We start from the raw sequence: 60948 nt of genomic DNA on the forward strand, positions 1-60948 counted from the left end.
ATGAGTGGGATTTTGGTGAAAAGCTTCGAGTCACAGCGTTAAGTCACTTTCAAACTGCACTCATGCAACAGAAAGCCCCTGCAGACTTATTGATCTCACTCATGAAATTAAAGGGTTCTTACATACATATCTAATCATCTTCTCTAAAAGACAAATCTCTCCTGAGCTGCAACACACATTGTAGTGTCATCCAAAGGCTTTACTATACTGAGAAGCAAATATCTGACCAATCACACAAGAGTTCATGGACCACACGGTCCCAGGAAGGTGCCATGTAAGGTGAAATTGATCTGACAGACAGACTTGAGCAAAGAAATTGTTCATTAACGGCTTTAAATAGACACTGTCTTCTTCTTTCTTAGAGCTCTCTGCTGTTTTCTTCATGCCAGTTCAGTCTCAACTGCGTCTTCTCAGCAGCTGCAGTCACATGGATCATAAGTAATCCAATTCAACACAGATCTGAATAAAATCGCGTCATTCAAACATTTTTACTCGATTAGATTAGGCTGATCTGATTGAAGTTAGGGTTAGAGGAGGCGCTATAATCCTGTTCATTATCTAATCATCATTCATGTAAATGGCACATTGGATCATTTTGGAGCTTCAGGGACTTGTCTGTTATGTAACATCGCCATGCTGGGTGTTTTAAGAAGAAAAAATGAAAGTGCAAAAGATAGATCAAGTTTAAACACCACTGAAAACCAAGTTTTAAAAATCAATCAATTAAATGGAATGTTCAGTAACGTGAACAACACTGATTGTGTTATGTATGGGGACTGGGGTTTTTTTTTCTATGTAAGGCTGGTGCAAAATTACAGGCCTCTGATGCTTTCTGTCTGTAGGATCAGTGCTTTTAAAAAAAACAGACGACATTGACTTGTTTCAGACCCAAGTTGAACTTGGCTAAGCTTGTGTTATGGGGAAGTCCATTTAAAGAAAGGTGTTTGTAACAGTGTCTAATTAAAGCTGTGCTAGTGGATACACAAACCATAAAAATGGGTACAATGCATTCCCAGTCAGGTTAAAAAGAAAAACAAGATGGGAAAAAAAGGGTTTGAACATATGTAAATATTTCCAGGCCCCCAATAAAAAATATATATATATGAGCAGCTTTACACAAAACACTCATCTGCCATCAGTCCACAGCTTCTGGCTTCTTTTAACATGTGAGCGCCGTAATAATGTGCAAGTCCTCAGGCAGTGCCAGCGCTCCAACACAGCGAGAGAGCAATTTATTTTATTTTATAGGAAATATGAAGCAACTCAATAGATCTGGCACTATCGCTAAGCTCCAGTTAATTTACGAGACTCATACCACGTAAAACGTTCACACCAGTTTGAACCCTCGCTACAACAATCAAGGTTAACATATATGAAAAACAACCCAGCAGCTCGCCCAAATAAATAACCCCATGAAAGAAAGGCTTTCATGGGCCTCTTGTATCTGGACGGAGGAGGAAAATAATTCACATCCACATGTCATTACTCAATAATTTCTCTTTGAAATCTCTCCCCATGTTTCTGCTGTTGGTTTTTTTTTTTCCCCCTTGAAGAAACCACTCTGGGTAAAAGTGCTCTGTAACATGGCCAGTCACGTGATGCACACATTTTTCCATGCCCATTTTGGTTTTGGGAGGCAATTCTGGAATATTCCTCTCAGTTTTCCCATGGTCAACCTCACACCGCCGTTACACCTTCCTCTTACATGACAGCGATGGACAAACTCACCAAACCTCCTCCCACTCAAACTCACTGGGAGGTGCACTTCCAAACCAAAACCCAATAGAGTCGCATTGTGTTTGTGAAAATCTTGTCTTGTCAGCCGTTTGCGTTCTCCAGAGTTTGTGCTTCTGAATGTATTCATCCGCCTTCTTCTACCAGTTTCTTAAAACTTCAGGTTTTGTTTGCGCGAGCTGACCATTAAGCTATTTGGGAAATGTTTAACTCACAATCCCGATAACATGAAACTATAGATTATTTATTTAAGGGGTTTTCATCAGGCGAGCGTTCCCTGGCTCCCACCACTCCCCACATAAGACGCAGGGACTGGATTGTCTTTCCAGCACTTCGCTGTTGCTCTAAGTTGCTTCTGGTGTATCACGTCTCCCTCTCGCTCTGCCAAGTGTGGCCACATGCTCCCCCCCTCCTCTGGTCCTCCTCTGACTCACCAATCCTCCTGAACAATGCCCACCATTGAACCCTCCAATGGATGTCTTTTAATTGACAGCTGGAATCTATTAATGCAGTCGCCAGTAGCCATGGCTACTCCACAATAACTTGCATACGTATATATCATGTATGAATTCAGGGCAGATTGGCAATGGAGACGCGGCGGGGACTGTTGTGTCACAGTCCTTGGTTGTCCTGAAAAGGCCCTTCAGAGTCGTACATGTTTAGGAGCTGACTCACGATACACTGTCACCTTTTCCACCCTCGCTATTTACCTTGAGAAGTTATAATTTCCATGATTTGGATAAGAGAGTAGGCTTGCTCGACATGTGGTAGCAATTTTCACTCAACGGTTTTGTTCTCTCGTACGGCGCTAACAGTGTTTCCCAGTGTAAAGGAGAGAAATCAGATAACAAGGCTCGAGTGCTGACATCCTCCGACCTGATAAGTATGCTAATTTGCTTTAAATGTTACTCGTGTGCAAAAGAGGCTGTTTTACACAGCTGTTTAATGTCTCACTGCCTCCAACTCATTCCTTTGTGACACTGAAGATAGCTCACATTTTTTAACACGCAGTCAGGCTGCAGCAGGGTGTGTGTGCACGGTTTTGGGGGTGAAGCCGTGTGTTTGACAGAAGGGAGTCATGTGAACGCTCTGCTGTGCAGGTCCACTTCAGGAGGCAACGCTTACATAATTGCTCAGGAACGACAAACGCTTCAACAAGGGAGTAACGACGGCACAGCTTAAAGCTCGTGTCCAGAGTTTTGAAAGAGAGTTTTTTTTTAATCCAACGTCTGGAGGTTCCGCCCTCCCTCTGCTTTCATGAGCGACCAAGCCACGCCCCTTTAATTGTGCATGCGCATTATCTGTCAGGTGAAAATGAGAGCCTCTGAGTCCTACAGCATCCTACATGTTTAGCTGTTTACGGTGGATGTTTAGCGGACAATGGATATATCAGAGGTAAGCAGGGCGGCTGCTGCGTAGCTAACTCTCCTCTGCCTGGGCGAGTGGCCGTGCTCTCTGGCTGTGTGCACATGTTGATTGACGGCACGACAAGGCAGAAGCTCAAAATCTATTGGCTGACGCTGACCGGCGCTTTTCCGGATAACATGGGGGTCTATGAGATGAAGGCGGAGCTCATAAATACATTTTTATATTGCTTTATGCTAATATTATATTATAGTATCGAACCAGACTAACACATTTAAGCTCTGTTAAAAAATGATACATACACTGGAAACGAACGGAAACTCCGGACATGAGCTTTAAGAAACACTATCCCTGTGTTTCAGGGCTGCAATTCTTGTATTTGACAGAGAACAGTTTAACAGCAGGTTAAAGCGGCACTCCTCAGCAGGCAGGACCTTGGCCACACTGCATCCCATAAATAGTTTATTCCTATTATCCTAGGCACTTAAATGTGTCACTTCTGTCAGAATATCAGTCTTTCTTCCTAGTTGTGGCTGTCTGTTGTGACACTGATTGAATTGAAATTCACTCCAGCAACTGATCAATGAGTCTGGTCCCAAAGGGAAGTGAGTCATGCAGATGCTTAATGTGTTGCTTTTGGTCGATCTAGCCAGCACACTTGTCACTGAGTGAAATTTGCAACTTGTTAGTAATACATTGATTAGTTGCTGGAAAACACCATTCAGATCCCTCCTGACTGACACACGCTCAAGATCTACAACTGAAAATAAATCTCGGCTTCACCAATGAGAATCAAACCTGCAGTAGAATTAAATGGAAGGAAAGGGCTTAGCTGGACACTGAGATCCAGAAATTTAAATGATTATTTATACTCAAGCTCAATAGCCACATAAATCCCTGTAGTGCTTTTCTGTATCATCACTGAGGGAAAACAAACATGATCATATCAAAGACCAACAAATGAGCCACATGTCAGCATGTCAACATGCTTCAGCGGAGACAAGAGGTTGTCCAACAACTAACTCAAGACAGCAGTTTTCATAAACGTCCTCTTGCCAACAGTGCGTATGAAAGATGAAATGACGGTCACTAATCAGTGTGCGACTGTTGTGCAAGAACATAAACAACACAATTTAATGCAATGCACAGGAACAGCTGCAAGCAGATCGCAGTAACCAAACTCTCGCAGGCGACTTGAGGCTGGTGGCCATCAATAAATCACATCACGTAAACACACTGAAACATTCACGATCCACTCGGGATAAATATAAATGCTCATCGTGTGTAACGTAAACATAAAGAATTGGGGACTTTTACTTTTGTGAAGGCTAACATCAGAAAAATAATCCACTTTTCTGTGCTGTTTATGGATAATGGCAGTGATGAAGCATGAACCAAACATGACAAAAAAAAATGGCATTGTACATATGGAAGATGATCCTGAAACATCAGAAAAACATTTCTTCATGGAGTCTGAGAGCAACACTTCCACAAGTTGGTAAGAATTTATTGGGGGGAAAAGAACTAAAAGTGCAAATATTTATGTATATGAATAAAATAGACTTTAAAGCGATTTTTTTTTCCTAATCCAGTGAATTTTGGTTGATAGCAGTTTACTGTGATATAGCGTAATATTTGTAAATGGGTGCCAATACAGTATTGTTTCATAAAATAGGTGTGGAGTAGTTTACTGCAATGTAGCGTAGGTCAGTATCAAACAGTGGCGTATACAAAAGCGTATAAAACTTTATACTTACAAAACATCATGAAACAATATAATATAGCATAGAACTGAAAAGTGCAATATAGAATACTGTATTATAGTATCATAGTGAAGTATCAAACTCAAAACAGATAGGAAAATGTGTTTGAAAATAACAGATGAATGCAATGATTTTTGTCTGAGTATCTCAGAGTTTCTGTTGATTGTCCTTCATTTACAAACAGAGGGCATTTCTTCGTGTTGTGACTGTTCCATTAGAGCAACTGGGTTATGTCATGATTCAGCCTGATAAATACCTCCTATCTGCAGCCAGCCAAGCACTGTCCAAGAGATGAGGCATTGTTATTCAGATTCTTGCCACGTGTTACTATTTTCTTGCCAGTATCAGGTTTTTAACAGCACCCCTGCCTGATTGCCGAACATCTCCTGGCTGGAATCTTTGAGCAGATCACTTGGAAGAGCCCCGATGCTGCACACAGCTGTTGGCCCCATTAACCCAGTGGGTCGGCGTCGGCGGGAACAGTGAACCGCGAGCAAGTTCCGAGACCCAGAACCTATTGTTTAGTTTTCCACAGATGTATTTGAATCTCTCACTGCATTATTTTAAACGCAAAACTTTGTGATCACTTCAAATCTGTCAATAATCTCCCAACTTTTTTAGTTTTCATACCTACAATGAAAGTCTGCAGCCTCATCTGGGCTGTAATCTCACTGCCATAACAAGCTGCTCTGTCTGTGAAACACTGCAGTCAAATGATTGATTCCTCTAAATCACAAGTAACAAAAGATTGTTAAAAAGATGTTCATTAAAAAGAACAGTAATCAATCTAATCGGTCCATCATCGACTTTCTGAACATGCCAAGTGGTGGAACGGTGGGTCTGCTTTCATGGAAGACTTTCAAACTCTGGTACATTCTGAGATCAAGGGTCCACACAAGATATACAGAAAGCCCAAACTCATGGAAACCTCTGAGAGCAAATCAATGGACTCTGTTCAAGGTGTTTATACAAGATTCATCATTTATCTGTGGCTTTACAGTTAGGAGGTGATGATTTTATAAACTGAAGCACTGCATTCTGGGACATAAAACAAACTGTAAAGATGATTGATGACACTGTCATCTGTTTGGTCTGTACCAACTCCTGAAAAATCTCTGAGTATCTGCAACATGCTTTGTCACCGTAACCTGCTTTTATGCAGACAAAACTAAAGAATTTTTTGAGCATCTCACAAAACGGTTGATGTTATTTAAGAACAGAACTGGAGAGAGTTCATGAATTGTCTTTATTTTTAAAATCTTGGATTCTAAATAGAATCATGGTGTAAAGACCACATTATTTATTCATCTTGGGGGAAAAAAATAACTTAATACAATGTAGTTTTGTTTTTTTTAAGGTATAAAGGAGAATTTAGTGGTGTGTGTTTTTACTCTTTGCTCACTATCGTTTGTTGCACCACCCAGACCAAGAGCAAGACATCATGGAGGCGGTCAACACTCAAGAGAAGCTCCAGCACCTACTCCTCAGCTCCACTGTCTGTTCTCTTCTATCTGTTCTGTTCTATGAGTGTATATGAATGCCTTCACTCAGTGTCCCCTTTGGATTGATTTCTTATATACTTGTCTTTTTTAACTCCTTAGGGATGGATGGATGGATAATGGATGGCTGGATGGGACAGGACTTACCAAGAACCTTCAACCGTCAATCTTTTTAGCATCTTGGGTTTGATATTTACACAGCTCTTTCCAAACTACCTACAGTGAATACGTCCTGTGCACTCTCTTTGGTCTGATGGAGATTATTTTTCAGTCATGTTCAGCAGAAATAAAAATCATTTTCTAGTCTGACAACAGCATGTTAACTCCGTGTTTCCCCGTGTAGTGCAGCGCGATCTCATTTGTCGCGCCAATGCAGTTGCGTTCACCGCGTCCGGTGGAAACACGGGGTAAGGTTCGGTTTGTTTCAGGCAGGAAAACAGCATCGTCACCATCAAGCCACTGTGGTCATGACTGAAGGAATTGAGACGTCACTCTTACAAAACAATGAAACAGAAGGCTCACGTGTTAAAGCTTCATTCTTTCGCTCCAAACATTACCAAAATAGCACAATATAAAAGTTCTGGGGTGGACCAATGATGATTAAGCATTTTGGTCTTTTATTTCCCTTTGATGCTCAGAAATCCTCCACACAGAAGAAGAAAAACTTTGGCCTAAAAAGAGGAAACTCAGTGGCAGCTTGAATTTTTTCACTGTTGAGTGGAATATGTGACAGTGTGTAAGAAAACCCTGTGTGCCACACAGCTAAAGCTCTCTCTATAATAAGCCTTTGTCAGTTGGTTCAAACAGAAAAAAAAAACACTGACAGCCAGCAGAACCCAGCTGGATGTGTGAAAAGGAAACTTTTCAGCTGAAGCCTCCGAAGTTTTAAAACGGGGATTCCCATAAAACTGTTCACGCTGCTGTGAATGCACAAGAGCCTTTGAATATAAAAGTAATATCCTCTATTCCAGTCCACAGGCTTACTTATTCATTTCTATGATCAGTAACCATGCACAATTAAAACCGGGCAGTAACCACAACATTACCGCAGATTAATGAGGCTCCGCCCACCTGGTGAGTCTGATTTAGGGAAAGAGTTTTATGACAAAACCAAAAACTTCTCAGGCACTCGGTGTTAAAAAATTAACGCAACGATTTAGCTTTACAGCGTCTGGAGAGAAGTCTCACATGAGGGTGGAGTCCTTTCTGTAGTGGTTTTTAATTCAGGGGGCATTTCCTGCTGTTGGCTTCATTACAGGATTGAAAACAGGAACTCCCTCCTGCTTTTCCAGTGATTACAGTGGAGACGAGAGACAAAACTAGAAAGATAAACTGTGAAGGGAAAATCTGCAGATCCATAGCAAAGGACACTGTCCATTCTGGAGGGAGATCAGGCAAGAGGAGCTTCCAAAACCACAAAAAAAGGGAGGAGGGGAATAAAAGAAATGTTGTGGGAAATTGTGATGGAGTTTGATTCTTGTGTCAGTGCTGAAAAGTTGAAAACAGCGATCTTCTGACAAATAACAACATAATCTAAAACAAGCTAATTATGGAGTAGAATGTGCACATATGAACAGTACCGACATATTTAAGCATCAAAGTAATTTCAACCCTTAAAAAATCTGAAGCCCTTAATTTGTACGAAAAGCACAAAAAGAATGAGAGAATTCACGTTCACCTCCTCCAGATATTTTGGCAAAACCTAATTTAAATCTGATTTATGACTGACTCAGTTGTTTTGTTGTTTTTCATTGTATTTATGGTCCAGAAGAGAATATGAATTTTTTATGCGTTAAACTTTTCATAATGAGGGGGTGTGGCTACTGATTGACAGGTCTGCTCTGGAATGATTGATGGATAGTTTCAGCGGTTTTCAGGTGGTTTACATTGAGGAGAAACATTAAGATTAAGTTCTCTAATTGTTATTTTCTACAGTTACTCAGTTTGTTGACATGTTTTGATTATTTGTTGGTTTACGGTACTATGAAGAGTTCCTGGATTAACTGTTATAAAAGACCCTCAAAGGATTCAGTTATTCAGCTTTTTTTTTTTTCTGTAAGTAAACATTTACGTTTCATATCTTGTTTTATCAGTAAATAAGATGTGTAATATTCCCCAAAAACTGGTCATTTTTTCTGAGGTGTTGTAAACATGAAGTTGAACCAACTTTAAGCTGGCAATGTGTTTTGTTCTCCTAGCTCTCATCAGGTCTGCCTCATTTTGGAGCCAGGTTGCTTCGTTCCTGTTTTATACAGACTGGCTAGACTTTATATATATGAGCCTTCAGAACTTCTGAGAGCTGTAACCTGAGCAGAGAAAACCTCAATCAAGCTCAACAATGTGTCACAGCAGAACAATGTCAGAGACAAGCAGCAAACAGATACACGTAGTTTTTACATGGATTTATATGTAAAAAAGAAAAAAAAAATCATTTGGACTCCTTCACTGAAACCATGTTTCAGTAAAGGGTGCAAGAAGCCTGAACTGTGTGCATTTTCTGACTTCACTGCCTAGTTCACTAAATCAAATTCATTCTAATTGGAACCTCAGGTAAAGTTGAATGTTTGCAGTGAGGTCATTAAAGAAGACACTGAATCTGTGGTCAGAGTGACTTTCATAGCACTGGAAAGTTTGACATGATTAGGAACACTGAGGGTGAAGATTGCACTCATTTTCTGTGGAACAATGTGACAGGATGTGAATTAAAAAAGGCCTGCTTATTGAACTGACTCATCGGTTTCCTTATGAGTGGTGACAGACATAAAGTTCTCATTTTTAGGTTGGAAACATTTTGTGCTGATTCACTGGGATCTTCCACACAGTGTATACACTCACATAAATAGATTGCACTTTAATTTGCGTGTGACTTACTAAGAATAACACCATGAGGGACTTCAGTCTTCAGCTGAGGGTTTTGCCTCATTAAGCCCAGTGTACATGAGAACGATCTGCTGGAAAAAGTGTATAGCTTCGTTTACTTGTGATCACCAAGGAGCACTGAGATCAAACAACCACACAAATCTGCAGCTGGTTAACAAAGTTCCCAGATTGCATCAAGTTACTAAATATATCAAACATTTAGAGGAAATAAATATAATTTGACATTGGAAAGAAAAAAATTGGAGGAGATAATCAGTCATCGAGGGAAAATCTGAGTTACAACAGAGAAAATATCTTAAAGTCCAAAGCTGTATGTCAGGGTGAGCCAGCTGAGAAAATGCCTCTCACCACAACAAATCTTATAAACAACCTGTTCTCAGATGGCTGGAAATCAAATTATATGAATCATTCACCGCTCACTTTCTCATTTGATCTCATTTTATGCAGAAATCTTTAACAGATCAGATCGTAGTTGATGCAGAACATGATATTTGACATCTTATGTATTCCAACAATGTGCGCCATGATGGAGCTGATTTTACGATTCACACTGCACCAAAGCTGGACTGGAGCCTCACTGAGGACATATTAACCCTGAGCAGATATGATGAGCACAAGCGGTACGATGTTCACATCTACCTGCAGAAATCTCTGAATTTACAACACATTTTAGCCTGGGTTAGTTGTGAAAAGCCAGGGACACATAGTTTAGGGATTCGGCTGGAGAAATGAGTAATTTAATAGACCCCGATGTTGTGACCTGAACATCTGTCATACTGGTCCTGTATTAAACCAAGCATTTTTAAACTGATAAGGATAACTCATACCACCTCCTGCTGCCTGCTGAGAACTACAGAATCATAAGTTTACTCAGACAAAATATAGAATAATGTAATTCACACTAATCAATGGGTATCACATGATTATTCAATCTTTTAAAGATGTCCTTCAACGAAGAGGGATGGCACTTTAGAAGACAGAGATCCTCCTCCAATAGGTGGCCCTGCTGATACATAAATTTCCAGTCTACAGCCACAGTCAATAAGGCGTCTGTGTGCGATTTGTCCTGCTTTCCTTCTTGACAAGCTGACTGAATAATACAAGTAAGCTCCGGCAGTATCTGTCTGGGTGCCGATGATCGAGGACTAGAGCCTGTCCAGAGTCAAGCCTGCCTGTTGCCCATAATCCATCTGGGTTTGTTCCTCCTCTCTCAGGAAAACGTTTTGTAAACGGGGCCTCAGACACTGATCTAGGTGAGGTGGGTGTTAAATATGCATGGACCGATGCAAAATCCATCTGCTCTTCACCCTTCCAAACAGACTAACATGTGAGTAGAGATGTTTTCTCAATGAAAAGTCTGTCTTCTTGGACATCCTTTTGGAGAAAGCTTACAGGGGTTGCACAGGAGTTTTTTTTTTTTGCGTCCCACTGGAAATACTGTGTCTAAACATTCAAAGCCCTGAAACTTTAACAGGCTGCACCCAGTCGCTTTTGATCCCCTGTTTAGTTGTGCTGCAGCAACACGGCTTCCTGCAGAGATCAGGCAGCAGATAACTGATTCTGTGTACTTGGAGCTGCACGAGCCGTCTGGATATCACTGTGTTGATTGGAAAAGTGCCAGCGTTCCTGCTGGTAAACACTGCGCCAGCCAGCACACACACACGGGAAGACCATGGATTTAGTTTACCGCTTTATCTTGTTTTGTTTGCCCTGATGCTGCAGCCCAGTTCAGGTCGTGGGTAATACATTTTATAATCACACCTTCAACGGGGTAACTAAAGGAAGTGCAAACCAAGATTACCTTGAAAATATCTCAGGGAACAATGACATAAAGACATCCCTGAAGAAAAAAACTAAATCCGTACTGAACTGATATCCTTTCTCCTGCTTAAAATGTTTACATGTGTTCAATCAAATAGTAAAAGTGAAACATTTCCAGCATCAAGTTGCTCCAGGGGATTGGACAGATCAGCATTTCAAACAAGTGAACCGTCGATCATGTGCTGTCCAAGATTTCTTTTTTTCTTTTTTACACATTAGTGTGTTTACACTGGGAGGCTGCCAAGGTGAAACAGGCGGAATTCAATGGTTCAACACAGTGCGAGATAACTGCAGGAGCTGACTGTGCAGAGGTCAAGGCTTTGTTGTAGTCTTCAGTCAGAATTAAAGCTTCCTGTTTCTGTTCAGGAAGGGCCAGTATTTTATAATACACATCATGCCTGGTTAAGTTGTAAGCTAATCTCAGTTTCCAATGGGAGAAAGGCAGCAGGCATGGACTGGAGTAACAAAAACCCACACCCACATACAGACCATGCAAAGTGCTCACACAAAAAAAGAGATATTCTCACAGTGAGAGTGTGAAGAACTGCACATTAAATCCATACATCCCAAACACATTATAACTGTCAACCCCAGGCCTAACCCTAACCCAACCTTAGCTCTAAAACACAGTCTTAAGACATACAAACATTTAAAATTATGATGTTTAGCATTCGGACCTACCTAAGGTAAGTTGAAGTCCAAAAACATTTGTCTAGTAGTTCTCAGGCTCCACAAACAGAAAAAAAAGCCTGACATAAAAGCACACATTGTGTATTACTACGAGACATTACAGTGACTGACTTGCTTTTCCAGTGAAGTTAGTCCAACCTAATCTAGCTAGTCCAACCCTGTTTTCTTGTATTTTTCCTCTCTTGTTAAAGTGGTCCTTTGATAAAGTCACTCGGGTTCAATAAAGTTCAAAAAAGTTTAATAAAGTTCCTTGGAGTCTGTCAAATGTCTCAGTCCAGTTTCTGTAATTGTCTCTGTTAGTTGCACAGTGTTAGTCAACACTGTTAGTGTCAAGGTTGCTAAGTCAGGAGTCAAAAGTCATGGCTTCTGAGATCCTACCGCACGGCGGCGATTCACAGGTGGAGACCTCCACGGGGTCATCGAGATCAGGTTCTGGGTCAGCTCGCCATCTCCTTGGTTCAGGAGGAATCCAGTTTGAAGTCCAACTTTCCATGATGCATTAAGGGGAAATCAAAAGAAAAAACAGCCTGCAGACCAATAAAAACCTTAATGTACAGTTAAAGGTGTAATACAACATTTTGATTTCCGGGTGGATCACCTAAATAATTGGTGGGTCTGTTTGTCAATCATTCTGACGAGCTGCTTTCATAAGGCGGTTCTACGTGCTTGCGCCCAATCAGCTTCTCCCTTTTGCGCATGCGCATTCAGAGTGTTTATGTAGCCGGTGAGCTTCTGAGCTAGTACTTACCGACGGCGAGTCTGACATAATGAAACTGTAACTGTTTCGGAAAAAAAGCTTTATCTATGAGCGAGGCGGATCGCAGAAACTGTAAACAGAGCCGTGCACGGCGGAGAAGAGGAGATCGTACACGCTCGTACACTTCCGCGTTTCCTGGGAGAAGCAGGAGAGCCGGGCGGCAGATGGTCTGGCGCATGTGCGCGTTGTTCAAAAAGTGAGTAACAGACGTGGGGCTTCGTCTTTTGAGAAAATCGTGTATCAGACCTTTAAGATATCACAGATCACATCACCATATTTTCAGTTAAATCAAATTCCTGTATGCGGCTGGAGTTAAAACAGCAACAATCACTTCGTAATCTTAGGATTTAATTGTGACTTTTAAATCACTACATCACCACAAATGGGATGTTTTTTAACCCATTGAATGATTTGCCGATCTTTTATTACCATTAATTATGATTATACAGCGCCCCTAAAGGGATGTGCAAAAAATAAAATTAAAAAACATTTCAGGTGTGCACCTAAAACTTTCACGTGCGCACCTGAAATGTTTCACGTGCGCACGTGAAAGTTTCTGGTGCGCACCTGAAAGTTTTCTTCTCCTCAGAATGACAGTACAGGAGTTGGTGCGCGTGTATTTTGAATTGGGCATTATAAAGAAGCTGCTGCTTTGCTTGCAAGTCGTCATGTAGGCCCATTCATCAAATGATCTTTCAAACGGGCGTATATCTGAGTTACGAGCTCATCGTACGACGGTGCTCGCGTGGCATTACTGAAACTTCGTACCTCGCCGATCTCAGCGTTGGAATGATCGGGTGTTGATAAATGCTGCGGCTGAATTTGATCGTCATTAACATGCTACGGCCTGAAATATGCGTAGATCTGAAGCCGCGCCCACTGAGGTCAAACACGGGAAAGGAGCGATTTTGGGGGAAAAAGAACTTTTTCGGAGCTGGAAATCGATCCTCTCAGGTCTGAGGCGGAGGTAAATGAGGATGAGCTCTTGGAAGAATTGAATGGAATTAAAGGGAATAGAAAAACGCTGTCTGGAGATCACCGCGGCGGTGAACAGCATCGCCTGGAGGAACAGGACAACCGGCCTGATGTCTGAACAGATTATAGATCCATTAATTAAACCCTGATATTACAAATAATGAGGCTGACTCACGTGATACAGCTCAGATTTTATTGTTTTGTTTAATTATGTCTCAGAGCCAGACAGCAGCGGCACCGCGGCCCAGTCTCCTCCCCACAGCGCTGACGGTCCAAACGAGACACACACCCAGCACCGGACCCGGTGCCAGGCAGGACCCCAGACCGAACGGGACACAGGACTGAACAGGACCCGGGACAGGTCACAAAGGGCAGCGATTGCCACCCGTGCCAGTGCTGGCTAAATTAAAGCCAATTAATAGTAGTCTTAATAAAATGTTTGACTAAACGTCCTCTGTCTGTATTTAATCTCCCTTTAGCTAATATGTTATTTTCTAGGTTTGCTGCACATCACGATTAAATAAATAATTTGCTAAACTTTGAGAGTTTATTAGAGGTGTCCCCGACTAGAATTTCCATAGTCAAATCTGATTCGTCCGATCCTGCCAATAGCGACTGATAGTCGAACTCTATCATCTTGTTCGGGGAGCGAGGTGGGGGGGGGGGGGGGGGGGGGGGGGGGGGGGGGGGTGTGTTGAGCGGGCGCTGCGGAGCGTGCCTACACGGGGCGAAGGAGCGTTGGGCGCCTATGCCTACAGCCGGGCCTGATTTCACTAATAATAACAAAAAAAAAATAAAAAAAAAATACAACAAAAATAAAAAAAACAGCGCAGGCAGGTAAAACAACACTTTTTTTTTCCTACACACTGAAACACAGACTGGAACAAAGTGTCGGTGACTCTAAACATCAAATAAATGAAGTATGTTCAAATGACCAGAACCAAACCCTCTTCTAACAAACGCTGAAGCATGTGATTTATTTGTATCTATAATCTCTGCAGATAAGCTCACATTTTTTGGCTAAACAATTCTCACATTATCTGCTCAAATTAAATGAAATAGGCTTAATTGCGCTGTGTCGGGTCCGTTTCGCAGCGGAACATCCATGCAAAAACAAACACTAAATTAAATAGAATTAGCCTTCTAGATAAATAAAAAATAATATAATAATAACCTAAAATATTACAATTAAACGAAATAAAAGTCAGCATTAAAAATGAGAATTGAGTAACAGAACCGTCTTTTATTAGCCCAGTTATCTGGCTACTTACCCGTTTAAGGTGGAAAGCCATGTTGTTGTGAGTGATATGAAAGGACCACTTGCATTTGACTTTTTTTGGATCATCTTTGACTTGGTCTGAAGTTCTTTTTTTTCCGACATTGAGACTTTTAAAGTTAAGCCAAATCACCACCGAGATGCTGCTCTGTGACGGAGCTCTGCGCAAAATCGGATTGTGCCACTCACCATGGTGGTTCATTCACAAACACTAATAGATAGAATTGAATAAAGCTACAAGTTAAGTAAATTTTCCACAGTGTATTTGATAGGCTAACATGTATATCAAATAGGATTTATATCATGTTTATTTGGAAAAAAAAAAACAAGCAATTCTATGTAAAATCAGTCATTCAGCACCCCCATACAGCTGTAATGGAATGGTCCTCGTTTCATAACCACATTTTTTCGATGTTTCGACTGCGTGATTGGCAGTCGAATCAGGCCCCTTCGACGAATCATCGACGTATCTGAGGACACCCCTAGAGTATTTACATTTCAGTAGGTTCTTCAGGTCCTGTCTCTCAGCATCTGGTTCCGACTTGGGTCCTCTTGTGCCGGTGCATCAAAAGTAACTCTATCAGCCAATGAAATATTGTGTGAAACTGCACAGGTCAAAGTCACATCTTTTCGGGGGGGGGGGGGGGGGTGCGGTGCTGCAGTACACGGAGCATCGGGGCCCAAGTGTATGGTCACGCCCCCCATACGCAGCGCCCTAGGCCGGCCCTGTCTCGGACACTACATGACCATGACGACTTGCAAGCAAAGCAGCAATTTGTTCATAATGAAGTCCCAAGTCAAAATAAAGGACAATTTCAGGTTCGCACGTGAAACATTTCAGGTGCTCACCTAAAACATTTCAGGTGCGTACATGAAAGTTTTAGGTGCGCACCTGAAAGTTTCTGGTGAGTACCTGAAATGTTTTTTTAATTTTATTTTTTGCATGTCCCTTTTGGGGCTCCGTACAATTATGTATTATAACCATGAAATCCATTTATTTGTTTGAAAAATTCATAAACTGAAATATTATTTAGAACAAACTCTGTTCATGACATTTAATTTTTACAGTTAGAGCAACACTTTTCTTCATATGTAAACATTTGGAATAGTTTCCTAAACAAAACTGTCATACTGTGCAACACACACTAGTTCTCATAGCTGTTGAACAGTAAATATAGCACACAAACAACCAAATGAAGAGCTTCAGTTTGCATTATAGACTCAAAACGCTACCACAAAATAATGAAATGTATCTTTTGAAGTAACCAATGAACTTATCAATGCATCCAAGCAGTAATTGTAGCTCAGCAGATGGACCAAGACAGCCAAAAAAAACACACCCACTCTGCCAGCATGCCGTCAGCAAGACGCACAACTAGCATAGTTAGCCAGCCTAGCTCATTAGCTTAGCTGAAAAGTTTACTCACCAAGATTTTCTGAGAGTTTCTGCACCAGTTGCTGGTCACTTCCTCGCTCCTGAGCGCATTCTTGGACGGCAAAAAAAACCTGTCCAGCTCTTTAATTCTCGTTTGATTAACCATTTTTTGCAGTTTACTACACGCCCGTCTCTGTTCTCCCTGTTCCGGTGCTACCTGAAGGGGTGGGAACTAGCTTCCGTCCACCAATAGGATTTGACATTTCAGATTTTTAACCAATGAAATGAATGAAGTTTTACAGACAAAGAAATCAACTAAATATCAAGGGATGGGTGAATGACAGGGAAAAAATAACACAAATGGAAATCAATTCATATCATATATATATATATACTATATATATATATAATATATATATATATATATATATATATATATTATATATATTATATATATAATATATATATATACACATATATAATATATATGTAATGTATATATGTGTGTGTGTGTGTGTGTGTATATATATATATCTATAATTATATAATGAAGAGGTAGAATGACTCACTGCAGCAAGTTGTGGTGCAAAATGGTACTACAAAAAATAATCAAGTTAGTACATTGGGTATATTTGTCAGCAGATTTTTTTTTATTATTATTTTAAAACCATGGTGATTTTGTGATTGTGAGGCTAGTTTTTGCTCAATCTTAGAAGGCAAAGTTATATTTAAGTTTGTGGTCTGTAAACTACAGTGAAAGCATGAATCAACTCACCGAGTAACCAATTTACAAAGAAGAGAAAACCTCGCCTCCCCAAGGCATTGTTGGTGGTATTCAATACACAGGAAGATGACAGGGCCTGGTGGTTTGAGCAAACAAGAAAATGGATGCTTGCCAGGTCACATGGCTCAAACTCAAGGCTTTTGGAGACACGCACCGATGAGTGAGGGGAATGAGAATGAAATCTTCAGTTTATCAGAGAAGAATTTTCATAAACAAATCACCAAAGAAAATTCTTCCAGCAAAGACAATGGGTCATTTTTCAGATTCAATTGTGTAATTCTCCATGTCCATCAAAGTCAATAAGCAGTCTCCTGTGTGACGACTGTTCTCCACTCCATCAGCCCTGTTATCACTTCCATTAGAGTGACTACATTTATCTAAATAAACAACTCGTAATCCTGGTGTGAATGTTTGGCTTTGTCAGTGGAAACCTGAGCTCAGAGTGAGAAGGCAATCAGACCCACCCACTGTGCTAATAAAAGTCGCACAAACTGTCTTCTCTCTCTAAAGTAACCTCCTAAAACAGCAATTGTGATCAGGACTAAATGGATTAAATGCATCTTTCCCTACTGCGTGCTGTAAAGGCACCACACTGCACAACCTCCCATGTTTCTTTGAGCTGGACCCTGAATGCACCATAACATGTCATTAATAAGGGGGAATCAGCCCTCTCTCTGCACCGGACCAAGGACATGTGACTTCAAGGACTTAAATCAAACCCCCCCACCCCCTGCAACCTCATGATCACTGCACTGCTCACTGTCCAGAGATCAAATCCATCATAGACTTGCTTCCAACTCAAGTGATTGACCATAATCTGGGTACTTCCCCCACTCTGTTGCACAGTGTGATGAGGTCAGAGGGGTACGAAGCACAGAGCGTGACCACTTTCAAGTGAAAGTCAGAAAGGCGGAGAGGCGTCTGCCTGCATCTCTTCATCCTGGTTAGCAAGACATGTGATTTGTCTTGCTGTCTGCAGCTTGGTTTTGCCCTGCAGTGAGTTTTGGTCCGCCTTGAGAGGAAGTACTGACTGGAGGCTAGACGGCAGAACAAGGTAGACAGTGTCTTAAAGTCTCTGTTTTTATGCTTTGAGTCTATGATTTGAGCTGTTTCTGTATTTCAATGTGCTGGTATGTTATATGGGATGGCTCTTGTCAGGCCAAACATATGTCTGAAAGGCTTTCAGCCTGTATCAAAAGAATGATTTTCACATTTAGATCAGGTTTTGAAGGGAGAATGCATTAACTGTGATTCAGTTTTCTAAATCTTGGAAGATTTGTCAAGTTGCTTTCTTGAAACCTCAGACTATGAACACGTTGTGAAGAGTTTTTTTCTGAGAAACTAATTTTCTGGGGTTTGATCTGCACTGTTTGTACCGCTGTAACTCTTCCAGGTTCGTGCATTACCACACCTGCTCTGAAGACAGACCTTCCCTTTGCAAACACAATGAGTTGATACAGTGCACATCTGCTGAGAACAGAGGATAAACATCTAGCCTTGTCTGAAAAAAAATGCATATTTCACTGTTTTAAAATACATTTTAAAATGCAATGAATGCTCAGTGTAGGTGACTTGAATCATATAGATTTTTGCTTTGCTTGCTTTATTATTGCTCTATTGCAACAAAAATAGATACCAGTGGTGCCACGCCTGTTAAGTAAATACACTGTGTCTATTACCGCCTTGTACAGGTGAAATGTTAGCTGTGGGTAAGCTGTAAACAACATTTAATCTCATGAGCTGAGCTCGGTGTCTGCTTGACTTTCCACCCAACCTGATCTTTCACAAACCAGCATGCTTGTTTTTACCATTAGTGCCCACTTGCAGAAGCAGAAATCAGATTAGGGAACGTAGTGATTTGAGTTTTCTTTGCATGGCCTGAGGAAAACAAGACAATTACGTGATGATCCCAAACATTCCTTTACTTCTCCCTGATTTTGTTAAGACTTTTCACATGCAAGTCAGTGGTCTTAGCGTGTGTGCATGAGCGCATCGCTCTGTCAGCTCCAGTGGAGTTACCTCATCCCCTCAAACCGAGGCATTATGAAACCACGTGAACGATCTGGAAGGCTCCATTCAACAGCGACTTGATTAAATCCAGTGTGATGGTTTGAACGGTGCCAAACCTTTCTGGATCACAGGACCAATGCATGCAGCATCTAATCAAAACCAATTGTCCGAGGTTCTGAACCTTATTAAATGCTGTTATTCTGGTCTGATTTGTTTGGACGAAACACCCAAAACTCAACATGAGACTGGAGGAATTACACATCCTCGGCTCGTGGCTGAAAAGCCGACAGTGACTCAAAGAGCTTCTTGAAAGAGTTTAAGAAAACGTCAAGTCCCAACATCAGGTGCATCAGACTTATCAACGGCCCCTTAAATATTTGAACCATCATCAGCAATCAAGCCACAATTTTATCGATTTGATATGGAAGTCAGGGCACTTGAGATTTAAATTTAAACTTTAAAGTTTTTTCCTTGCTGCGGTGTAGAATATGAATAATCGAAGAGTCTGTTTTAAAAAAAAAAAAATCTATTAATTACTCCAGAAAATTAACACTATCTTAACAAAAAGCCCATTTTAATGAAACTCTCTGGTGCAAAATACAGTAAAATGTCAAAACAATACTTTTCCAGTAGCTTTCTCACTGTGTTGTGAAATGAAGTCATACAAGAAAATCTACACAGAATTCAGTTTCAAAAAATCAGAACCAGTGGTTAAATCATTCAACAATGTTGTTTTGGCAGTAAAATAATGTGGCATAAACTGCCGAACTATGTTTTGTCTATCTTTCAGGAGAATTCGGTAACATTACTGCTCGGGATATCGTGCATCTGATACTTTCTGTGACCTCTCATGGGAAAAAAGAAACTACCGTGCAGGACTATTCACATGCAAACTTGACACGGTGCATGAGTTGAACGATGAGCACAACTCGACTGTTTCACACCAACTGAATAGCAGCATCGACTTATTTAGACACAAAGCTGAATTCATTCTGCAAAGCATCCATCATCTTCACTGCAGCTCTCTTTTGCAACACAGGTAATATCGACTTTTGCTCTTTGGTTTTTTTTTTGTTTGGTGGTGTGTAGAAAGACATCGGGGGAGCCTGTCGTCAGCCTGTCACCACTGCTGCCAAGAAGCTTGATCTGTCCAAGCTCACGGACGAGGAGGCCAAGCATGTGTGGGAAGTCGTACAGAGAGGACTTTGACCTGAGGAAGAAGAGAAGAAGACAGACTGGGGTAGGTTTCTCACAATACAATACCGGTATGGTACTCAAGCTCACACTCATGAAAAACTCCCTGAAGAAACCCTGCAAGTATCACCGGACTGCACCCGTCAGCAACATACTCAACACACCCAACAGGTGTAAAAGAGAGCAGGAGCAATGTCGTGATTTGGAGCTTCTTTATCATTCATGAGAACAGCAAAAGGAGATAATGTAAGTAAGTTTTGCACTCTTTAGACAAAATATCTAAGTCCTGCTCTTTGAGCAATAATTTCTCTGAAAATGACTGTAAAGAGGGTTAAAGGTGCTGTAGGCAGGATTTTGCTAGTCAATGCTAATTTTTCTGTTTTCTTTGGATTAAAGGTTAGAGCATCCATTGATAATCCTTTAGGAGTGTAGCATAACTGCAATACCGCGAGGGCACAGCATTTCCATTTGTCTCTGTTTTGAGCTGAAAAGGAAATCTCAACAGCTCCAGGTATCTTTGACCAATCAGAGAGCCCCTGAGGCTCTAACGTGATTGGTCGTGAGGGGCGTCTTGTCACCCGCTCTGTGGGAGGGGCTTAACTTGCATAAGGACGTGATGTCAGAGAAAACAGGACAGGATTGGCTGTGCTGGGTTTCAAATCACCATCTTAGATGGGTCAAATCACCATCTTGCTTAGGTAAACCTCAGCAAGATGGCAGAGATGCCGAATCCTGCCTACAGCACCTTGTGTGGAAAACATTCTGTTTCTGCATTGAGATCATGAGTAACTTAAATGTTACTTTAAATAGACGTTGAGGTCAGAAAATCAGATTTTTCAGCAAAAGATCTTTAGGTGTTCCTTTAAACCAAGGGTGGGGAACCCTGGTCCTGGAGGGCCACAAACCTGCATGTTTTCCATGTCTCCCTGCTTCAACACAGCTGATTGCAATGAGGCTCGTTATCTGGCTTTCTGCTGGACTTGGCCATGAATCTTGATTCGATTCAGGTGTGTTGAAGCAGGGAGACATGGAAAACATGCAGGTTTGCGGCCCTCCAGGACCAGGGTTCCCCACCCCTGCTTTAAACCATAAAAGCAGGTCTTGATGACAGCATGACCACAGTGGGGAGACGAATCAGGGTCGATATGGCTTGTAAATTTTAATTCCCTGTAATTTACTCAAATAACAAAAAACGTCTTTAGTCGTCTGACATGGGGACTTTAAACAAAGGTCAGCATGGTCAGTTTCCCATAACATACAGTTAAATACAGATCGCTTGATCCATGATGTTGAAATGTATCCTACCTTAAAAATTAACCTCCCCGATCAATGGTTTAATAGTCAAGACATTTCAGGAGGTAAAACAATCCCTGAAATGGATTCAATTTTATTTCTGTTGTGTTGAGTACAGCACAGTCAATTGAAGGCACTTTCATAGAGAAAAACCAACAATTTCACATGAGCAGGCAGAGGAGACAGTGGAGAGGGAAAAAAAAAACCCTTTGACAGGAAGAAAGCTGCAGAACCAGACTCAGAGGTGGAGACTTTCTGCTCTCCACTGAAAGAATTTGAACATATTGTTCAGAGTATTGATATATGGAATTGTGGTATTTTTTGGGAACAATCATGAAATAAGATTGTTTCTTAAGAAAGAATTTTATCACTGAATAAGACAGACACACATTCAACGAGCGAGAACATGTACAATTAAAAATGGTCAAAAAATGTGTTACCAACAGGGAATGAAACAGGTTATAAGGAGACATTTTGTAGATACTGTAGCACACCTGGAAAACTGCCCATTGCAGCAATTTAGACACATTCTTCTGTATGCAAAACCAGTCTATGCCTTTGTAAGAGGCGGTTTGGGGTTGGAGGCAACTGGGACGTGTTACTACTTATTTTGTATTGCTCATTGGGAAAATAATGTTTCTACAGAGAAAATAAAACATATTCTGTTTCATCACAATTTAACATCTGGTACTGAATTGCCTCAATCCACTTTTATGAAAAACACAGGGACACAAATGTAGCATTTGATAACCAGAAAAATATATTAAAAGATCTTCAACCAGTCTGTGTTGCAAATCTTTCCAAAGATCAAATTAGATATATTATCCTTAAGTCACTGATAGAACCTGTTATCTGACAAACCAAAGGAGATCTCAAAACTTGGTGCATTGATTTTCTGATGCATGGAAATTGAATTGGCTTTGACTGACTGACAAAAATGTGTGGCACTGCCCAAATAACTTTTCACTGGTCACTGATCTTTTTTCCGTCCATCCTTGTTCTGGCTCGTGGTGTGAGACTGTTCAGTGTGATGTCTTGTATCAGAGATGCCCACAACGGGATCGGAGGAATGAGCTCCACTCCTCCAGCGTGCACTGAGGCTGTTGAACTCTAAAGGAATTCCTTGGAGTTCTTGGAAGATACCGTGCCGTGTCTGGCCCGATCATTACAAATACACAGCCAGTGCAGATGCAGAATGTTTTACTGCATATAAAAGTCAAGTTTCTTGCAGGATGAAGGACACGTTTCAGCTTTATTCAAAGCATCACTTGAAGGGAGAAAGTTTCCAGAGACCAGGACTCCCATGTTCCACCTTTGAACAGATGCAGCATAATTGTTTCCTCTCTTGTTGGGAGAGGAAGGACGATCAACTAACTTGTTGGATGCAAATTGAGCAGAAAAGACATGGAGCAACATAATCCAAGTGCAGACTTTGTTTCATATGGTCAGCAGTTTATCGGCGTCTCTCTCCTGCCACTGTTTTCATCTCCTTGGCAACGATGACGGATGGGTGGTTTTGATATCAGACTACGGAAGGAAGAGGTTTAGAGGGAATTTCCCCCTCTTGTCCACGTGGATAGCCACAGCAGCGCAGAGCGGAGTCCCCCAGGATTGTAAGGCTTGTATATCACTGTGGAACATTGACAAAGTAACAGCTATACCTGATGATTGTGGGACTGATCTGCTCTCAGAGAACTTGTCAAAGGTAATAAACAAACAGAAAATATAATTATGAAATGTTTTTGCACTATTTATTACAATCAAATCTTAACTGAAACCAAAGCTGTTAGGTTTGGCTCAGGAGAGGTTGAGTCATGATGAAAGACATATTTGTTGAAAACCAAGGACTGCATTTTATTCCAAAAAAAAAAAGTTAAACCAAAAATCCAAAATTTCAAGGGAGTAAGCTTGTGTTATCCACAGGACCACAGAATCACTCATGCCCGGAGAAAATCCATGCAGAGACAGAAACAGAGTAGAGATTCCAAGTTTGCTGGTTTGAATCCCACAGCAGAAATGATGCCACTTCGAGTCTTGTCTTCTCTAGTGTCCAGACCTCAATGAAAAACCTCATTATAAATCTTTTTGTGCTCAACCAAGACATATTTTGACATCAGAAGATCCTCTCTGTCAATCATTCCTTTTATTAATATTTGTTAATTTTAAAAAGGCAGAACTGTCACAACATCAGTAGCACTCTCTGATGAGCAGCTGAGAGCAGCACAACAGAGGAGACTTTGAAGTTGTGAACAAGCAATAAGAGGAAGCTTGTCATCATCAATTTTCTGGAAAATCGGTTGCAAAGCCAGATATATATCAGAAAATGAGAACTGTGAGAACTGTGGTCCAAGATTCTTAGCCCAAGACGGAAGTGTTGATTGTTGGAAGCAGCTGAACTTTATTATTTGCTAAAATACTAAAATCAAATATGAAATAAGCTCTCTGGGTTGGATTAAAAAATAAATAAGATATACAGTGGGGCCCCCCAAAGACTCTCTGGCAAGACCTTCAAGCATTTGTTGTCTGCCAGCTTGAACCAGAGACTGCTGTTTTCTAAGTGTAATAAAGTAATGCTTGGCTGGACCGCAGCAGCAGTAGCATCGCCAGCTGAAATGTAATGAAGTGGGTGAGTGAGTGATCAAAATTACATCACTTTTCAACTCCATAAAAGCTGTGAGACTGACTCATGAGATCGCCATTGGTCTGCATATTGCCATAACTTAGCATGTTGGGTCAATGGAAATACTTGATGATAATCAAGTGTGTTGTTGAGGGTTGTTTTTCTCTGGGCACCAACATCCACAGCAGCAGCAGCGTTGTAATGTACCCCTGTGCATGTAAATATACATCAACAGGAACTGGCCGCCTTGAAAAATGAGGTAAACCCTGGCCAGCAGAGGACTTGGAGAGAAGGTGAATTGTTTGGAATGTGCATGAGTTAGAAGTGGCCCGAAGAGCCAAACGTGTCCACTTCCATTCACTCCAAACAACTTTTTTTGCATTAGCTCTAAACATTTTCTGTTCTCTACATACTTGCCTTGCATCAGCCAGAGAAAGCTGATTTTGTCTGTGTCCTGTGAACGGCTCTGCTCATGCTGTCTACAAGCGCTTGAAGAAAGAGTGTCTTTGAATAGACTTACTAATCTACTTACTGCTGAAACCTTCCTGTTTCTGCTCTTCATTCCTCAAAATAGAAAAGTAAGGATGGCCATTAGGCTTTTTGACTGAGACTGCAGGGCAGAACTTTCCTTCGGTTAAAGTCATTTGGGTGGTGCTTCTTGCCACCTCGTCTTTAGCCGTTTGTTTTCCGCTCGAAGCCTTGTTTGCCGTTCAAACTGCTGACCTATAAATAGGTACAGATCTTCATGTGGTTCAAATATAAAAACTGTCCAGGCCTAAATCATGGAAAACCACTTGTGTTGGATCACAGAATCAAATATTTTGGCAGTGGTTTAAAAAATAAATAAAAACTGCCGTTGTCATGGCTTTGGATGGTCGTTTTTAATATGTTTGCATTGTGTCTGATCTGATTATTGATCAGTGAAAATATTAACATGAAGAGAATAAAATCTGAAAGCTGCAGTGATGTTTTTCCTCGCCACAGACTGGGGGAAACGACTGAATTTTTCAGGTTCGTCTGAGCTCAAATGAAGCTTGTTTGTTTGTTTGGTTGACCTGGTTTGTGTTGACTGTTCCTGCTTTAGTATTATGTTTGGCATTTTGCAGTTTAAAGAACTTCAGGATTTTCTTCTTTTTTTTTTTTTTCCTCGAGTGATTTTATTTCCACGGCTCTTTGAAGACTTGTTACTCCTTGAGTTTTATCTCTGAAAGATGCAAATCTGAAAAGCTCTTGCTGGACTGAACTGCATAAAAGACATTGTTGTGTTCATGCTTGAGTGTTTTGCTCTTGGGTTGGATGAGTTTTCTCTTCAGCATTTCAGGGCTTTTTTATTGAACGTGCTCTTTCTGTTGTGCAGCTTTTCGTGGTTGTGTAACCTCAAGGTTTGAAGTGCTTCCCTGATTTGCTGCTGCTCTTTAACCCTTCATTCTGTCCCTGCTGGCGTGCCGTGAGGCTCGAGGCTGCGTCGCCGTCAGCGTGCGCCTCAGTGGGTGGGAAGGATGAAAGAGTCCGCAGCGTTCTCTTTATGGAAATTCATCTCATTTTCAGACATTCACTATGGAATGCAGAAACAGTCAATTCTTTCTGGATCAACCTCTCATGAACACTTTGACTAGACTTTCTTTTAAACCTTGAACCTTTTTGCACGTGTTAGGAAGTTGTGTCACATTACATAAGCTGCGTAGCTTTTTTACTCCTCATGTCTCTTCAGTCTTGCTCACTGAGGTGTATGAAGCAAAAGCTTAAGGTTTCTGAACAATAGTCGTAGTTTTGTGGAAACATCATTTCCGCTCGGCCACATGGTGGTGCAGTGGTTCGTGCTTGTGCCTCACAGCAAGAAGGTCCTGGGTTCCATTACCGGCCGGGGCTCAGGCCTTTCTGTGTGGAGTTTGCATATTCTCCCTGTGTGGGGCTTCCTCCCACGGTCCAAAAACATGCATGTCAGGTTAATTGGTCACCCTAGGTATGAATGTGTGCGTGAATGGTTATACGTCTGTATATATGTCAAGCCCTGTGACAGACTGGCGACCTGTCCAGGGTGTACCCTGCCTTCGCCCACAGCAGCTGGGATTGGCTACAGCCACCCGCGGACCCCGAAAGGGAGAAGCGGTAGATAATATGAATTAATTATTTCCATTATTAACCAGCTGAAGAAAGAAATTACAGCGTGCCTTTCAACTATGCAACTTCAACTCTGCTGCCTCTTTACTGGTTGATTAATTCTTCAAAACATCATAAATAAATTACCCCATTGCAATTAGTATCATAAGCTGACAAAGGTGATCCTAAAATTTTGGGAATCTATTCAGACAAATATTTACATTTCTAGAAGATCAATTAGAAAAACATCATTACAGTCAATACAGATTGATTACAGTCTGTATTTCTGAATCTTATGAAAGTCAGACAGCTTAATAAAGCTTTGTAATTGCCCATTTTGAATTTTCAAGACAAAACACTATCCAGTCCTTTTGCGCAGTGCTCCGAAGAAGGATATACCAGAGCACAGCAATAGAAGCCATAGACCCAGCCGCTGTGCGCCGGTATATCCTTCCGCGGAGCACTATGCTTGTGCAGATCTCTGTGTATCAAAACGCTATTTTAACAGATTGAAAAGAAAAGACATCTTTTAAAATGTTTTATAACCTTTTGGATTTATTTCACGTGCTAATACGCCATCCCCTGGACCACTGGAAGGAGTATTCTGTCCACTTTCGTCAGTCCGGCTCTGTCTCCTCTTCACCTCCCACAGTTGAGCTAAGCTAACTACGATGCTAACAGCTGGGAGCCAGCCACTGGACGAACGGACACAAAAGGTATTTATGAGCTTATCTCACTTTGTAAATGATAGGGATAGGGCGTGGGTCCAAAATCTTCGGAGTATTCTTTTAAAGCATCTTCAGGTTAAACTGCCTGGTGTGATCGACTGCGGCACCCTGCCTCTCTGGGCTGGATGAAGTGCTGTATAAAATTACTGGCTGGAATATAATCTGATATCATCAACATAAAATGAAGAAAACGGTTAGCATTGTTGCATCTATATGCAGGAAAGTTCCATTAGATAATATTTATCAGTTGAGGGCAGAAGTCCCAGAGGCAGGAAATTTTTCAAAACATCTATTTTTGGGAGGTCCACAGATGATGCATTGGATGCAGACAGCAATCTGTTATTCAGGTCAGGGGATCAAGAGTCATTGTCCACTGTACTCCTCTTTGTTTCAGCCAATGCTGCTCGTCTCATCAGTCTGACGCCAAACCCAGAAACAGAGTTAAAGGATCTTCCTCTGGAAAACATTAAGCCTTTGATATACTGTAATTCCGCTGTTCCTCTATGCCAGTGTGTGGTTTTTTTTCTCACCATCGTAACTTGTCTCACACTGAAACTGACGTGAGGTGCTGACGAGGTTACGAGCTCCTGATGTTGAGATAAAAGGCCGAGAGGGAGACAAACCTGCTCGCACTGGAGTAACGTCACGTTAAGTCAAAGCAGAGAGGCTCTGATTTGTGTGCGGGGACACACAGGGAGAGAGGATCACCATGTATGGGAACGCTCAGGAAGACACCCACAGCTATGAAGGCTGCAGGAACCAAGTGGCTGTCTGGCCGCCGCCGGCCGCCGGATTCCTGAGCTTCACCAGCTAAGCAGAAAACTTTGTGGTGCCAGTTTCTAATGAAACACTGAGGGAAGTGAGGCATTCAGGAGCTTACTCAAGTGTGGAGGAACTGTTTGAACATCCAATAACAAACTTAAGAAATGTGACTATTCTTAATGGAAAACTGAGTTTTACTACCTCCAGAGTTTAAACACCATAAAAGGGTCATTCGGGGGCACCGCAGATCACGAAGTGGACCGAGGTTTCCCTGCTCTGAGTTTCTTTAAAGTAGATTTATGTCAAAAAAGTAAAAAAGAGATTGGTGAGAGTGTCTGCTCATGCTTGGCTGCACATTGACAGCTTGCACATTGAACTTGGTTAATGAAAATTAACTCCCGTCAGAATCCAAGTACATTTTCCTTCATCACAGACATTAGTGCAATAAAGAGCTAATCATCAAACCTACAGCTTCATAACTCAAAAGGCCAATGACAGTTTTTCAGGTCTTCCTGACCGAGCATGACAGAGCTACTCACATGGTTAGAATGTTGATTATTTGCACACATATAGCTGAGCTCAAGGAGGAGCATTTTGTATACCAGATTTGAGAGACTTGATGTTTGGAGGGGAAAAGATTTACCAGATATTACTTCTAAATCACATCAGTAACGACCACCAGCTGCATCCGCCGAAGGTTATGGGACAGTGACAAAGTATCCCGTTTATACCAGAGAGCTGGGCTGTAATTCAAAAAGCATGACTGTGGAAAAAGCCTTAATAAACAATACGCATCTTCTTATTCTCGCTGGATCTTTTTTCCAGACTCAAGCCCACGCTCGGCGACATTTGGGACTAGTTATCTGAATTGGACTTCCTGCCACTGTCACCGTCTCGCAGCGCAGAGCAGAGTCGAACCGTCGCTCTTCACACAATCAGAACCAACTTAGTTTAACATTTCTACTGGGAAAAAAACAGTCTTTGACTTTTAGCAATGAAGTCATCCACAACACATTAGTCTACAGCTGCCAACTCACACTGAGGAGAGGAAAGATGTGTTTGAAATTTGCTGAAATACTGTAGCTTTTATTGCCGGGGACAGTTCTAATTATTAGAGGAAGATGGAAGATTTTTTTAAAGTTTAACCAGAATTCAAGCTTTATTGATGCCATGTACTTATTTCAGTCGTTTTGAGTCTAACAGGCAAAGCATGGTAACAACAAAAGTGGAAGCAAAGGACAGAAAAAGACCAACAGATACCAGCAGAACGTTTCCATTTGTAGGAAGGTTCAGTAGCACTCTGACAGGTTGCTAACATCTTTCCTCGAGAAACAGCTTGGTCTGACATTTGTCAATTAGAGCAGAGAAACCTGAAGGAAATTATGTGTCAAACTTCATCATTTCTGACACGAAAGTACTAAAAATATTTTTCAACAGAGGTTCACTAGTGTAGTATCCTCAGTGTATTCTGTCTCTTCATCGTGATTCTTGACATAATATTTATTCAAAGCTGCCAACGTGCAGCCGTGTGTTGCCGTCCATGCACTAAGAACCAGCTCTTCATCCCTGTTTGCCATCCAGCTCCTCGCCTCATAACCCCTCTGCATAACATTGAGCTGTGAGTTGTGTTTTTCTAGCTGTAAAACATCAAATGGATAAGTTACAAACTTGCCTTCAGATGTATTCCATGACTCATCTGTGGCTATTGGTTTAACATGTCGGAGGAAATGTGCCTTGGACTTTACCTTCTCAGCAGTTCATCTGCTTGTCTGCTTGTCAGCAGGATGATTAAAAATGCGCAGCTTGATTTTTTTGGGGGGAGGGTTTTTGGAATGATGGAGCGGTGTCCGGAGAGGAACAGAGTCGTAAAGCGGCCTAGCACCTGCCTTTTTAGGACCAACTACTGGGCAACAGCATGTTTATGAACACATCACTCACATTCTGATGCCAGGGAGGTGTGACTGCATCCACTGAGAGCACCAATCACATCGAATACTCATAAAATACCCACATAGCCCAGTGAAATGCCTGTTCTGTGAGCAAATTATCGATCATGGTGAGGAATGAAAACCTGGATTCAAACTCAAGATTTAATGCCTCATTGATTTTTTTTCTCATGAACACATCGATTGATAACTATAAGAACCTCAAAGCAAACCTCCATGTGATTCTGTCAAGGGGATCCCGAACCACAGGTTGGAAACCCTGTCCCCAAAATACAGAAAGTAAAAACACTCACTCATCAGCACATTACCAGAAGCTTCTCTTCTTTTTTAGTCCTTATTGTGGCGGTTTCAGGGATGTTTTTGGTAATGTTAATGTAGGTTTTATTCCACTATGTTCAGTGGTGTGAATAAAAAAGAATTGTCTTGCAACCAGTTGCAGATGAAAAAAATAAATATACTAGAGAAGGGAGCAGCTGAACTGGAGAAGAGAGAACATTCACTGTAGATCTTCTTTTGTGTAACACTATTTTCACATGAATTGAGAACAATTCCTTGATGTATGCATTGTACCAGTGAAAAAGTGTCATAATAACATTTTAATTTCGAATTTACTTTTTCCTTGTTGTTTCACAGTATGTGTGATGAAAATATCGATATTTTCACAAAACAATTATTCTGAAAAATGTGTGCAATTTCAACTAAAACTCAATTGTAATGAAACCTTATGATGCAAAATATACAGTAAAAGAAAATTGTTTGGCTGTTGAAGCAGAGTGAATCTGCTTTGGAATCTCTGTCCTTTAACATTATTTTGACAAGTTTGTCTGTATACTCAGATATCGTGCTTTCACTTGTAGTTTTATTTATTGTAGAAGAATCCCTGTTTGGCCTTGGTGCTATTGAGAGCATTTCCAGTTCATGTTGTTTTCAAATAGGAGTGTATGATACGGTTAGTGTAGCTTAGCATAACCACTGCAGTCAGGGCCAAACAGAGCAAAAAAAATTCACATCTGCACAGGTTTTTCATACTTTTTATGTCCATAATGAACTCATTTATACTAATACGGAGTGATCACGACTTTGAATGTGTTAACTTTCATTTTGATATTCATATTGACATTCTTCTGTTTTGCAGATACATAAACTAAAAATTCAAAGAGTGTGGCGAGCAGCTGTTGTTTTTCTGAGATTTTCAAACGCAGAAGAGAAGCAGCTCATATGTGCAACTTTCAACAACCTTATGAAGGTTTTGCATTTCCTCTGGAGAGAAACAGCTAAATGACAGAGACCCTTTGCACAGTTCCTCCTCACACTTTGATACCAGATGTGAAAATAAAAATGTCCAGAGGCAGAAAAAGGATGATTTCTCTGTGGGTCCTTTGCCTTCCTTGCAGACTTTGCGTACAGTACACAAAATTGTGAGCATATGTCAAACTGCAATGTTGCCAATTTATGTTCCTTTTCAGGGAACTGAAGACCAAGCTGGAGAAGGAAGATACCAAGAGAGAGCTGCTGGGAAACCAGAGCAGCCTGACCGAGTCTCACTGCATCCGATGTCTTCAGCCCTTCAAGTTCCTGCTCAGCAGCAAGCGTCAGTGTCTGGACTGCCAGCTCTTCATCTGCAAGGCCTGCAGCCGCTACAGCAAGAAGGAGCAGGGCTGGCTGTGTAACGCCTGCCACATGGCCAGGTAGTCAATAACACAATAGATCACGAGGAAAGTCAGCATCATGACTGGAGAATAAAACCTCCCCAATAAAAGAAGTTCTCTATAAAAAGTGGTCGAAGTGGAACTCACGACTTGGTTCTGTTACTTTGTACCATTTTGGAGATGAGATAGACTGAAGTGTAGGGAACCTGTCAGTCACCAGACAATCTCCTTTGACTTGGACCTGTTTTTGACTCAATGATTCAGACCCACCTTTGTTGGCAAAATTAAATCTTTTTAACTGCCTTTATTGAAATTCATGATTGCTTTTTATGGCAGGTAAATTCACCTGACCAAAGTAGTTGTTCAAAGACCATGTAGGATCCTTTGACCATGACCAAAAAGATCCATTTCACCAGTACGTTGAATTGTCAGTATATGACGCGTGTGTTATCATGCTGTCATTTGGAGCAGTAAAAATGCCGACTGCATCGTTTATTGAGCATTTAACAGCTTTCTGTTTTGAAAAACAGCCTTCCAGATGTGTCCCGTGTGTATTATAAGTTGCAATCAGTGCTGACAGGGCTGATATGGGAGTTTTGCTGGTGTTTGCATAAACAGCCATGATAGAGCTTCAGGGTTACGTGACGAATGGGTTCCTCTGTAAAGTGTTCAACTCTTGGACAACAAGTTCTGGGATGTCTGGAAGTCGAAAAGTAGTTGATCAATATATATTTGGAGGTTGTCTGTTGCAAGAGAGCTAATATTACAGTTGAACTTGGCAGCAAACTTAAAGAATGACAATTTGATCAAAACACTCAGACTGAGTCATATGAATAACAAATAGAGACTATTACAGTGTCATCCTGTTTCCTGCACACATGTAAAAAGAAGTTGACATCTTATTTATTTTGGGAACAAATTAAGGAAAACTGCTGAAGGATCAACATCTCTAGTAAATGTGATTTGACAGCAAGCAGTATTTAGTGAATGAATTGTCTGCTTTCATCATAACAGTCACAGCTAAAATCTTTTATGCTGCTCAACCTCGCCTGGTCTGAGTAAAGCTATTTATTATGTGCGGTTGATTCCGGCGCCATATGCTATACGGCTGTTGTTTGCACAGATGAAGCCACATACTTCTAAATGCCATGCTGTGGATGTCAAGCCAGAACGCACAAAATGGGCTGTTAAATAAAAGTATCTGTAGAAAAAGAGTCTCTTCCAATCCGGGCTGCTGACGTGCTTGAATGTTTTGTCTTTTGTGTGTTGATCTTGGTCTGTGAATAAGTCCTTCGTTGCTCATTTCCTCTGACAGAGTCCTCAAGATCGGTACTTTGGAGTGGTACCACGAGAACGTCCGGACCCGCTTCAAGCGATTCGGCAGCGCCAAGGTGATGCGATCGCTCTTCAAGAGGCTGAGCGGAGGGTATAGCTGCCCTCAGAGCGAGGCGGGAGGTAAACCAGCACAACCGCTTCACAGGTTTTGAGTGGAAAGTCACATTTTAAGAGCAAATCACATTTTAAGGCCTGACTCAGGATGGAAGGAATTTAGAGGATATAGGTGTTGGAGGGATACACGCCATCCTCAAACTGAATTTACATCTGAATTCTTAGACTTTCTCTCCAGCTTAGTGCAGAATTCAGATAAAATCATAATAGTGGGTGATTTTCATGTAGACTCAACATTGCGTTTAGTTCATTCTTTGACACAGTTGAATTTTGGCAGAATGTGAAAGAATCCACTCATTATTTCAATCACACCCTTGACCTTGTTCTCACTCATGGTATAGACATTGATCAATTACTGGTTCTTTCTCAAAATTACCAGTTTTTTTAAAGAATTAAAACATATTCATGGATTTGGTGCACCACGAAATATGTATGCGGTATTTGAACAGTTAACATCCTCCTATGTTGTAATGGCAGCTGTTCAGCAATGACATTAACCCCCACCGGGAGATTTAAAGCTGCTTAGCGGTCAACAAGTCAAACACTGTGGCGATGTTGGGTTTCTGCCAAGTGGGGATGTTTGCATATACATGCTAAGAAGTGCAAATCAGTGGTTACCAACGCGGTCCAGGGTCAGGTCTGGGGTCAAGGTTATTTAGAAGGGAAAACTTAAAAAAAAAGAAAGAAAGAAAGAAAGAACAGCTCCCATCTGTTCCACCGTTTTTTTAGGAGCCCCAAGGAGAGGCTGCTGGTCAGGAGTTCAGTCTGAGAGAAACTGACTTGAAGTCATGGAAGTCTGCTTGAGCCCACCAAGAGAAATCCCCGCCAAATGAAAGGCTTTGCTTCACATTCAGCAGCTGCTCGCCGCGCTGTAGCTGCATGGAAAATCTGTATCAGTGTCTTGAATCACACAAGGGCCGAAGTGGGAAAACATCTCCATGGCAATCGCGATGTATGAACTGTGTTTAGAGCTGCGATGCTGCACAATGAACCAAATCTCCAAAGAAAAAAAAAAGCCAGAATGCAGATTCGCAGATTCGTTTGTCCTTGTTCTTCCATTTGGCACCCATCTGTCTCAGAGAGCCTTCATTTTTGTAACAACGCGTCAACTTTCCGCTGTCTTTTTCAGATAGCCCAGCGCCATTCACAGGCTGCCAGATCTGTCACAGGGATTTAATCTCCTCCATCTTTCCTGTTTTCCTCCCAGCTCGAGCTCCTCACAGCTGCGCTGTCACAGTGTCTCCCTCCGGCCTTTTCGTCCTCGGATGACCGGTTTGATTGTTGCAGCTCTACCTTGTTGCTATTCATGCAAGTTCCCCCTGTACGGCTGGAGACATTATTGCCGATCTGGTGAAAAATCTCGGTCATGTTTAAATTTCCTGTCTCTCTTTGAAGCATTTCCAGTGGCTTAGAGCCGCACCCTGAGCACTTGAAACAAGTCTCACTGAGGCAGATTGCATATCAGTTGTGCACTTTATTCCAAACAGCAGATCTCCATGTGAGATCATCGCATCAGAAAATCAATGAGTTTGATGAATTACTGCAGGAGGAGAAGGCGGACGCTCCTGGTCCCGCTGACACTGAGTCATCCCAGAGGTTTCTGGAGAGGTAATGTAGAGCAAGCTGGTTGGCTGGGTCCGCCGGCGGCCTTGTGATCACTGAGTCACATGTCTCTCATTCTCAGTCTGGAACTTAACGATCAAGTCCGGCAGGGCTCCAACAGCCAAAAACAGAGAGAGGGAGGGATAGAGAGAGAGAGAGAGAGAGAGAGAGAGGGAGAGCGAAGCCATTGTTTCTCTAACATTTAGGCAGAATCTCATGTGCAGCCTGTGGACAGATGCAAAGATGTATGCATGAAGCGTAAACACTCACGTGTTAACAGATTTCATTGAAAAGTGATTACATGAAAGAATTCATGTGACCATGTGGATTGAATTTGGCATGCATGACTGTACACACGCTCAATACACACTTACACACACACACTCCAACATTCTTTTGCTGTGTCTTTACTGTATGTGTTCGGCTGCACTGTGGTCCGCTGGGCCCCCAAAGCTCTCAGGGTGTCTTCCTATGAGCACAGCGTTTCTGCAGCTTTTCTCCAACTCAGGCTTTAGTTGTTCAGAAACGTGCTGAATTCGGTCGACTCTGCAGTTTAACTGTGCAACTGCAACTTCTGTGCTTGATGACTGATTTTATGTGGAAAGTTAGAGCTGCCTGCAGTATCTCGATTCAGTGAGCTGCCGCTAATGGATGACAAAAGTGCAAAGGTAACCTCATTCATTCTGAAAACAGATGACAGAGGTGAGATGCTGATGAAAGGACTCAGATCTGGGAACATTCAGGTGCGATACTGCCCACTGCAATTATTCATTTCCTCTCTGTTCTGTTCTGTGTTTTAGAACCGCATGAATATGACACACAGAGCATGCCCGAGGTCCACGGTAAGTAAACGGACTGATCCCACCCATCCACGGCAGTCATAGAGCTCAGCTTACCGAGAGATCTGTGATTGATTAATAGGTCTGATTTGGAAATGAAATGCAAATTTGAAGATAACATCGATTAGTTTGTCAAATGGTGGCTGCAAAATAAGTAATGGCTTTTCTGCTAACAATTGGGAAATATCGGTTGTAAAAAGGTGAAACGGCAACTTCTAGCAAAATGTAATTAGAATAATTTGAGTCATTAAGTCTAAAAACATCTGGGAGACTTTTCTAAAGGATCTGATTGCCTGATAAGTGCAGGGAGGTGAGCAAGCACAAGATTACTTTCAGAAAGCATATGTGCTGCATCTGCATGGAGAATCCAAATGCATCACGAGGAATGATTAATTTATAGGTCAGTGCAGATCAAAAGGACATTAGCATCCAAGACTTGGGAGCAACAGCGTGATTCAACCTGTTGCACATTTTTCATTTAGGACGCCAAAGTTATTTCAGTTAAAATTATGAATATTTTCATTAGTGTTTCATACACAGGAACTGCAGGAACATGTAGAATAGGCCTGAATATGGCATCATTTCCATCATTTAACTCCTGGCTATGAGCCAGGTGGATGAAAGGATGGACAGATTGTGGACAAAATCCAGTAGCAAAAGTGATTAAGGCGCATTATTATTTTTTTGTTATTTTCATCAGACATAGACTGTGTGCTGTGAGAACCCAGCCAGAAAAATCCAATAATGACAACAACTGTTGAATTGTATTGCAGATAAGCAGCACCTGGTGTTCACAGTGCTGCTTATTTTCAACATGACGTTCAGAGTTATAGCAGGGTTTGCTGTGCTCGCATAACCATCCCGGTGTGTCTGGATCAAAGAGAAGCTCTTCAGTCGGTCAGTCATGAGTCATTACTGTCTGAAGAAGAGATGGGGTCGTGAGACAGGCCTGGTGATTTGTGAGTTAATGCAGAGTCAGGGAGACTTTAACAAACATCCAGAAAGAAAAAAATCCAAATTAAAGATCTTTTCTGCCAGTCTGATGATCCTCTGGTCTACAGGGACTCGCGCCCCGTTTACACAACGACATTTCAAATGAAAGTTATGTTTTCATTTCAGAAAACTTCTGCATATTTATTGACGTGAAAACAGCAGAAACACTGGAAACAAGTAGTTCTCATGTTGGGCCACTAGTGAGTGCTGCTATTTGTTTTTTTCCCATGAAACCACACACACATGCTGCAGAGAAAAATACACTATAAACATTAACAAGGGCGAGAAGAACTATTTACTGCAGCAGTGGCGTGCATTTCTTTGGCTCCTTCCACTGCTGTATTGTGAAAAAAACACCCAAAATGCAATGAGAGCTTCACGTTCTCATGTTGTCGTGTAAACAGTGAATGGGTTTGCAGTTCCTGCAGCGGACTGTGATGTGGTGTTTCACAGTTTTATAGTCCAATCATAGTGTCAAACATATCGATCAATGACTCAAAAGGAACCTGGATTTCGTTAGAATACCTCGTTGTCAAGCTGCTGCGTGATGAGGAATGAGCAAAGAATTAGGTAGACCACAAAGACGTGCAGAAAACTCAAGTCAAGTACCACGATCCCTAAACTCTACACAGCATAGAGAATGTCACACCCCACCTACTGGCAGGGAGGTGTAATAGCACATGATGATTTTATCACAGCGAGCCTCTGGAGGAAGTGTTGGCCCCGCTGGGTTTTCTGGAAGCTGTGTTTCAGGAGCATTACAGACCTTGCGCAGCATGTTGAATCTCACCTTTGACCCTCATACTTTGATGTGGCATTCTACAATTAGCGATCCAGCAATAGAAGAGTCACATGTGGCTGATAATAACATGAGTGTCAAAGACATTTCACCACCACCCAATGAACTGGACTGAGAAAAACCTGGATATTGAGAGCAACCTTCAAGATGAACTAACTGAATTTTGTTAACCTCTGTGGATGAGTAAGATAATTATAACCAAAATGCATGATTTATTTCAACATAATCCAAGAGTTAATTGTCCTTATTTTAAAACTTATTTCCTCCTTTTTATTCGGGCAAAGAAATCACTGGTGCCTTGTAAGAATGTTTAACTTTCCAGTGAGTCACTGCGGTTATCAGCTGGATAAACCTAATTTTTTTCATGTCTTTGAGATTTTCTGGATATTATGCATTTAAACAGGTTTTGTATTTTTGACTGAGCGCTGTCATAGTGAACGATTTTACCTGCTTCATATTCCTGGATGAATCTTTCACCACATTAGAGAAAACAATGGTCGATTTGAACCTCAACCATCCCTCTTCCACCTCCTACAGAGATAATCCCACCGTGTGTGTGGTCTTTTCTCATCTATTCTGCAGTCAGAATGAAGTTTAATAATGCGTATAGTGGTATTTTAACTGAACCTTAGAGTGCATGAGAATACTTGGGAGCCTAATTGTAAACAGAATGATCCCATCGGAGCGATTTGACAGTAACTTTCATTTCCGAACGTTCTCAATAAGCTACTAAAGTGATCCTGTGTGAGTGCAGCCGTGAGCGTGAGCACATACAGTGGGCACGGCGGTTTGGGAACCGACCAGAAGGTTCTGGTGAGGCTGGCACCGTCATCTGGCTCCAATTCACACTGGCAAGGAAAGAGTACACAAGCAGAGCCAGGGAAGTTTTAGTCACAGCTGCCGAAGACGGTTGAGAAAATAACACAATTGCGTTGTGTTTGAGCGTAAAATGACTCAGACGTACATAGGAACGATTTGTTTAAGGTATAGAACATAAACACCGAGGTTTATCTCCTGATCTGAGGAAGCTCGCTCTTCAACTTCTACTTCTTTGTTGTTTCCAGTTGAGTTTCTTTTTCCACTTTAATCAAGAGAGCATACATTGTGTAGAAATGCAGCTCATAAACACTCTCATACAGCCCGACTGAAAACACACCGAGTTTCCTTGTTTTTGTTCCCCTCCTTCTTGACCAAACTAAAAACTGACCAACAACTGTAAAATATAGAGAGGAGCCAAACATGACATCTGAAGGAGCTGAATCCACTTGAAACCACTTGGCTCACTTTAAAACCAATTCTGATGGATTTTGCTTAACATTTGATTTCGATATAAATAAAGAACAAACCAAACAGCTGTAAACGAACCAAGCATCAAACGCAGAGACAGTTAGAGTCAGTCCTCCTGTCACAGTTACCGATGTGCACAAAGGAAATCCTGCTTTTAATCCCTCATGTGTATTTCATAGGCTGTTCTCTGCAGCTCGCAGTTTCATCACAGTAATCCAAAAGGATCATGCACACAGCCCAAGGTTTGTTTAAACTGGATCAACACTGAGCGCTGCAAACACATCCTTGGATTGCATTACATCTCCGTCTCGCTCCTTTCACAGCAGTTTGCACTGCGACGGCTTTGGTTTTGTTTTGCACTGACTTAGAGTTATTATGCGCTTTATCATTGTCACACAGTTATTCTGACACAACGTTCTTTTTCAGTTGAGTATGAAGAACACAGTATGGATGCAAGTGACGCCCAATACAAAGGGGTAAGATCCCACTACCAGTTAATCTGCTTATCTTCTCTGCTTTCATTGCTCATTAAGCATTGCTTGATCTTGGAACACATGAACGAAACAACCTTCTGCAGTCTGTGGAGTGTAGAAAGTCCACTTCTGCCGTATCTGACTGATGATGTTTTTGGAGAAACGAAAAAAGACGATTTAGTAGGAAGGTATCAAAGTTCAGATACACTCTCGAGGCTAACAGGAATCCATGCTCAGATCCTTTCCTTCAATTGCACTGACTTGATGGCCGAGCTGCTGGTGGCTGAGGTCAAACTGGCACCAGCCACATGCATTTGGAGGAAATACCAGGCCGTCATACATAATCCCACACATGAAAGAGTCTCCGGTTCAACTGTGGAAACCGTTAAAAATCTGAGGGGGAGGAGAAAGGAACTGAGTCTGCAGGAATTTTGTCACAAAACCAAGACTACTATTGTTTACACCACAATCTGTGTGCAGTGTGGGAGCCGGGCTGTGTTTACTTCCAATCACTGCGTCGGCTGTGGAGCAGAAAAACGGCCGTGTCTCTGCACGCTTTGTCTTCATTTCAAACCTGACTACTGACTCAGGTTTTATTTACATCCCATATGTATGCTTGGACTTTTTCATGGAAGTGACAAAAAACAGATTGCTGGAAGGCCAGCTGCTGCTTCCTGTGGTACTTTTGAGTTATTTTGAAACAGAGCGCCCTCTCCTGGCCTCATCTCAGTACTGCAGCCAGCCTTTGGGTAAGATGGGTGGTCATAGAATGCAGTTGTTGCTGATAATTGTCTGAAATGTCACCATTATGATTTACATCAGTCTGTTTAAAACATTTTACCTTATACTCATTACATTTGTTGTTTGACTCACAAATCTAAGAAGAATTTTAATGCTCATGTTTCTTCTCTTCCCACACAAAAGTCAAGATTTTGTGGTGACAATCACACTTTCAGAAAAAATAGCTGAAATATTTTCAAACAGGTGACACCCATTATTACTGGGAAAGAAACACAATCCATGATTTTCAGAATTGACACTTTCTTATTTTAGTCAAGGCATTAAGTCAGTATGATGGGTGGATGGATGTACCCCCAAAAAACTTACACCTGCACAAAGACAAGATGCAAAACAGCCTGGTTTCACAATCAAACGATTATCTACACTGTAATTCAAGCAATCTAACCAATAGATTTTGATTTAAATAAAAACTGAATTCAACAACGTGTAAATCATTTAAATTCTCTCTATAACTTGTAATGAAACAATACAAATTTAAAATTGTTTGGGACTTTTCAAATAAAATTTTTTACCTGATAATAATGAGGAATACTTAATAACAAAGAAATTATGTGAATCAATGAAAAAAAATCTTCTATTAGTGATGGGTTTCCTTCTTGTTCTTTCACTGGTGTGTGTGTGTGTGTGTGTGTGTGTGTGTGTGTGTCTTTCTCCTTCTGCTCTCCAAAGAGCAAAAAGGCCAAACGACGACTAACAGTCGATCCATTTGATTTCAAACCGGGTGGAGATGACAAATCAAGAGGACAGTCAAATCAGGTAGACAACGGCTGACTAACCGAACACACACACACACACACACACACAAACACACACACACAAGCACAAAACTCCCCAGCTGGTCTGCATGTTCTCATAGAAGCCATGTGTCTGTACTTCCTGTTAGTTTGACTTCGCTGTCTGTCTTCGCTCAGCACGGTCTGGTTTTTAGACGGAGTCATATTAGCACCGTCATCCTTCATTCTCAGATGTGGCCACAACACAGTCCTTGCGTTCGTCTGACTGTGCTAGCTTGTATGTGCATGCGTTGACACGTCTTGTCTCCTCATCAGCGTTTGACTGTCCGCCAGGGGGTCGCTGTGTTTGGTTGAACTCAAGTTTAAAAGAGGTCCAAAACATTTCGACTGTCAAATTCTGACAGTTTTTTGGGGTCTCCTAGTGGAAAGGTAAAGATCACAAAGGGAAACAGTGTTTCTGCCTACTTTTGATTGTTAGGTGGACTGGGTGTGTCCACCGGTGTTTGGCTTCACTGGGATGTTTTAGCAAACAAGTGAGCAGAAAGAAGCGACTTCTCAGAGGAGATGTGGAAAGATCACTGCAAAGCAAGGAGGTTGAGACCCATTGGTTAAGATTAAAGACGAGAGGAACCCTGCCCTACCACACAGTTAGCTGGGCCTGGCTCCAGGATAAAGCAGCATAGAAATGGATGGGTCAAGTTTGTTACTTAGGTCATTTAAATTTCATTAAAATAGGAAGAACAAAGCAGGTCAGCATGTAACAGGTGAAAGAAAAGACACCAAAATGAACAGCATGCTCTCATGACCCTTAACTGTTTATCACTGTTAATCAGTGATAGTTTGATGGACATTAAAGCAGAAGACATGAGTGACGAACCCTAACAGTATGAAAACACACTGGTATCAGCTGACAGCTGAGCATTTCTGTCAATCAGCAGTGATCATGAGCAATCGAGTTAGTGATGTAAGGGAAACTGGACGAGCTTTAAAGGTCCTCTGCAGACATCTTAGTGCCTGCTAAAACACACACCGGGGGACTGGTGGAGTCCATGCCTCTCAAACCAGGCCGGGCTGACGTGGCGGGATGAGACATATCTTTAACCTTTCAAAAGTATATACTTCACATATTCAAGGCTCACTAAGGGAGTCTGGGTAAACTCGACCGCTTCCAAACCAGACGATCTGGCAGTAACATTTACTGTAAACACATAGAAGCACATTTTTGAAGTGGTGTCTCACATCATGATTTTTCAACCTTTTCAAACTGTAATTTCATTCTGATGATTGTGATTTCTAACACACTTTGCATGCTCTGTAATCTTATACTTGCTAAAACAGATTTAAAAACTTTTTTCATCAGCCATCTCAGCCAACTGAACTTTCTTAATCATAGCTTTCTGTTCTTATGAATCAGTGCAAGGATCACTATATGATTAAAATATGTTCCACTTTATGATTCTGCTGCAGTCTGTAGTTTCACCTCTTCACTCAAAAACACATAAACTTACAGTATGCTTTCTTATAGGGGGCACAGTACTTTCTTTGTATTTGTATTTTATATTTGTTGAACCTTGACCAAAAATAAACCATTTATTCATACATGTGGGTAACGGTTTAAAATTCATCTGAAGCTCAGAGAAATTGTGGAATTTACTTTATTTGTCTGTCTTCAGGGGAGAAGTGTTCAGGACATCCTGGTGGTGGATGTCGGCCGCAGAGGGTCTGTCTTCGCTGAGGCCGACAGGGCTGCAGCTTTTCTGGAGATGACCCCACAGCAAGGTGTGCCGTAAATACATGATATGCTTGTGGTTTGAAAAAAAAAAAGTGTTAAAAAAGCATGTGTGATTGTTTTTAAATGTACTTTTTTTTACATGATTTTTTATATTAAAATGTATTTATTTTATTATCAATTCCACAAATTAAACATTTCTGGAAAAAAATAACATATACATAGTCATCCATATGCTGTCCACCACTGAGTTTAAAGTAATTTTCCCTGGATGTACTTGTTTGCAGAAAATAATCTTTGCAATAAATTGTGAAACAACATAAAACAGAACAGTGAACATGTATATAAGATTAAGAAGAAGATTTTCATCACGATTTAAAGGAAAGAAAAGAAAAACAAAGGAAGAACAGAAAAGCACCAAAACTTTATAGCTTTAAACTGAGCTGTGAAATAGGTCCGCCTAATTTATATTATATCAATATCCTTCACACCTTTTTTAAATTTCTGTCGGTTTTGTGAATATGAGTAGTGCACGTCGACTCTTTTTCATAGTTCGGTTGGAGTTAGTGGGAGAAAGATGCTCTGTTGCCTACTTGGACTGTAATGCTTTGAGAAAGGGATGAATTATGATATTATAAGAAGTAGCGACAAAACAAGTGAGATAAATTTCCGTCATGCAGCACAACGCTCTTAAAAAAATAAACTTTTATCTGAGGCTGCCATGTGTGACAGCTAATGTGGCTCCAGGCTAATGCTAATGTTACCCCCAATGGAAAATCTCATAAGTTGCTGTCAGTCAGTTGCAGACAGTGAATATAGTGACAACACTATAACACTATAAGAACATTGTTGTTGTGAAGCACTTTGGGCTTTTAGTTGTAAATGTGCTCTATAAATAAATTTGATATTGACATTGACATTGACAACATTGTGCCTCACTGGAAACCTATTTATAGAGAGAGACAGCAGCTCTGCAACTCACCATCTGTTTTCATATGTATTATATTGATTTTATTTGACATTAAAAACAATTAAAGCCACTTTTAATTAGTCCTGTCATAATAAATTCAACATGTTCATTGTGACATTAAAAAGCATAACTTAAATAAAGCAAGCAGTTGCTGCCTCATCCAGACCTCATTGCTCCTTCATTGAAACAACTCTGAGGATGACAGACTGTAAACATTTTGAATCTTTTCTTATGTCCTCTCTCTCTCTCTTTCTCTTTTTCCAAGATTATCTTCTGCCTCCAGAGATCCGAACCTTCCCCCCTCGCTCCGGCTCGCGGCTCAGCCACTCCTCCTGTGGGAGCGGCGGACCTCGGGGTGGAGGCGGCCGGGGCAGCAGCACCTATCTGCCCGACGACTCCGATGACGAGGAGGATCGCTGTGTGTTTCCGCTCTACCAGTCTCACCTCGCCCTCTGCAGCCACACCTCCCAGGAGAGCCTGAACTCGGCGAACCCTCCACAGCAGGTCCTTAATTCATCTCAGACTGATAATCTTTGACATAAACCCCATGAAGTCCTTTGCACATCGCCGTACTGGCTCTGTGGCTGCTTAGGGACACACATCAGTTCTTTTAATGTCATACTTCAGTTTGTGTCTGGTAATCTGTGGTTCGAGGAAATCCACTGTGCACTTATGAGACATTAAGTCTAATTAGGAACTAAAAATGTTGCATCAGTACTTAACGAACTTCAGCCTTTTTACATAATGGAACCTCAATGCTGCACAGACAGTCTGATATCAATCAACTTCACTGAGGAGTCTGCAGCCCACATGGCCTCCCAGCATGGCTGAGGCCTTTCTCTGCAGTTTGCATGTCCCCCTAAAGCAGGGATGTCAAACTCGTGCCAGAAAGGGCCGAGTGGCTGCAGGTTTTCATTCCAACCAAGCAGGAGCACACCAGACTCCACTCATTTCATCAGGTCTTCAGTGTAGCTTGATGAAATGAGTGGAGTCTGGTGTGCTCCTGCTTGGTTGGAACGAAAACCTGCAGGAGCACACGGCCCTTTCTGGCACGAGTTTGACACCCCTGCCCTAAAGGGTATAGAATAGCATAGACTAGAATAGAATAGAATAGAATAGAATAGAATAGAATCGACTTTATTAATCTTACAGTGGAGAAATTTACGAGGGCAAGAGGATCGTAGAACACATGGGGGGGGCAAAAGTAATGAAAGGTGCAAATAAACAACAAGTAATAGTGCAAATTGTAGTAAGGATAGTAATATAAAAACTAAAACAAGGAAGATCTAACTGTGTGTACAACATAAATCATAAAAAATAACAGGAACTATAATATGTGCAATAAGTTTTTAGTGCAGCAGAGTGGACAGCAGAGCAGTGCAGGGCGTAGTGGATTGCGACTCTGGCCCTTCTTGTACAGAACGTTGGCGTTGTGGGACCAGTCCAGTTTATTGTTGAGGTTCAAACTGAAAGTCTACCGAGCAGTCATCCTCACCACCCTAATCTACGGCTCGGAAACCTGGACTGCGTACAGGCGACATGAAAAACAGCTTGATCGCTTTCACCTCAGATGCCTCAGAAACCTCCTCCACATCGGCTGGCAGGACAAACTCCCCAACACGGAAGTCCTGAAGCAGGCAAACCTCCCCAGCATCACCACCATCATGCGCAAGGCCCAACTCAGGTGGGCTGGCCACGTCACCCGGATGCCAGACGACCGCATTCCTAAGCAACTCCTCTATGGAGAACTCTGTCAGGGTAAACGCACAGTTGGGGGGCAGAGAAAACGGTACAAGGACAGCCTCAAGGTCTCGCTAAAAGACTTCAACATCAGCACTGAATCCTGGGAATCACTTGCACCCCACAAACCCGGCTGGCGCCAACTTATCAGCAAAGGAGCCAATGCAGCAGAGGAGCGCAGGACCCTCCAAGCCGAGCAGAAGAGAGCAGCACGCAAAGCCAAAGACACGAGTACCAACAGCACAGCGCCTACCCACTACTGTCCGACCTGTGGGCAAGGCTTCCTTGCCCGGATCGGCCTCATCAGCCACCTCCGGACACATCGTTAGCAGCTCCACCTCATAACAGATGTCATGGTCATCTTCGACTACGAAGGACGAACATATATATATTGTTGAGGTGAACACCCAGGTACCTGAAACTGTCCACTGTTTCAATGGAAATGGATCCTTTAAAGGTGCTGTAGGCAGGATTCCGCATCTCTGCCATCTTGCTTAAGGTTACCTAAGCAAGATGGCGATTTGACCCATCTAAGATGGCGATTTGAAACCCAGCACAGCCAATCCTGTCCTGTTTTCTCTGACATCATGCCCTTACGCAAGTTAAGCCCCTCCCACAAGAACGTGCGACAAACGCCCCTCGACCAATCATGGTTAGAGCCTCATGGGCTCTTCTGATTGGTCAAAGATACCTGGAGCGGTCGAGATTCCTTTTCAGCTCAGAACAGAGACAGATGGAAACGCTGCGCCCTCGCGGTAGTGCAATTATGCTACACTCCTAAAGGATTATCAATGGATACTCTAACATTTAATCCAAAGAAAACACAGAAAAATTAGCATTGACTAGCAAAATCCTGCCTACAGCACCTTTAATTCTTTGCTTATAAGATCAATTAATCAATCACTAAAAGTTCATTTACTGTATATATCTCTTTACACAACCCAGGTTGTGGCCAAAGTGCTTCACACAGAGACGCAGGCAAATATCTTAAAAACAACATAGTAACTTAAAACAGATTATGTAGACTATGTCTAAAGGAATAAGTAACTGAAAGAACCTTGCTCTGACACCTCAATCAATTTGTTCTTGTTTTTTGTTTTTTTTTAAGATAAACTTGGGTTTATTCAGTGGGCTGATTAACTTGGCGTGGGAGAAGGATACAGGAGGAGAAATCTGAATTATGCTTTCCAGTGACTGTGACTGCCATTATCAAGTAAACAGACCCCAAAAATGCAACAAAAAATTTGTTCATTTTAACACTGAAAAGGTGTAAACAGGGCCTGAGAAGATGAAGCCTGTGCCTTACAGCTGTGAGGCTGAGGTAAGAAAAGTCATCTTGCAACCATGAAAGCTCAGCTCTGAGATCACTGCAACACAAAACGTTGCAATTTGTTATTAATTATAGAGGCAACAAAAGATGGGGAAATAAACAATACTGTTCTGATCATAAACTTGCCCTGCCTGAGCTGTGTGAAAGAGAAGTTCGGACCGGTCTGTCATCGCTCTTTGTTTAAACGAACGCTTAAAGTAATTACTTTTGGGGTCACGTTGGAGGAATCTTTCTAGAAGAAATGAGATTTCCTTTTACTGTCAAGATCTCTTCCAGCAGCTGTAACAGACCGACACACAGTCAGGTCCATGCGGCTGACATGATGAGTGACGTATGGGAGACAGCTGCGAGATCAGAAGGAGGTTACATACATACATTAGATCACGGTCTATTTATGTGGAGGGATCACAGCAACTGTTGTCCACGAGGCGCAGATAGAAAACACATTTTGTTTACCATTAGCTTTGCTGACTTTGAGGAGGCTGTGGTCGTGACAGCTGTCAGGAATCAATAAGTCTGCGCGTGTCCTCATGTGTCCTTTGCTGTGGGGTCTTTGAGTTGATTCACAGTTAAGGAGTTTAAACCAAAGAGTGACTGGACCGTTGGTTTTCAGTGCCAGTGGAAAGCTGACTTTCTCATTTATACCTTTGGTATCTGAGGTCACAGGGAATTAGCATCACAGCTGGGCAGCACACTGAAGGAAGACGGAAACGGGATCCATGGGAAAACATGCAGCTCGAACATCAAAAACAGGGCAGACGTCTCTGATTGGCCGCCGGCTGCACGCCTCCACAGACCACTGCTGCTCACCCAGCACAAGGCTGTTACGTAGCTTTCCATTTGATGTTGATTTGAAAGCCACTCCAGTCAGAAACAGACAAGGGTGACGTCAGTAATCTGATTATTCAGGCATCAGAGATGAATCAACAAGCACTACTAATGTACAGGCCTTTCTACATTTTCCGTACAGAATTGAATAAAAACTCTGGATGAAAGAAAACGAAGCGTAACAGATGTGGATGTTCTCAAACATTGTACAAGGACTCGCTGAGTGGTGTGATGACAACTGTGACTCATAATCTATGTAATCCACAGCCACCCATCTCTGCTGTGAAGTTCTGGACTCTGCATCCCTTTTTATAGGAAACTGATTCAAATTAATTAAAATTGGATGGCTCAACTTTCTTATTGGAGAATACTCCAGTTTTTTTAAGCAAATGAAACAATACCATATTTGATGAAAACTTAAACACAATCCACCAGATTTTATGTTGTATGGGTTGAAAAAGAGTGTTGGTGTCTCATAATCTTTTATTTGCAAAGAAAAGAGGATTTATTATAACTTTTTCTTTGAGGGACAGACATCGGAGATGGATCAGATGACCATCTGCATGACTTCCTCACCTGAATATCTCTCTGAAAATATTATTGTATTATCATCTATTACGATGAAGATATTACCTATGTTTGAAGTCAAGCTTTAATCTTTTAAAATATTTCAGTGTGAGTGAACGTGGAGTCATGTGGCATGGTCGGGGAAGTGACTAAACATCTTGTTTGGGCATTGATATTATATGATGAGTTGTTTCTCTGTCTCCATCCAGATAACCGACCTGGACAGGCGCATGTCAGCCATCGAGACACTCCTGAACCGTATTGAACAGAAGGTCTCCACAAGTCATAACCAGGTAAGTCTGATCAGTGTTTCCAAAGGGAGGTCAACAGAGCGTCATTATCTCGACTCCATCCAGCTGTTGCAGAAAGAGATCTCGGGGATTACATGAAAAGACGCATGAAGCCAAAACCAGTACAAGAGCTGGCAGGATCGTGTTTATATGTACCATGGCGTACCACAGCAACAGAGGCTCCTGACATCTTAAAATTTACAGCTCATGATTATTTCTTACTTAAATACACATATTGGAACATGTTTCCAAGTGTGACTTTATGTGAACAACATGACAGATCCTATAAATATATTTCAGCTGTCTGCAGCCACTATTCCTGCTCTGTTTCAGTGTGTTTTGTCTGGTTCTTTAAATTTTGATATGTGAACAAAGCTATCTCCTATCAAAATACGGCAGGGCGGTTGTATTACATGCATTATGTGCTCTCATGTCTTCATTATTTCTTACTGACCTGGTGCCGTCAAATGAGCCACAGTAAAACGTGTGTAAGCATGGGCCTTGAACATAAATAGCAGTAAACCTTCTGACTGCAGATGTGTAAAATGAGCTGCACTGTAGCTGCAATCTGTCAGATCTACTGTAGCAGAACAAACATCTGATCTTGCTGCTTTATCAAAGGTTGACCCTTCCCAGATATCCCTCAGCCTTTACGTGGATTTACTTAATATGCTATTTAATTAGAGCATGGCCATTAAAGTGTTCCAGGGCATAAAGAGCCACTTCGAGTTTGCAATTACGTCGCTGATATTTTATGAACTGAATAGGACGTACAATGCAACAATTCAGACCACAGGTCTGAAAGTTAAACAGAAATTTAATGGCAAAATGCAAGCTAATCCAAAAAAACAAGCTTCAAAGGCAAGGGACTGTTAAAAAGCAGGGCTGGAGATGTGACCTGAAGCACGGGAGACAGCGGTCAGGAACAAAGCTGACAAAGAAGCAAAAGCAGACAGCAAAAAAATATTCCAGAATCTTCATGGACAAAGCTGTTACCACTGAGAAACAGATGATCTGAGGATCACTGGAGACAGAGCAGGATGGATGAATGGCGGAGGGGGAGCGGCCGGCCATGCCCTGCAGCAAGAGAGAAACAGAGGGAAGAAAGACAAGAGACGCTATTGACAGTGGAAAACACCAGAAAGAAGAGGAAAGAGGGACGGGACGACCTATACCCACACAGACGGGAAGCTGCAGCAATTATCAGATTAAATGCTGAATATTTCATATTTTTGATGATTTTCCTGTGATATTTATTAATTATTCTACGGTTATAGTTTATCAAGTTATCACTTCTGGTTGAGTTGAGCATATCTCGACATAAATCCTCCATCACTTGGATTAGCAGTGCTAACTTCTTATTCCCGTTAGCCATGTAGGCATAAACTGCTATTGGTGCATTTCTCCAGCAACTGCTTCCTGACTGGATCAGCTGAAAGTGTTTATATGTCAGGGTGGCGTTCACAGACTGTTGCTGCCCCCAGTGGACACAGAAACCATTGTTCATTAAATAGTAACAGCTGGTTAATGGTAATTATATTTCTGGCAATGCTTTTAGGAAAATATGTGTAACTTGTGTTCCGAGCACTGTTTTTTTTTCCTTCCCAGCCTTGTGATCTTCTGGCTGCAGCTCATTGTTGTTTCAGCCTCATAATAAACACAGTTACTCGTATTTCACCGTCGTCTCAACACCAGCAGTGTCTTATGTGGGTTTGGTGTTTTTAATTTGAATGTGAGTCCCTAAATCCACACCCGTACTGTCAGAGATTAGGCCAGCCCACAAAAACAGCAAACCCTAAACGAACACAGAGCTCAGGCTCGCCTGGTAATTAGCGACTCCCCCACTTCAAATGAGAGTAATATCAGGGAGTCTCCATGTTTTCCGCTCTCTTGCGGCAAAGCAGTTGACATGTAGCACATGTTTCATTAATGTGGACAGAGGTCACAGGAGGGCTCAGGGGTTTGTCTGCTCTCAGTTTGGTGAGATCAGATTAGATTCCAGCCAATAGAAGCCAAGAGAAACCTTCTATAATCTGAAGCACACTTGAATAACTGCCCAGTCCTTTTCATTTTTGTAGTCTTTTGCATTTATGTATTCATTTGAGTCGGTGTCTTTCTGCCAGTGTTAGACTTCACTTTCCTGTTTTGGCAAATCGTCGATTAGAGAAGGGAACATCTAGAATGTCTTCAATCAAAAACAACACTGACCACTGACCTCTGCCAGTTCAGTTTGGACCTCGTTTGTAGCCGTCTTCTACTCCTGTTTCCTCTCATCTCTTTCATGCTTTGGACCACTGAGCTAAAAGCAGGGTGGCAATAAGATGCAAGTTTTCTCTCTCAATTTCATTTCAGTCCTTTTCATGTGGAGTTTGCATGTTTTCCCTGTGTGCCTGCATGAGCTCCTGCTGGCCGTGTGATGAACTGTTGATCTGTCAGTCATATAGAATGACATTGGGTGAAAGTGACATTGGGTGAAAGGGTGGGGAAACTCTCTGGATTGCAGGAGGAAGCTGGAGCAGCCACACACCTGTGAATTCCACCCAGACTGGAAGGTGTTCTCACTCTGTAACAGTGGAAGTCTATTTAAATCCATTGCCAGATAACCTTTCCTGTGAAGACCTTTTAAGGCTCTTGGCTTGTTGACAGCTCACATTTAAACACTAAAGGCAGAAGCAGAGTGTAAATGTCAGAGGTTTAAATAAAACGGGTCCCACCTGTCACTCCTGAACTGTTTGAATCATTGACATCTCACCATGAAGTCCTCCTTTTAGGCCCTGGTTCCACGGCTGTGTTTCAAGAGAAAACACATCTTTTTTGCATTTTCGTTCCAGAAAGATTACACCTTTACACGCCAACATTTTTAAAACAATGTCTGATTACATGACTATGGCAGAAAAACTGAAAACAATTTAGTTTGCATGCCAGACCACAAGTTGGCGCCGTTGGTTGTTTTTGCAATTAAATCATGCATGACAGCCTAGAGGCAAACATTTTGTTTGTCATTCAAACCACACATGTGCAGAAGAGCTGTGCAGTTGCGGTGCTTCTGCTGAGTGTTTCCGGAAAGTGTGCATTATTGAAAACTTACACCTTGGGAACTGTTTTGAAAAAGTAGGTTTTTGCAGGGGCTCTCAGCACAGCTGTTGTGTACATGGATTTCCAAAATGCGACCAATTTTTTCGGATGCCGTCACTCAAACATTATGTCCACTTTGTTTCACAAGCCTAACATGAAAGTGACAACAGTGAGTGTCGGTGTGCTTGTACCCTGAATTCACTCATTCATTCAGCTTGGATCAGCCCGAGCCCCGTATGGATGATCGACGATTGGATGTTTGAAAAGTTCAAATGTCTGATGACATTTGGGCGTACTTAACTGTTTGTATCAAGTGTTTAACTTTATAGTTTCTGTGTTGAGTTAAAGTTGGCAAAATGGCTTTTCATGGAGTGCACGCACAGGTTAAGACAAAAAGAAAAACTAGCAGACTCAACAGAAAATACAGCAAACTAAATATTTGGAAAACGCCAAACAACAAGCAGGAGCAGAAAACTGAGAACTGAATAAACTGACAGCCCCGACTTCAACAAAAGTCTGAAATGGCTCATGAACCTGGATAGTCATCAAGTCATCAGCAAAAATGGAAAGATAATAAAAAGTAGGATTATCAAACAGGCTTCAGATGAATTCAAGATGGTGGGAAAGAAGAAAGTGTCACTATGATCTGCATGAGTGTTTGACCAGTATCCTGCACGAATAGATGGGACCAGTAAAAACTGTGAAAATGAGCTACAGGATTGGAGTCTATTCACGAAAATCTTTGATTCTGACCTGATCGCAGACGCTCGTGTGTTTGTACTGCTGGAAATACTTGCCAGTGAGTAAGAGCCTTCTAACTATGTGCAAAACCGCAACGTTTCTGCCTCCTTTTCAACATGTGAAGTAAACTAAACCCTGTTCCCAAGTCACTGAGCAATTACAGCTTCTGGAAAGGGTTTCGTAAACATTTTGGGCCAGTCCAACGATAGATGTGTTATTTCAGACTTTAATAGACAATAAACAGTACAAAGCCGGCAGGAAATGAGAACAAAGACAAAGACTTTGCTCAAATGCATCATCATGCTGTGATGTCTGCGGCAGAAACACCTCACTGTGGTCTGTTTGTCTTTGAACTCCAGGAAAACCATCAGCATCTGGTGATTCCCATCAAGTCAACGGTGATGTACATCCAAAGAATTAACCTTTATGATTAGCGCTGCACAGCATATTAAGACTGATGTGTTCCTTCCTCCGCTCCGTCCAGACTTCCGTGAGTCCAAGCAGCAGCTCTCCTCTTCCTCCGCTGGAGGACGTGGACCTGGAGGAGCTACAGCTCAGGCAGAAGCTGCACGAGCTGACGGACAACATCAGCGACCACAGCCTGACCTCCGACGAGGACGAGCCCCGCCGCCCGCTCTCCTCACAGGAGAATCCAGGGTGGAGAAGCCCGGCGCTGGAGTCGATGCGCTCCAGGATCCCCAGCAGGCCTTCGTCCAGGACCAGCATCATGGTTTCCAGACCGGAGGAGGAGCTTGCTCAGCAGGCTGACTCTCAGAAGGTAGAGCGATGAACTCTATTCACACAAAAGGGTTCATGCCTGAGCTGTTTGTTTACCGGCAGAAAAGTTAATCAGAGACACACACACACTGAACATCTGGCTCGCTGCACATTTGATGCTCTAAAAACAGCCTGGTTCATGAAAGTCCATCCAGCTCCCCTGGAATCCAGCTCCGGCACAACCGACTCGTAAATCAAGTCAGTCCACCAAAGAGTTTATTTTTCCTTTGCAGCCGTCCCCCAGATTTTCTGAAACACGGGAAGGATCACAGAAATTAGTCATTCTTAGCTGATTTTCTAAGTTGCCTGAATTGTTTTCTCTGCCAGTTCATTCAGTTTAAGTCCCAAAGCAACACTGAGCTGAGATATCAGGTATTTTACTCCAAGCTGCTGCTGCAGTGATGGCTCATATCTGCTTTAAAATCAGGATTCATCCATTTACATGAGTTTCCTAAATATGAAACAGTGATCATCAACTCTAAAACTACCAAATCCCAGGAGAATTTGGACTGGGAGTCATGACACTCTGGAAGAAAACACTGTATTTCAGAAAAATTACAATGTTTTCAGGGGCTCCGAGCTCTGAGTTTGTAAAACAAACACCCAAATCACAACCGTAATTCTCCATTTTTACTTCAAAACGTTGTTATGTAAACAGCCTGAAAGTAGATTCATGATTCTGAACATTTCAAAATAACACTCCTGTTCCACAGCAACATGGACTCCAAACTGCAGCAATCTCTTCAATAGAAACCTTTCTTGTGGCAGTCTTAAAATACTCTGCATCCGAGAAACACTTTCCAGAAAACAAGGCAAACTAAAAGAATTGCAGTTGAAGATGAGAGGAAATGGTATGTAGGTGTAAGAGGAGGCGCGGAAGGGAAAATATTGTTCCAGAGAATGAAACCCAGACTGGACCGCTGCACCAAATGAACTGCAAAAAGCAGAACTTCACCCCACAAACACTCTCTTGTCTGGATTTACATCTCTTTCTAAGTTTCAGTTTGACTGTCAGGTCGATCAGCCTTTATAAAAGGTTTTAAATACCAAAAATGAGCCAACTGACTGTCAAGGACTTTCTGCCAACTTACATGAATATTGTGTGTGTGCTCTGGTGTGTGCTGCTTGTTTCTGAATGAATTTCCTGAGACAGATGAACTCTCCTCTCTCCGCAGGGCCTCCCGTCGTCCGACAGCCCGGAGAAGAAAGGTCTCTTGATGGACGACGGCTCGAAAACCAGCTTCAGAGGCTCCACGGCCCTGCTGGTGGAGCTGGAGGGCCAGGTGGCTCAGGCAGCCGCCAACGTGCAGAATGCACAGAGCGAGGTAGAGTGAGCGTCAGCAGCCGCAGCACGGTTTGCGAACTCCTGATGATCAAACTGAAATCCAACAGTTTCCTTCCTGTCTGTCTGAAGGTGTCTTTCTTGGAGGACAGGATTGCTGCCCTGAACGCTGCCGGCATGCCTGTGGATAAAAGACGGAGGGTAATACTGGCTCATTCATAACTGTGGCGTAATACGTTTCTCACTGTTTCACTATATCGTATTTTAGTGTGAAGAAATTTCTGTTTGTTCAAAGATGAAATCATTTAGTGAGTAACAGAATCAAGCTGTGGGCTGATTTAATCCTCCAGCTTCACTCACTATTGTGACTCAGTGGTTTTGGATCTCAGCTTGTTGGCTAAACCCTCTCTGATTCCAATCATCTAATCGAATCACTCTTATCTCCAACACACTTCAGACGTCTATAACTGTTTTATAAAGCACCAGTGTGCCCAGTATAATCTAAACCATTCATTTTCCCCACATGTCTTTTAATCTGCGTCCTGTTTTTGTATCTTCCAGTCAGCAATCCCGATCCAAGCCAGGAGACTCTCCCACAACTTTCCCACAAGTAAGCAGAGCGTTTTCTGCCCCTGAGCTCCATCCCCAGGGCCTCCCTGCTGACTCCCAGCATCTTCACCTCATTAAACCCCGGGAACACCATGATCTCCTTCACAAACCAGTCCACACACACTCTGATTCTCAACATGGAGCGCATATCTAGCTCTCTGTGAGTTTAGAAAAAGGCAATTTCAATAAAGATTTTTTTATGTAACAAATTCTTTTGATTCTGAGACCAAAAGCGAATTTAAAATCAGGGCCTAATGTGGACCGTACCCTCTGCGAGTGTTTACAATCAACAGGGAATGACGCATTTCTGGAGTATTTCCCCTTTATACTCTAAGGATGCACTGATACCCTTTTTAAAGGACGAGTACAACATTTAGCAGCTTGCCATAACCAACTACCAGTACTAGTACTTAAAATTAAATGCCATTAATTCCAGTTAACACAAAACCCAAAGGGAATATGTTGCAGTGAAACACCTCCTTACGCCTTTGAATTGATGCAATGCACATCTCAGACAATGTGAAGTCTTCAGCATACTTCTGTCTGCACACTGCACTATGCATGCTGTAGTCTGTAGACCGAGGCTCTGAATACGCCGAGCAGATTCACTCGATTCTTGTATCGATGCATCCCTAACCAAAACCAGATTTGACGATTGCATTTCTATTTGGTTAGATGTTTTTTTTTTTTTTAAAGTGTCAACTAAAACTCTTAAACTGTTTTACTTTCCAGTTTATTTCCTGAGCAAAACGTAACTCAGCTTTGTGTGACATTATTATTTCCTAACTGTCATCAGTGTGTAAATAAAGTAGCATCCTTTATACAGTGATACCGTGACACGCTGCGATGAAGCTGCCTGAAGTCCAAATATGCATTTGTTTTCATAAAGATGTATTTTAGAAAAAAATGAGTCAATTGATCTAGGATGACTTTTGTAGTTACAGCAATACACATTTCAAGAAGCTGTCATTCTTTCTTCAAGCCAAGAATGACGTTGCAATGTTAAGAGTTGTGAAAGAATTCCTCAGGAACGTGCAGATGACCTTGTCAAATGAAGAGATGTAGCAGGGTTTGTGCTGCTGTATGTTTCCAGGCCAGGTGGACAGGTTTGTGAGGAACTCCCTCAACAGGGGCTCCTTGACACAGAGGAATCCGCTGGCAAAGCCCAACACCAGGGCTACCTGTGCGGTATGAGCCCGCTTTACCTCGCTGGGGGCCGTGAGAGTTCACCTCCACAGTTGCATTACTGTTGATTTGGAAAAAGAAAGCAACACAGTGTGTCTGGACATCCTGAAAGTTTTCAGTATTTGACTGACCAAAGTTGTACTTATTTCATTATTTATAGCCTGAAAACCATATCTAACTGTGTATTATTCCTGTGTTTGTGTAAGAGATCATGAACTCTCCTTGAGTTCTGCAAGGTGATCAGTTATTTCAGAAACTCGACCAAAAATCTGCAGATTGTCTTTTTTTCCATGGTGTGACAGATCTCTCATATTTGGTGACATTAACAAAGAAAAGAGCAAGAAGCAAGTTTCAAAGGGAAAAAAGACTGAGTTTAAAGTCTAAAAGTTTAAAGCATAAGTGTAATGTTTTGTCTCATTTTCCAATCATTCTCAAATCCAACACTCAAAAGCAAGAAAGTCCAAGATATCAAATGAGTCCTTTTCATTGAAGACGAAACTTTCATTAATCTCAAATGTGGTAGTTTTGTACAATTTGATCCCAGAATTAACCAAACCTGAACACCAGATAAGCTATCTGTGTGACTCCTGCTGCAGAATCAGTGAAAGTCTCACACAGTTCAAAAACAAAGGATTAAATCTTTACTGAATCCAGCAGCAGGATTCTGTTGAACACAAGACCCACAATCCAATTCTAATACGCTAAAGAGTGAGCTGGAGGGAGTTTCTGGATACTAGCTGTGCTCTGTCACCGGTGGATTAGCAGATTAGAGCTGATTTGGCCTGAAAGCTTTGGGCTTTTGAGCTGCGGTGCAGATCCAGATTTTAGCAAAAACAAGCCAAAAGTGGCTCCAGTCTTCTCACTGGCTTTCAGGAAAACTCGATAAAAGTGAAAAAACGGAAGCCGTTACTTTCCAGATGTAATGACAGAGGTGAACTCTTCACGCTGGGCTTTAGCTTCTACTCTGGTGGATCTGCTGAAGGTTGAAATCAGATTGGTTTTTTTGTTTTTTGTTTTTTGTTTTTTTTTGCTGCTTCTCTTTCACTCAGATCAGTCTCTCCAAGCTAACTGATGGTCTAATTATGAGGATGCATGATACCACTGTATTATCACAGCTGGATTAACTAAGTTTTAACTACAATATGAGAGACGGAAGCAGCTGCGGTGTCCAGCCTGTCCTCTCAGTTTGCTTTTTACTCGCTGTTACTCATGAGCTTCGGCGTTTGCTGTGATTCCTGTTTAATGAACCGTTACAAGTAATAGCTGCTTCTTTCATTCTGATCAGCATACAGACAGACCAGATACTGGAGCTGCTCTCTGCACCATGTTGTGCTGAAAGGTTTTATTAAATTACCTTTTCTTCACCATTTTTTAATTCGATCGCTAATAGCATTGTGAGTTCACATACTCAACATAGTTTGTTCACGTTCTGTTGATGGATTAAGTCTGTTTTCAATTGTTAAAGCTGAAAAAAATCACATATTGTGCCTTAAATCCAGCTGATGACTATTGATGTTAAATACACTTTCAACTCAAACTGGATGTTCATTCAAATGTCTCTGCTGGTAATCATGCATCCTTAGCTAATATTTTAGCTTGATTTAGATGCTAAAGCTGATCAAACTTCTCATTTAATTCTCTGGAAAAGGTAAGAAGATGATTTTTTATATATCAGGAACAGTTTTCATGTACATGCTGTGGTCTTTTTTTGTTTAATCCCTGCTTAAAACTGCTGTAAGTAAAAATTAGATGTCTCTTTGTGCTCAATCCAGCTGAAAACAGTGTGTGTCTGTGTGAGCTTGTGTGTGCATGTTCACAATGTTAATTTCACCATCCTAATTAAATTAAATAATCCAATTCCTTTTTTTTTTTTATTAGGTTTTCCTATTAAAAAAAAATAAAAAATTGTAAGAAAAAAACTAATTGGCTGGAATTAGGTTTGGTGCCCGTCACTTTGAGAACTACTGCTTAAATAGTCCAACTTATTTATTTTCCAGGTTGAAAAAGACAGAATTGGAAAACAGATTTTTTTATTTTTTTTTTTGGCATTTTTCAGTTTTTTGTGTTTATAAATGTAAAAAAATCAGCTTTATCAGATCGTCTCTGAAATGTTTAATGAATGATTCCTGAGCTATCACTCTTTTAGAGGACACTCCTTAAAACGTGTTTTAGTGTTGTTTAAGTCTTTCATGTTTTACTTTATTGTAGTTTTTTAACAATTTAAATGACCAAATGTTATTTTCAGTGAATGAATCCCTTGATAAGTGACCGAGTAGCCTTACTGCCACTGCAGCAGCACAGAAAACTTTCCCTGTTCTTCCACTGTGCCGTCGTCCTGAAGCGATCACCTTCAGAATCGCCTGATGTGAGAATAAACACATGCTGATCCACTGTCAACACTCCTACTGTGACTCATCAAGATCGACAGGTTTCTCAGTGTTAGCCTGCACTGCCTCCTCTTCCTGTTCTCTGATCAGACGTTTCACTTGCTAATCACTGATTCTATTAACCTAATCAAAGACCGCACTTCGCTGATGATGTTGATTATAACTTGCAATGCCTGATGCCTGTGTGTGTGTGTGTGTGTGTGTGTGTGTGTGTGTGTGTGTGTGTGTGTGTGTGTGTGTGTGTGTGTGTGTCTTCTTGCAGAAGCCGGTAATGACGCAGGGCTCCTGAGGAGGAGGCTGAGTATTGTGTGACCGCCGAGTACTTTCTTGTGATCATGTTTATTAGCTTAAACAGTTTGTGTCACACTGGAAGTTCACTCAAACTTTTCTTTTTCATATCAATGCTGTTTTAATGTTTTCAAATTATATTCAATTATATGACTTGACTGGAAAAAAATTATCTATCAAATATATCACATAAGGTCCATAAAGAATGTATTAAAGTTTTGATTTCCTGACAGTAAGGTGCATCTATTTAGTTAAATGTTCATCAGTGAGAAGAAAAACGTCACATGAATTCTGTTCTTTAAATCGTTCTGTCTTATCTGATGCTTTTTAAAGTTTGGTATCGCTCTCTTGGTGCATGTTTTAGATTTGCTGTTCTGTCATTTTGGGCAGGTTGGTGATTTTATTGTAAAATTCAAGTGATGTTCTGTTGCAAGTCCACTTCGAATGAGCCATATTAATGATAAATCTCATGTTTTTAACAGATAATGGGTTGCGTGGACCACTATGACCTTCTCCTATCTACAAAATATACTGTACACCTAGAAAACTGCAAATCACAGGTGTCAAAATGCTTAAAACAATATCCCTCTTTTGCTCCAGTGATTTAGTTTTATAGAAATCAGGATTTGGCTGAAATGCATACGTTACTTCACTTTTCTCTACATGTTCGGTCTGTGGGTTTTAGAGACTAAATTCATCAGTCAGAGTGCTCGGATTGCACCAATACTTTTCAAAGGACAAGTACAAGTTCTTATGCTAACTTTTTAGCTACTTGCGGACAATGGGTACTGATACAAATGCATGTTGTATTAAATTGTGAAGCACAATGTCATGTAATCCTCGCAATTTGTATCAGAGATCTTTTACGAAAATGAGGACGATCACCTGATATTTCACACAGGTACCGGTGCATCTCTAATAATATCCAGGCTCATCCAGGCTCAACTAAATTCAATACATATTCAGACAGTAATTCTTGTACACTTTGACTTTTGACTTTGACTTTTTTATTTTTTCACACATCATAACATAACATAAAATACAGTACATGCTGCATAAAGATATTATAGTAATTTGATGTATGAAGGGGTCACCCCAAAAAGCTACACTGGCATTAACTAAAATGTACTACATCCATGTAATCAATGGTTGTATAATTACAGCTTGTAGAAAGTGTTATCTCACTGCTTTTTTGAATATGCATCTAAACCTGGTAAAAAACATGCCTGTATTGTTTTACACCATAAATAATTCTAACATTGTTTATGTATCACATATATTGTGGATTTTTTTTTTTGTTGAATAAATTGAACACATCCAGTCATCAAAACTGACAGATTCTGATGTTTTCTTTCGTATTTTTTTCAAGTTTAAGGACGATCACTGTGCACCACTTTGTCTTTGTTCTCCACACCTCAAACGCTTTCCTTACAATTTAGTGTTATTTTATTTACATGAAATCAATCTCAATACAGTCACAACCCTGAACATAATGTGGTTAAGACCAGTTGAACATCAGAACTCAAACAGAACCAGATTGTTGGGAGCTTTTCTGCCTTTAACTTCTAAATCTAGTTTTAAAGGGCAACTCCGTTTTTTTGACAGCTGGACCTTATTTATCGGTGTGTGCATGCTCATATACTCACTCAGACAAACACCGTGCAGTTCGGAGTCCTTCAGAAGTTATTTAGATCCAACCGATTTAGCGGGGGCCACGGCAGGGGAGCTTCAGCGCGGGACATAATCTCTGCAAAATCGCTCATTTCGGCTGTATTTTTTCATCCATAGCCAGTGTTATCATAAAGTCAGCTCGTCTACCGTCTTCAGGTGGGTCAGCTGACCCACCTGACGACGGTCAGACGGCCAGGGGCGGCCGGCACGTGTGTCCGGTCGCCTGTTTGCGGAGCCGGGCCTGGAGGCTAGGCCGCTGGGTCGGGGGAACCGTCCGAAACGGCGGCGGCGCTGGGCGCCGTGCCGGGCGGGGTGGCCCCGGGTTGCCTTTTGGTCCGGGGTTGGATGCTCAAAGCTCTGCTCTGATGGGATCTGCTCCACTTAGCTCTTCTCTGACACCGTGCTAACTTAGCCACAATTAGCTCAGATGCTAATCTCCCGTCAGCCGGCCCGCACACAGCGCTCCTCGCCCGGCTTGGAGACCTCCAGAGACTCTTGGTGAAGAGACACTTCCAGGAGCGCCCCGGGGTTGGATGCTCAAAGCTCTGCTCTGCGCTGCTCTGATGGGATTTGCTGCGCTTCGCTCTTCTCTGACACCGTGCTAACTTAGCCACAATAACCTCGGATGGGAACGTCGCGGAGCTCCTCTCCGCCTCCGTAGTTATGCGGCGGGTCCCAACGCGCTCCGCGGCCGGCACGGAGTGCGTCTCCGCCCGGGAGCAGAGATCCGGAGCTCTCCTGTCAGCCTCCGTGGAGCAGCTCCAGGCCGTTTACCCAATCGGCCCCAACTCGGCCCCTGGAAGTCAGGCACCCAGGCGCCGTGACAGCCGAGGCTGACTCAAAGTGCTTCTCTGCTGAGGAGAGGAGCTCCAACGTTCCCATCCGAGCTAATTGTGGCTAAGTTAGCGAAAACTGTCAGCTGACCCACCTGAAGACGGTAGACGAGCTGACTTTATGATAACACTGGTGATGGATGAAAAAATATAGCCGAAATGAGCGATTTTGCAGAGATTATGTCCCGCGCTGAAGCTCCCCTGCCGTGGCCCCCGCTAAATTGGTTGGATCTAAATAACTTCTGAAGGACTCCGAGCTGCAAAATGTTTGTCTGAGTGAGTATATGAACATGCACACACCGATAAATAAGGTCCAGCTGTCAAAAAAACGGAGTTGCCCTTTAAGCATCACACTCGATGGAGATACACTTGATTACAGTGTAGACCTACGGAGACGGTCAAACTGTGTCATTGACTGGTGTCGTCTGGTTGTGCCCAACCTTTTCAT

The 60948-nt window shown here is 41.8% G+C and overlaps 1 protein-coding gene across 1 annotated transcript; it reads left to right on the forward strand.

The window, feature by feature from the left end:
* The first annotated feature begins 19677 nt into the window (after positions 1–19677).
* On the forward strand, positions 19678–59319 carry mlphb (melanophilin b). Its single transcript, XM_030112251.1, is given in 19 exon segments — positions 19678–19728; positions 20019–20129; positions 20131–20151; positions 20153–20169; positions 31039–31260; positions 32537–32676; positions 35073–35114; positions 38617–38666; positions 40134–40220; positions 41872–41977; positions 43163–43401; positions 47572–47655; positions 51828–51866; positions 51953–52246; positions 53421–53570; positions 53660–53728; positions 54089–54137; positions 55230–55324; positions 57971–59319. Coding segments are annotated over 19 exon segments (1893 nt in total). The 3' UTR covers positions 57998–59319.
* The last annotated feature ends 1629 nt before the right edge of the window (positions 59320–60948 follow it).

This window comes from Salarias fasciatus, chromosome 16 (genome assembly GCF_902148845.1).
Source record: "Salarias fasciatus chromosome 16, fSalaFa1.1, whole genome shotgun sequence".
Taxonomy (NCBI): Eukaryota; Metazoa; Chordata; class Actinopteri; order Blenniiformes; family Blenniidae; genus Salarias; species Salarias fasciatus.